Genomic DNA, 72,089 nt, shown 5'->3' on the forward strand with positions numbered 1-72,089 from the left:
TTCAATCAGAGAGAGAGGCCCAACTGCGGAAAATCGGTCTCCCTCCAGCAGGTGCCGTTTTTTCATTGTTTCGCCCACCAAGCAAGGAGTTTTTGTATGGATGTCAATTGGTAGAGCATGGCGCTTGCAACGCCAGGGTTGTGGGTTCGATTCCCACGGGGGGCCAGTATGAAAAAAAAATATATATATATATGCACTCTGGATAAGAGCGTCTGCTAAATGACTAAAATGTAAATATTATATAGTGTAAAGTAAGGCCCTGATATACTGTATATTATATAGTGTAAAGTAAGGCCCTGATATACTGTATATTATATAGTGTAAAGTAAGGCCCTGATATACTGTATATTATATAGTGTAAAGTTAGGTCTTTATACTGTATATGATATAGTGTAAAGTAAGGCCCTGATATACTGTATATTATATAGTGTAAAGTAAGGCCCTGATATACTGTATAGTATATAGTGTAAAGTTAGGCCCTGATATACCGTATATTATAAACCAGGTGGTTCAAGCTTTGAATGCTTCTTGGCTGAAAGCCGTGGTATATCAGAACGTATACCATGGGAATGACAAAAACATGTATTTTACTGGTCTAATTACGTTGGTAACCAGTTTATAACAGCAATAAGGCACCTCTGGGGTTTGTGGTATATGGCCAATATACCACGGCTAAGGGCTGTATCCTCTGGGGTTTGTGGTATATGGCCAATATACCACGGCTAAGGGCTGTATCCTCTGGGGTTTGTGGTGTATGGCCAATATACCACGGCTAAGGGCTGTATCCTCTGGGGTTTGTGGTATATGGCCAATATACCACGGCTAAGGGCTGTATCCAGGCTGTACTCTGTGTTGCGTCTTGCATAAGAACAGCCCTTAGCCGTGGTATATTGGCCATAAGTCCCCTGTAGCTCAGTTGGCAGAGCATGGCGCTTGCAACGCCAGGGTTGTGGGTTCGTTTCCCATGAGGGGCCAGTATGAAAATGTATGCACTAACTGTAAGTCACTCTGGATAAGAGCGTCTGCTAAATGACTAAAATGTAAATATACCACACCACCTCGAGCCTTAGTAGTTAATTATATAGGGTGCGTTCCTAAATTCCCTCTGGCTATCTACTCCGATTTCAGAGCACTTTTGTCCGAGTGTGCCGGAGTGCAGAATAACTGAGGAATTTAGGAATGCGCAACACCTGTTGAATATGACCTGTCAGTAAACTTCGGCAAAAAAACGTCATTAAATTCCTGCCAGCAGCACAGTTACAGTCACCAACGCTCTGGATAACATGAAAACAGCCTAACCAGCTCTGCTAGGGCAAATAAAATGGTCAAAGTGAGGTGTTCTCTCATTTGTGTCTGGAAGTAGCTAGCCAACGTTAGCCAGTTAGCTTGGGTGCTTGACTGCGGTTGTGAGATTGTTACGAACCCCGTGGCTTTAAAAGTCGAGGGGAGAGGGGAAAGGGACCTGTAACATAATTCATGCAAATTAGAATCGTGACACGGAAAACAGTGAGAACAAAAAATACACCGACAACCATAAGCTACCGTCAAACACAAGATGTTTATTTTGAACACATGGTAAAGGTTTGGGAAAAAGGGCTGAGCAGGACCCAAGGAATGAAACAATAATGTAAAAAAACCCTAAACTGATCTTGCCTGCCTCAAGAACCGCTAAGCTACTGCTAATCATACAAAAATACAGTGGGTGGTCCGCTCAGGTCTAACTAATGTTTTTAGACAATGTTCTTTCTAGGGGTAATGTATGCCCAAGGGCAACTTGCTAAATCCCCCTTTTCCCAGAAACACACAACAAAGTTACCATACAGAGTAACCAGCAAATGAGTGAGTACACAAAAAAACAGGACACCACAGTATCCATACTCACATACGGAAAATAGTCTCTTTCTCAACAAACACAACTGACCGGCTTTTAAAACAATGGGAGGTGTGAGTGGGAAACCAGAAACAGGTGGTGCAATACAGAGGAATGTCCACTGATTGGTCCACCTCAGCAATCAGCAGACAACCTGTCGGACAGGTGGGACACCCCAACGACCACCAATCAGGAACATACAGGACACCTGTGATTAGGGCAGAAGGAGAGGAAAAACACAAAAACACACACAGGATACCTGTATCCGTAACAGAGATCAACCCAACACCTCTGCCAGTGTCCAGTGTGCGCTCTGAACGCTCCGAGAGCGAAACGCTCTGAATTTACAAATGGACAATCTGACAACACTCTGAATTTTTTACGAATGCCCACGCGTACTCTGGCACTCCAGAGTACATTTCCAGAGTACATTTACGAACACACCCATAGTCTTACCTGGCCTGCTCCTGACTGTTCTAGTTCCTGAAACGTCATTGTATGGTTCTGCTCCACACGTGCACCTAGCCTGGGTGGGGTTTTTTGTTGTGTGTGTGTGTGTGTGTGTGTGTGTGTGTGTGTGTGTGTGTGTGTTATTGTGGTGTGCTGTGCTGTGCTGTGGTTACCCCCATTGTGATGTCCCTGTAGAATGTTGCGATGGATGGCCAATGGCCATTGTTGTCGGGAGGTTTCTTTCTGTAGAATGTTGTGTAAGATCCATCCATTATGATGTCATATTAGAGTAGAATGGCTGGGCTGAGTTCTCCGTGTCACAGTAGCCTTAGTGTCTATAGTCTATAGCTGCTCTGGAAATATCATCATGGGCGTGGTGGGGAATCATTCATTGATTATGATGTCATATTAGAGTAGAATGGCTGGGCTGGGCCGGGCTGGGCCGGGCTGAGTTCTCCGTGTCACAGTAGCCTTAGTGTCTATAGTCCATAGATGCTCTGGAAATATCATCATGGACGTGGTGGGGAATCATTCATTCATTCCAGAGTTTCCCTGGACTTCTGAGCTGTTGTGTGAATAAATGTGTTGAGTAGGCTAATGCTGCTATTATGGATCTAATAGATTTATCTGTGTTTCAACTTGGCAGTCATATATATATATATATATATATATATATATATATATTACTATAAATACATGGATAGTGCATTGATAAATAGACAATAAAACATTCAAGTTAAAATACAAGTGATAAACATGACAAAATGTACATTTACATTTGGGGATACTCTGAGTTTTGTTGATTAAATGGGTAAAGTAAGTTATGGGTGAATGTTTGTATTGTTCAGTCCTGGCCTTTGACATGTTTCATGTAAAATGATAACATACACAGTGTTTGAGAAGTAATATCCCTGTATTGACGGTAAATTCTGGTCATACTGTGGAAGACGTGGCAGTATTAACTAGTTGTTATAGCAACAACCGCAGAAATACTGTTCTGTATGACACTAATCAAAGTGTTGGAGGACAATCCAGTGAATCAGTGTTGAATATAGCTACTCTATCAATGTTTGTCTTATTTTATATTTTATTTTATTTAACCTTTATTTAACTAGGCAAGTCAGTTAAGAACAAATTCTTATTTACAATGACGGCCTACCAAAAGGCAAAAGGCCTCCTGTGGGGATGGTCATCTGAATCAGGGTTAGTTTGGCAGCTGGGGTGAAAGAGGAGCGATTACGATAGAGGAAACCAAGTCTAGATTGAACCTTAGCCTGCAGCTTTGATATGTGCTGAGAGAAGGACAGTGGACCGTCTAGCCGTACTCCCAAGGACTTGGATGAGGTGACTACCTCAAGCTCTAAACTCTCAGAGGTAGTAATCACACCGGTGGGGAGAGGGACATTCCTCTTACCAAACCACATGACCTTTGTTGTGGAGGTGTTCAGAAGAAGGTTAAGGGCAGAGAAAGCTTGTTGGACAATAAGAAATCTTTGTTGTAGAGCGTTTAACACAAAACCCGGTGAGGGGCCAGCTGAGTATAAGACTGTATCATCTGCATATAAATGGATGAGAGAGCTTCCTACTGCCTGAGCTGTGTTGTTGATGTAAATTGATTGTTGAATATAGCGACTCTATCAATGTTTGTCTTATTGATTGTTAATGATTGATAGTGTTTATACTGCTATAGTCTCATTCTTCTGGCCTGTTCCCTGCCAGCTGGAAAAAAGTTGCACCCGACAGTCAGACCCGACCCAAATGGACCCGATAATTATTTTAAAAATGGAGACCCGGACTCGAAAGGACCAGAGAAAAACCAGACCCGAACCCGAATGGACCCGAGGACAACTCGACCTAGACCCGACCCGTACCCTAATGGGTCTGGGTCCAGACCAGACCTGACCCGAGGACAACTCGACCTAGACCCGACCCGTACCCCAATGGGTCTGGGTCCAGACCAGACCTGACCCGAGGACAACTCGACCTAGACCCGACCCGTACCCTAATGGGTCTGGGTCCAGACCAGACCTGACGCGAGGACAACTCGACCTAGACCCGACCCGTACCCTAATGGGTCTGGGTCCAGACCAGACCTGACCCGAGGACAACTCGACCTAGACCCGACCCGTACCCCAATGGGTCTGGGTCCAGATGGGTCTGGGTCCAGATGGGTCTGGGTCCAGACCAGACCTGAGAAAAAAAGTATGTTTATCAGCCAAGTTGCTCTTCTGGTTAACATAAGGGTCCTTAAATGTTGGCTAGGACTTCTATAAGTCAATAAATTCACCTTACATTTACATTTTACATTTGAGTCATTTAGCAGATGCTCTTATCCAGAGAGACCTACAGTGACCTTATCAGCTTAAAATAAATATGTTATAGTCTATGCAGAGCCGTGGTTGGGTCCATTCAGGTCTACTCGGGTCTATCAACTGTGGTTAGATAGACCCGATGACAATCAAACAGAACCCGACCCGGACCTGAGGGACAAGTTAACATTTCAGACACAAACCTTATCGGGCCCAGGTCAGGTCTCGGGTATATTGGGTCCACCTGGACCCGTGAAGACCTCTACTTCCAGCCTAGACTACCCAGAACCACTTAGAGCCCTGTCGCCTTTCTATTGGCCTCTCTTCTCTTCTCTTCTCTTCTCTTCTCTTCTCTTCTCTTCTCTTCTCTTCTCTTCTCTTCTCTTCTCTTCTCTTCTCTTCTCTTCTCTTCTCTTCTCTTCTCTTCTCTTCTCTTCTCTTCTCTTCTCTTCTCTTCTCTTCTCTTCTCTTCTCTTCTCTTCTCTTCTCTCTATTCTTTCTTTCTTTCAACCTACACATCTGGCCATCACCATGGAGAGGCCATGATTTGCTTACAAAGAGTGTGTAGCCAATCACACGCCATAGGATCCCTATTCTCAAGCTTCAACCAATGTGCGCAGCTGTGTCATTTGCATACAAGGGGGTTTGACCAATCCCTTGGCACTACAGGAGACGGTTCTGCGGGTTCTGGCCTATGGGCGGGCGGGATGCAGAGATAAAGGTCTGCATATGAGAAGGTGTTTAGTATTGATCCAGTATCTGGTGGTAGGTTGTAAACTCGCGCTGTGGACCTGCAAGGTGGACTCTCTTATCTTCTCTGACGGGAATAGTATCTCTGTAACAACATGCCTAAAAGGAAGGTGAGTCGCTCTGTTTTAAAAAATATCTAAAGCGTACTCGTTGTGAATGTGATATCTGTTCTATCTGGGAGAGAGAGGATAGCGGTGCGTATCTCCTAGTTATATTTAGCGAAGCAGGTGAGCTGATGCGAAAGTTTCCAAACCCGAGACCCGCCTGTTCAGCTGGGACCGTTTGGTCTGGTGGGAGTCTAAAGGGGATGCCAGCGTTCCTCCATGTCATTCGGTGTGTTTTCTGTCGAAGCCCCTGCTCTCTCTCGCTCTCCATGGCCGGTGTGTTTTCTGTCGAAGCCCCTGCTCTCTCTCGCTCTCCATGGCCGGTGTGTTGGCTGCTGTCCCCCCCCCTCCCTGTCCACCCATACCGGACTGTCTGTCACCACACAGTGCACAGCTCCCGCTCCGGAACGTCACCAAGTCGACCGGTAGGGATGCGTGCTACACCCGCGCAGCTGGCGGTTTGAAGTGGCCACTTTATCCCCGTCGCGACTGTTTCGAGATTATTGTGCAATTAGTGCATTTTAATGTGTTAGTGTGTCAATTCTACTGAGGGATTTAAATCTGTCGATGGATGTTTCCCCCTCTAGAGGAACACTCTCTCTTTCTTTCTCTGTCTCTCTGTCTCTCTCTCTCTCTCTCTCCCTCCCTCTCTCTCTCTCTCTCTCGCAGTGTCTCTCTCTCTCTCTCTCTCTCTCTCTCTCTCTCTCGCTGTCTCTCTCTCTCTCTCTCTCTCTCTCTCTCTCTCTCTTCTCTCTCTCTCTCTCTCTCTCTCTCTCTCTCTCTCTCTCTCGCTGTCTCTCTCTCTCTGTCTCTCTCTGTCTCTCTCTCTCTCTCTGTGGCGACCTGTCATTCAGAGTTTTGAACCCTACCTGTTTAGCTAAAAAAATTATAAAAAGATCCGTTTGCAAACAATGTAAAGAAAAATGTTATCCTTGAGTTAATAAAGATGCATACAAGCATGGTCTCTTGAGTAAGGCAGCTCCAAAATGCAGGTGTTTCAGCCTAGCTCTGTGGTGGATGGGCAGCCAACGAAAGAGCATAAGCGTTGGTAATTTTCTCTAGTTATGCTGTGATTGGCTCAGTGTTCCGTCACTCACGGGGACACTACTCACCGCATAATCTACAGGGAGAGCTAGGCAGTTCAAGCCCCTTGGGTGCTGCCACAGAGTTACATTAGAAGTGCCCATCCAAGAAGGCTCAAGGTCATTGGCCACAGATAAAATTACGTCAAATCGTATTATATCTACCGTAGCTTTGATTGGACTGATCATACTTTCAAAATCTTGGCTAACAAGCTAGCTAGTTAGACAAGCAGTCATCATCATGAATCACGTTGACAATCTACTGGCAAATCCTTTTCAATCCTTGTCATATGAAGAGAAATTATAGATAAAACGTATCGGTGCTCATCGGCCATTGGACATAAACATTACACAACAAGTTGGATATCGCAAATTCAACAATGAATCAGTGACCTAGCAATCACTATTTTGCTTCCCCTGCCTGCTATTCGGTGGAGAGGGTGTGTGGTCCAAGTTTGGGTTTAAGGATTTAAAAAATCTGTCTGAAAGGGTCTCTTTTCAAAGGTTAAAAGGATAAACATTCACACGCAACACCATGGGCCAGAAAAGGTTGAATACATTGGCCATGCTGTCAATCCAGCATGACTTCTGCCAGGTTCAAAACAACTGGGAACTGGGAACTGGGAAATCTCAGAATTCAGTGTGTTGAAGACAACTAGGAACTCTGAAAAAAACTAGCTCCGACTGGGAAAATACGTTTTGAACGGTCATCCAACTCGTTCAACGGTCATCAACTGCTTTCCAGTTGTCTTGAAAGCACCATAAATCCAGAGAATGTGTTGTAGAAAATTATTCTTATACTTATTAAAACAAATAAAGGAGTTTTTGTAGAATCAAGATAGACTTTATTACACAAGCAATACAGCCGAGCTGGTCTGCAGAGCAACTGCCGTCCCAGACTTGGAGCTCTCTTTATATACAGCTTCATCTTTTCATATCATATCGGAGCCACTATGGTTCCTCTGTCTAGCTTATTTCCTGTCTGTCCCCATGTCTGCTTGGTCTCCTTTTCATATCATATCAGAACCCCCTCTTTATCCAAACAGCCACCCTCCCTTGACCTGGAGCCACTATGGTTTCTTCTTGTGGCTATGTGTAATCGGGTCGTAGCGCACAAACAAGCGATAACGTTAGTTCCGTTACTACTCATATCTCCACACAGCTGAGCCCTTGGTAGTAAAAGACAGGATGAACTGAAAAAACTGTGGACACTCTGAGGCTGTTTGTCCTGACCGTGTGACCAGGTTACTCGGAAGCAACGAGAAACAACAAGAAATGGAAACAATACAGGTCTATCTGTTCCTGAAGTTTATCTCCATCCCATGTCCTTGACTACACGCCCAGACCAGCTGCAGGGAGCTAGAGGGAACCATCCTTTATCAGAAGCACAGCATTTGCACTAAAGAAATGTCTCTACTATTGTTAAGCATATTATAATATATGTAATGGAAAAATACCTATAGGCGCCATTTCATCGTGGCTCTGTTTTAACCCTTTAATTGGTTCTTAATCCATAGGCATATAGGGCATATAGGTGTTTCATTCTACAACATACATCATTCATATTAATTGGGTTATGTTGTCTGCCCTTAAGTGAGACAGAGTAGTTAACTAAACATTTCCATTAAATGCCAGACTTTGATGACAAAGTTTGATGACAAAGTTTGCCAACAAGAAGGACCGCCCCAGAAATAGGTCTACAGTATCAATCAATCAATCAATCAATCAATCAATCATTTTGTTTATAAAGCCCTTTTTACATCAGCAGATGTCACAAAGTGCTATACAGAAACCCAGCCTAAAACCCCAAACAGCAAGCAATGCAGATGTAGAAGCACAGTGACTAGGAAAAACTTACTAGAAAGGCAGGAAGCTAGGAAGAAACCTAGAGAGGAACCAGGCTCTGAGGGGTGGCCAGTCCTCTTCTGGCTGTGCCGGGTGGAGATTATAACAGTACATGGCCATTAAGGCCAGATTTTTCTCCAAGATGTTAAAACGTTAATAGATGACCAGCAGGGTCAAATAATAATCACAGTGGTTGTAGAGGTTGCAACAGGTCAGTACATCAGGAGTAAATATCACTTGGCTTTTCATAGCCGGACATTTAGAGGTTGAAATAGCAGGTGCGGTAGAGAGAGAGAGTTGAAAACAGCAGGTCTGGGACAAGGTAGCACGTCCGGTGAACAGGTCAGGGTTCCATAGCCGCAGGCAGAACAGTTGAAACTGGAGCAGCAGCACGACCAGGTGGACTGGGGGCAGCCAGGAGTCATCAGGCCAGGTAGTCCTGAGGCATGGTCCTAGGGCTCAGGTCCTCCGGGAGTGGAGGGAGAGATACTGGAGGCTGAGACGGGGGGGGGGGGGGGGGGTTGGGAGACACTTTGGCCCCGTCCGACGATACCCCCAGACAGGGCCAACCAGGCAGGATATAACCCCACCCACTTTGCCAAAGCACAGCCCCCACACCACCAGAGGGATATCAACAGACCACCAACCTACTACCCTGAGACAAGGCTGAGTATAGTCCACAAATATCTCCTCCACTGCATAAGCCCGATGGGGTGACATGCTGCTGCATAAATGATGTAAAATGCCAGTGAAAAACAGTATGTATACTATAGCTAAGAAAGTAATACTAAGTGTATGTTGTGTAGTAAGCTGTTAGTAGCCCATGTACCTCACCCTAATAATTTGGTCCCTTTCCCCCTCATAACTTAGCCTACTGTTCTGACTTGGTGGTGCACATGTAGCCTTTAAAAAAGTAATTTAAAATCAAGAGCAATTCCATCTTTTAGAGAAACGTAATCATTGAATATTGTAAGAGCTTTCATTGTCTGCTTATATGCCCCCTTTATTTATCCTACGGTTCTGACTTGGTGTACAGGGAGAACACCGTAAGAACGGCCCATGTTCTGAATTCTGTCGCTGTACATTTCAAAAGTGCTGAACAAATAGTTATATTGACTACGTCCGTCTTAGCTCGCTCATTAATGTCTTAATCTAAATTACGGATTGCCTCTTATCCGCTCGTCGTCCCCTTATGCCGTAGTTTGTACATATCAATTGTTATATATATATATATATATATATATATATATATATATATATATATATATATCCATCTCATTAGCATATTAATTTATATAGGTCCATCTCATTAGCATATTAATTTATATAGGTCCATCTCATTAGCATCTTAATTTATATAGGTCCATCTCATTAGCATCTTATTTTATATAGGTCCATCTCATTAGCATCTTGTTTTATATAGGTCCATCTCATTAGCATCTTATTTTATATAGGTCCATCTCATTAGCATCTTATTTTATATAGGTCCATCTCATTAGCATCTTATTTTATATAGGTCCATCTCATTAGCATCTTATTCATCATTTTAGGTAATGTTGGAATGATGTATTTCTTTGTTTATCTTACTTTGTGTATTATAATCATCTCATGTGCTTTTCTCCATGAGGACGGGATACTATATAATGTTGTTGGGTCTGTAACCATGAGGACGGGATACTATATAATGTTGTTGGGTCTGTAACCATGAGGATGGGATACTATATAATGCTGTTGGGTCTGTAACCATGAGGAGGGGATACTATATAATGTTGTTGGGTCTGTAACCATGAGGACGGGATACTATATAATGTTGTTGGGTCTGTAACCATGAGGACGGGATACTATATAATGTTGTTGGGTCTGTAACCATGAGGAGGGGATACTATATAATGTTGTTGGGTCTGTAAACATGAGGATGGGATACTATATAATGTTGTTGGGTCTGTAACCATGAGGACGGGATACTATATAATGCTGTTGGGTCTGTAACCATGAAGAGGGGATACTATATAATGTTGTTGGGTCTGTAACCATGAGGAGGGGATACTATATAATGCTGTTGGGTCTGTAACCATGAGGAGGGGATACTATATAATGTTGTTGGGTCTGTAACCATGAGGAGGGGATACTATATAATGTTGTTGGGTCTGTAACCATGAGGACGGGATACTATATAATGTTGTTGGGTCTGTAACCATGAGGAGGGGATACTATATAATGCTGTTGGGTCTGTAACCATGAGGAGGGGATACTATATAATGTTGTTGGGTCTGTAACCATGAGGAGGGGATACTATATAATGTTATTGGGTCTGTAACCATGAGGAGGGGATACTATATAATGCTGTTGGGTCTGTAACCATGAGGAGGGGATACTATATAATGTTGTTGGGTCTGTAACCATGAGGAGGGGATACTATATAATGTTGTTGGGTCTGTAGCTATGAGGAGGGGATACTATATAATGTTGTTGGGTCTGTAACCATTGTCTGTACACTATATATACAAAAGTATCTGGACACCCCTTCAAATTAGTGGATTCGGCTATTTCAGCCACACCTGTTGCTGACAGGTGTATAAAATCGAGCACACAGCCATGCAATCTCCATAGACAAACATTGGCAGTAGAATGGCCCGTACTGAAGAGCTCAGTGACTTTCAACGTGGCACCGTCATAGGACGCCACCTTTCCAACGAGTCAGTTCGTCCAATTTCGGCCCTAGTAGAGCTGACCATGCTAGAGGTGCCCTGAACACCGGGTAGACACAGTGTTCACATTTTGTACCTTTTTAATTTGTCTGAAAAGACAAACTCCACCTACCGGGAGATCTGTGGTTAAATTGAGTGCGCCTACTGCGCTGGTCAATCGGATAGCTCAGATCACCGTGCCTACAGCTTCCAGCAAAGTTTGATACTAGCCTACATCAGAATTCATTTTTTTTTTTAAAGCATGACCAGAGAGAGACTGTCAAAGAATACAGCAAAGAGCTGCTGTTTTTATGAGTGAGTTCAGGTTTTTATTCAACACTGTTACAAAACATAAAACGCGCTTCTCCCTACTACCACTCGCGCTGCAGCTGCAATGAATGAATAGCCAAGTTTATCGATAGGCCTGCGTCAGTGGAGGCTGCCGAGGGGAGGACGGCTCATAATAATGGCTGTAAACGGAATCAATGGAATGGCATCATGGGGTATATTTGATACCATTCCACCTATTCCACTCCAGCCATTACCAGAAGCCTGTCCCTCCCAGTTAAGGTGCCACCAACCTCCTGTGCCCTGCGTTTTTATTATTATTAGCAGCTCGTCTGTCTGTTTTAATATCGAGGAATATTTCACTTTCTCTGGTCGTAGGAACAACATGAATTTGTGCATGAGGCAGATGCGGTGCGACTCGAGTTTGGCCGTCAGGTGGAAGATGTTTCCCATCTCTCTGTTCAGTCTCACCGGAGGAAAGGAAGGAGAGAGCAGGGACCGTGAGAGGCGGACCCTCTGCTGCTCTCTCCCCTCCCTCTGCTGAGACTAATGCCATGTTCAAAACAACTGGGAACTTGGAAATCTCTGCCTTCTGACTTCAGTGCGTTCAAGACAATTGGGAAGTCAGAATAAAAAATGAGATCTGACTTGGAAAAATTGTTTTGAACGGTCATATCTCTCGGAATTCCAAGTCTGAAACTCAGGCAGCTACGCCTTTCCGACCTGAAGATCACTGACGTCATGATTTCACCTAGTTTTTTTCCCCGAGTTCCCAGTTGTCTTGAAAGCACCATGATCATCAGATGCAGGTAGCCTACCATCAGTCCAGTAAAATAAAACAACTAATTATTTGCTAAATTTATGCTCAGCTGTGCCTCGGAAGTGCTACACCAACTGATGTATTTTGTTATCAAATTTCAAAACAGAGTTTTGAAATCCAATATGGTCTGAGAAGAACAGTATTGTCAGGCCAGGCATACAGCCAATACAGTGTTATAATGTATTAGAACCTCATTCCTACACAACTGTTTTTATTAGGTTCATGTTACATTTTATAAGTCACGTTTTTAAAGAACTCTGAGCGCTAGATCTCGGCTTGCTTTTTGACTGTGAAAGTGATCTTGATTCAGAAAAGGTTGGTGACCAGTGGCTGACAGGACACACGTTAGAGACTCGCTCAAAAGAAAAGCAACATCTCAGCCTTTCATTAGTCGTGGATACGAGGTGTGCGCTGTGTTTGAACTCTTCTCTCTCTGTTTCTTCTAGTCTGCCGAAGGGGCCAATGCCAAGGATTCCTCTAAAGTCACTAAGCAGGAGGTCGCTAAGCAGGAGGTCGCTAAGCAGGAGGTCGCTAAGCAGGAGGTAGGAGTTCCATGTGTGTGTGTGTGTGTGTGTGTGCAGTGAGTGTGTGTGTGTGTGTGTGTGCAGTGAGTGTGTGTGTGTGTGTGCAGTTAGTGTGTGTGTGTTTTACACAACCGCAAACACGCTTATTATGGACCGCAGTCCAGTCACCACGTACACTACCCCTAGTACACTACCCCTAGTACACTACCTCTAGTACACTACCTCTAGTACACTACCTCTAGTACACTACCTCTAGTACACTACCCCTAGTACACTACATAGTACACTACCTCTAGTACACTACCCCTAGTACACTACCCCTAGTACACTACCTCTAGTACACTACATAGTACACTACCTCTAGTACACTACCTCTAGTACACTACCCCTAGTACACTACATAGTACACTACCTCTAGTACACTACCCCCAGTACACTACCCCTAGTACACTACCCCTAGTACACTACCTCTAGTACACTACCCCTAGTACACTACCTCTAGTACACTACCCTAGTACACTACCTCTAGTACACTACCCCTAGTACACTACTCCTAGTACACTACCCCTAGTACACTACCCCTAGTACACTACCTCTAGTACACTACCCCTAGTACACTACCCCTAGTACACTACCCCTAGTACACTACATAGTACACTACCTCTAGTACACTACCCCTAGTACACTACATAGTACACTACCTCTAGTACACTACCCCCAGTACACTACCTCTAGTACACTACCCCAGTACACTACCTCTAGTACACTACCCCTAGTACACTACCCCTAGTACACTACCTCTAGTACACTACCCCTAGTACACTACATAGTACACTACCCCTAGTACACTACCTCTAGTACACTACCCATAGTACACTACCTCTAGTACACTACCCCTAGTACACTACATAGTACACTACCCCTAGTACACTACCTCTAGTACACTACCTCTAGTACACTACATAGTACACTACCTCTAGTACACTACCCCTAGTACACTACCCCTAGTACACTACATAGTACACTACCCCTAGTACACTACCTCTAGTACACTACCCCTAGTACACTACATAGTACACTACCCCAGTACACTACCCCTAGTACACTACATAGTACACTACCTCTAGTACACTACCCCTAGTACACTACATAGTACACTACCTCTAGTACACTACCCCTAGTACACTACCCCTATTACACTATAGTACACTACCCCTAGTACACTACCTCTAGTACACTACCTCTAGTACACTACCCCTAGTACACTACATAGTACACTACCCCTAGTACACTACCTCTAGTACACTACCCCTAGTACACTACATAGTACACTACCTCTAGTACACTACCCCTAGTACACTACATAGTACACTACCCCTAGTACACTACCTCTAGTACACTACCTCTAGTACACTACATAGTACACTACCTCTAGTACACTACCCCTAGTACACTACCCCTAGTACACTACATAGTACACTACCCCTAGTACACTACCTCTAGTACACTACCCCTAGTACACTACATAGTACACTACCCCAGTACACTACCCCTAGTACACTACCCCTAGTACACTACATAGTACACTACCCCTAGTACACTACCTCTAGTACACTACCCCTAGTACACTACATAGTACACTACCCCAGTACACTACCCCTAGTACACTACATAGTACACTACCTCTAGTACACTACCCCTAGTACACTACATAGTACACTACCTCTAGTACACTACCCCTAGTACACTACCCCTATTACACTATAGTACACTACCCCTAGTACACTACCTCTAGTACACTACCTCTAGTACACTACCCCTAGTACACTACATAGTACACTACCCCTAGTACACTACCTCTAGTACACTACATAGTACACTACCTCTAGTACACTACCCCTAGTACACTACATAGTACACTACCCCTAGTACACTACCTCTAGTACACTACCTCTAGTACACTACATAGTACACTACATAGTACACTACCTCTAGTACACTACCCCTAGTACACTACCCCTAGTACACTACATAGTACACTACCCCTAGTACACTACCTCTAGTACACTACCCCTAGTACACTACATAGTACACTACCCCAGTACACTACCCCTAGTACACTACCCCTAGTACACTACATAGTACACTACCCCTAGTACACTACCTCTAGTACACTACCCCTAGTACACTACATAGTACACTACCCCAGTACACTACCCCTAGTACACTACATAGTACACTACCTCTAGTACACTACCCCTAGTACACTACATAGTACACTACCTCTAGTACACTACCCCTAGTACACTACCCCTATTACACTATAGTACACTACCCCTAGTACACTACCTCTAGTACACTACCTCTAGTACACTACCCCTAGTACACTACATAGTACACTACCCCTAGTACACTACCTCTAGTACACTACCCCTAGTACACTACATAGTACACTACCTCTAGTACACTACCCCTAGTACACTACATAGTACACTACCTCTAGTACACTACCTCTAGTACACTACATAGTACACTACATAGTACACTACCTCTAGTACACTACCCCTAGTACACTACCCCTAGTACACTACATAGTACACTACCCCTAGTACACTACCTCTAGTACACTACCCCTAGTACACTACATAGTACACTACCCCAGTACACTACCCCTAGTACACTACATAGTACACTACCTCTAGTACACTACCCCTAGTACACTACATAGTACACTACCTCTAGTACACTACCCCTAGTACACTACCCCTATTACACTATAGTACACTACCCCTAGTACACTACCTCTAGTACACTACCTCTAGTACACTACCTCTAGTACACTACCTCTAGTACACTACCCCTAGTACACTACATAGTACACTACCTCTAGTACACTACCTCTAGTACACTACCTCTAGTACACTACCCCTAGTACACTACATAGTACACTACCCCTAGTACACTACATAGTACACTACCCCTAGTACACTACATAGTACACTACCCCTAGTACACTACCTCTAGTACACTACCTCTAGTACACTACCCCTAGTACACTACCCCTAGTACACTACCCCTAGTACACTACATAGTACACTACCCCTAGTACACTACATAGTACACTACCCCTAGTACACTACCTCTAGTACACTACCCCTAGTACACTACATAGTACACTACCTCTAGTACACTACCCCTAGTACACTACATAGTACACTACCCCTAGTACACTACCTCTAGTACACTACCCCTAGTACACTACATAGTACACTACCCCTAGTACACTACATAGTACACTACCCCTAGTACACTACATAGTACACTACCCCTAGTACACTACATAGTACACTACCTCTAGTACACTACCCCTAGTACACTACCCCTAGTACACTACCTCTAGTACACTACCTCTAGTACACTACATAGTACACTACCCCTAGTACACTACCCCTAGTACACTACCCCTAGTACACTACATAGTACACTACCCCAGTACACTACCCCTAGTACACTACCATAGTACACTACCCCTAGTACACTACCTCTAGTACACTACCCCTAGTACACTACCCCTAGTACACTACCCCTAGTACACTACATAGTACACTACCCCTAGTACACTACCCCTAGTACACTACATAGTACACTACCTCTAGTACACTACCCCTAGTACACTACCCCTAGTACACTACCTCTAGTACACTACCTCTAGTACACTACCCCTAGTACACTACCCCCAGTACACTACCTCTAGTACACTACCCTTAGTACACTACCTCTAGTACACTACCCCTAGTACACTATATAGTACACTACCTCTAGTACACTACCCCTAGTACACTACCCCTAGTACACTACCCCTAGTACACTACCCTTAGTACACTACCAGCCCCTCAACACACAACTGATATGCCCCCTGTCCCCTTTCCCTCTTCCCCTCTCTCCCCCCCTCTCTCCCCCTCTCTCTCTCTCTCTTTCTGTAGCCCACCAGACGGTCAGAGAGGTTGTCATCGGTAAGTTTAATCATCCCCTCCTCCTCTCCTCTCCTCTCCTCTCCTCTCCTCTCCTCTCCTCTCCTCTCCTCTCCTCTCCTTGCTCTCTCTCTCTCGTTGCTTCCCCACCAGAGGTAGTCTGTGGGGTCAGAGTTTCTCACTGCCACCAGATATGATATTAGGATCTGAAATCAAAGCAATGTCTGTTGTATTAATTGTTGTATTTAAACTTGACTAGCTACAGTGTTATAGCCAGTAGATATTCAGACAGTGTTCTAAATTAGTGTTTTATTTAGACAGTGTTCTAAATGAACGTTCTAAATGAGTGTTCTAAAGAGCATTCTAAATTTACATTCTAATTGAGCATTTTAAAGGAGCATTCTAAATGAGTGTTCTTAAGGAGCATTCTAAATGAGTGTTCTTAAGGAGCATTCTAAATGAGTGTTCTTAAGGAGCATTCTAAATGAGTGTTCTTAAGGAGCATTCTAAATGAGTGTTCTTAAGGAGCATTCTAAATGAGTGTTCTTAAGGAGCATTCTAAATGAGTGTTCTAAATGAGCGTTCTAAATGAATGTTCTAACAGAATATTCTAACAGAATATGGAAAAGCCCCATGCAATCATTTATTCACCAAGGTCTGGACAGCAAGCTGTCTTCATCCGGGTATCATGACAGCACTCTAAACAGTGTTCTAAAGGTGGTGGTGGTGAGAAAAGGTCCCTGCAGGTTCCGTCTGGTCCTGCGCTTGCTTTTTCTCATTTGTCCTCATTTCGTTTACCGGACCTGATATCTATATGTTCTGTTCATCAGCTGTCTGTCATGTGATTTCACTGTCCTCAGGCATGGCACACATGGACTGAATCTCAAATGGCACCCTATTCCCTTTGTAGTGCACTATTTTAGACCAGGCCCCATAAAGATTAGGGTGTAATTTGGGACACAAACACGTTCTTGCTAACACTTCAGTTTGTTGTAAACTTTAGCCCTTGTAAAAGAGTATTAAAAAAAATATTAATATGTTTATATGCCTATAAATTATTATTACAGTAATCATGTTATAATAATGTTATTACATTACCTTATTACAATATTACTGTTATAACTGATTATGTTATTACATTATTACATAGATTATTAACCAACAGGTTCTCACGGCTTACACCTATTTTAGTTATGTTAATAAAGAAAGGATCCAATGGTAGCCTTCCCTGTTTACACAATGATGATTTAAAAATATATGTTAAATATACTGTTCAGTTAAATATACTGTTAAGGTAAATATGTTAAATATACTGTTAAGGTAAATATGTTAAATATCCTGTTAAGTTAGCATTGATTAAGCTGTCTGTACGCAGACCTTCATCTGAGGTGTTGCCCTCTACTAGTGGGTATTGCATGGCCTCACCTATAGCCTACAATACACTTACTGTTCAGGTTATACATAGATTCCTATGCTAAGCTATTTCTATGGTATTTTCCCATTGTCTTTGCTAAGCTAACTCTATAGAAATGCCCCATTCACTCAGTTAAGCTAATTCCATTGAAATGTCCAATTCACTCAGCTAAGCTAATTCTATAGAAATGCCCCATTCTAAACTAAGCTAATTTTATGGTGTTTCCCACTCTCTATGCTAGGCTAAGCTAAGCTAAGCTAATTCTATAGCGTTTCCCCACTCTTTGAGCTAGGCTAATGCTAAAGCTAATGGCTCTCTCTCTGCAGAAACCAGCTCCTCCCAAACCTGATGCGGTCAAACCTATGAAGGCTATCGCCAAGGTAATGCCATCAAGCATACACGCACGCACACACTGTCCAGGTGTTAAAGCACGTATCCACAAATACATGTTGTGTTTGTTTTAAAGTCTCATAAAGTTTTTGTCCATTTGAATGTTCTCAGAGCCATTCTCAGTCCTATGTTTTTATTGGTTGACTCTGTCCTCTGTTGGGATTGGTAGTCTCTAATTGGCTTGATGTTTCTGTTCTGTGTTCTCATTGGCTTGCTGTTTCTGTTCTGTGTTGGGTTTGGTCGTCTCTGTTTCTATGACGTGTTCTGATTGGCTCTCTCTGCCTAGAAGCCGGTGGACAAGGTGTACGACAAGGCCATGAAGGGAAAGAAAGGCGGAGCTAAGGTGAAGAGGGAGGATGGCCCCTCCCATAAAGGACAGACCATGACGGAGGAGGTACGGTAGGCCACACCTCCATCAGAGGATGGAGAGAAGGAGAGGAGAGAAGGTTTAGGGGGATGGTGGTGGGATTATAATCATCTAACATGTCTTCCTTCAACGTTGTCCCTCTGTCTCTCAGATCTGTGTGTCTCGCTCCAGTGTCCGTATGACCTACCACAGAAGTCTTGCTCCCAGCTCCATGTCTGTCAGAGGACAGAGTGAGACGGTCCGAGTCAACGGTACGACAGACAGACAGCGTGCTGTGGATTTGAACCAGAGTTGTTAGGCTGTATCCCAACTGGCACTCTATTCCCTACAGAGTGCATTACTTTAGACCAGAGCCCTATGGGGTTTATAGTGGTGTACAGTGTAGTGCCATTAGGGACTCTGTGATATAACCACTGCCATAGTAGTATGATAGGTCCAGTGTAATGTGTTGTTCTACAGGGTCAGCCATAGTAGTATGATAGGTGCAGTGTAATGTGTTGTTTTACAGGGTCAGCCATAGTAGTATGATAGGTCCAGTGTAATGTGTTGTTTTACAGGGTCAGCCATAGTAGTATGATAGGTCCAGTGTGTTGTTTTATAGGGTCAGCCATAGTAGTATGATAGGTGCAGTGTGTTGTTTTACAGGGTCAGCCATAGTAGTATGATAGGTGCAGTGTGTTGTTTTATAGGGTCAGCCATAGTAGTATGATAGGTCCAGTGTGTTGTTTTATAGGGTCAGCCATAGTAGTATGATAGGTCCAGTGTAATGTGTTGTTTTACAGGGTCAGCCATAGTAGTATGATAGGTGCAGTGTAATGTGTTGTTTTACAGGGTCAGCCATAGTAGTATGATAGGTCCAGTGTAATGTGTTGTTTTACAGGGTCAGCCATAGTAGTACGATAGGTCCAGTGTAATGTGTTGTTTTACAGGGTCAGACATAGTAGTATGATAGGTCCAGTGTAATGTGTTGTTTTACAGGGTCAGCCATAGTAGTATGATAGGTCCAGTGTAATGTGTTGTTTTACAGGGTCAGCCATAGTAGTATGATAGGTCCAGTGTAATGTGTTGTTTTACAGGGTCAGCCATAGTAGTACGATAGGTCCAGTGTAATGTGTTGTTTTACAGGGTCAGCCATAGTAGTATGATAGGTGCAGTGTAATGTGTTGTTTTACAGGGTCAGCCATAGTAGTATGATAGGTGCAGTGAAATGTGTTGTTTTACAGGGTCAGCCATAGTAGTATGATAGGTCCAGTGTAATGTGTTGTTTTACAGGGTCAGCCATAGTAGTATGATAGGTCCAGTGTAATGTGTTGTTTTACAGGGTCAGCCATAGTAGTATGATAGGTCCAGTGTAATGTGTTGTTTTACAGGGTCAGCCATAGTAGTATGATAGGTGCAGTGTAATTTATGGTTAAGTGCCTTGGTCGTCACTAGTTATCACAGCCACAAAGTCAATATAGTCTATATCGTAAAAATTCATAAAAACAAAAATTACCTTTTTGGTCTTAATTTAAGGTTAGGGTTAGGCATACAGTTAGCAGTGTGGTTAAGGTTAGAGTTAGGTTTAAAATCAGATTTTAAGAAGATAAATTGTAGAAATAGGCGGGGTTTAGCCATAATAATGGTAACTAGTGACGACCATAGAACCATGGATTGGTACTTCCTGGTCCCTTTATGACATCATGGTGTGTTTATGCATAGAGATCCTATTAAATTACTAGAGGGTCTATGTCAGCCATATTGGTCAGGGAGAAATCCAAACCAGTCTAATTGGAATTAATGGCAGTAGAGGCAGAATCCTGATTTTACTTAATAAAAGTAAGGCGTGATATATCAGAAATTATAAACTGGGTGGTTCGAGCCCTGAATGCTGATTGGCTGACAACCGTATACCACGGTATGACAAAACATGTATTTTTACTGCTCTAATTACGTTGGTAACCAGTTTATAATAGCAACAAGGCACCTCGGGGGTTTGTGGTATATGGCCAATATACCACGGCTAAGGATTGTGTCCAGGCACTCCGCATTGTGTTGTGAAAAGAACAGCCCTTAGCCGTGGTATATTGGCCATATACCACTCCCCCTTATTGCTTAATTGTGTAATAGAATTGTCAACCTAAAATATTGTCATATAATTATAAATACAGGTTATACAGGTTTTCTATCCATTTTCTGTATAAATATTCTCTAAAATATTTAAGTGATAATGCCAGAGAAGCCGGTGTTTGGAGGATATATTGGCATGGTGTTGTTAGGCCCGAAACGAAGTAGAGCCAATATCTCCTCCAAACACCGGCTTCGAGGGCATTATCACTTTTATACAACGGGTTACCAACATATTCAAATAATGATTGACATATTTTCATTAAAAACGTTATTTTCAAATCAAATAAAATGTTATTAGTCACATACACATGTTTAGCAGATGTTATAGCGGGTGTAGTGAAATGCTTGTGCTTCTAGCTCCGACAGTGCAGTAATATCTAACAAGTAATATCTAACCATTTCACAACATATACCCAATACACACACAACTAGTATGGGATGGGATTTAAGAATATATACATATATGGACAAGCAATGACAGAGCGGCATGGACTAAGATACAGTAGAATATTATAGAATAGAATGCAGTATATACATTTGAGATGAGTAGTGCAAGATATGGAAACATTATTAAAGTGACTAGTGTTCAATTTCTTAAAGTGGCCAGTGATTTCAATAGGCAGCAGCAGCCTCTAATATGTTAGTGATGGCTATTTAACAGTCTGATGGCCTTGAGATAGAAGCTGTTTTTCATTCTCTCGGTCCCAGCTTTGATGCACCTGTACTGACCTCGCCTTCTGGATGATAGCGGGGTGAACAGGCAGTGGCTCGGGTGGTTGATGTCCTTGATGATATTTTTGGCCTTCCTGTGACATCGGGTGCTGTAGGTGTCCTGGAGGGCGGGTAGTTTGCCCCCGGTAATGCGTTGGGCAGACCGCACCACCCTCTGGTTGCGGGCGGTGCAGTTTCCGTACCAGGCGGTGATACAGCCCTACAGGATGCTCTCAATTTTGCATCTGTAAAAGTTTGTGAGGGTCTTAGGGGCCAAGACAAATTTCTTCAGCCTCCTGAGGTTGAAGAGGCTCTGTTGCACCTTCTTCACCACACTGTCTGCGTGGGTGGACCATTTCAGATTGTCAGTGATGTGTACGCCGAGGAACTTGAAGCTTTCCACCTTCTCCACTGCGGTCCCGTCGATGTGGATAGGGGCGTGCTCCCTCTGCTGTTTCCTGAAGTCCACGATCAGCTCCTTGCATTTGTTTAAGCTGTTTTCTAGTGACATTTATTTGGATACATCCATAACAATGAGCTAATGAGGCGCGATTTCGCCTGGCATAGAAAATGTGCTCTCTCGTCGGGACACTGTTGTTCAGAGGAGCTAGCCAACAACACAGCTAACACAATCACTTCAAACTGAAGCTGGAAAAACTGCAAACTAGCTACACTTTGTTTCGTTTTACCTTTTTTCAATTGACATTTCTTTGTATATATCCATAAAAATGATGCCAGCTGAGAAACGCTGCCTGCAGTGGATTGCGCAGTCAGATGGAACAGAGTAAACAGGCATTTTAACATCATAGATTTAGCCGGTGGTAACTTGTGGAATAGACACCGGCTGGAATGCGGTTTGAACCAATCAGCATTCAGGATTAGAACCACCCGTTGTATAAATGTAAATAGACCGTACCTGTAAATGTCTCAGTGAGTTCTGTTATATTTACATTTACATTTTAGTCATTTAGCAGACGCTCTTATCCAGAGCGACTTACAGTTAGTGCATACATTATTTTATTTTTTATCGAACCCACAACCCTGGCGTTGCAAACGCCATGCTCTACCAACTGAGCTACATCCCCTGCCGGCCATTCCCTCCCCTACCCTGGACGACGCTGGGCCAATTGTGCGCACCGCCCCATGTGCTGATATATGATACAATATCAGCACTTGATGCATTTACAACTTGTCTAAGTCCTGTCATCAACTGATTTCAGCTGTGGATTGACTGCATTTGAATGGGTTTGAATGGGTTTGAAGGGAGTGTTGGCATATTGGCAGTTAATTTAAAAAAATTGAGTAATTCCTCTAAAACTGTCTGGCTAGCTAGCTAACAAACAGTGCAGATACTATCTTCATCTTATCACAGCAATGGTTGACCAACTCCCTGACCAACATGGCTGACCTTTATCCCATCATAAGAAGGTTCATGTCTAATCTGGTATTCCAATTCCTCATTCTGTGTGTTTGTGTCTGTCTGCAGGAGACTGAGGCTGTGGGGGCGGGGTCTGACGAGGAGAAGGAATGAGGAAATTGGGGGGGGTGTCTTTCTCTTACTTCTCCCAAACCGGTACCATGGAAACGAAGAAAGGATCATTTTTACAAGGATTTTGTAAAATCTTGCTTTTTATGGGTCCTGTGATATTAGCGAAGATAAACCAACACCCCACGTCGACACCTCCACTCTCTCTCTCTCTTCCAATCCTTTCTTCCCTCTCTTCCATTTTGTTGTTTTACCCCTCTCTTTCCCGCTCTTTCCCTCTCTTTCCCCCCTTCCTTTTCTTGAAAGACAGAGTGGGAGGAGCCTCACGGGGTCACCATGATAATGCCTCTCACATCCTTTCTAAATGATGATGTCATATCCTCTCTACTGCGATGGCGCTTTTTGATGACATCACTGTAAATTTAAGTTGATCTCCCTAGAACATCAGAGACCCAGGGGTCAAACTTGGCTCCTATGACATCACAGGTCACCTTTGACCCTGACCTGAGGCGTTGCCATGGAGAATATTTGCGGCTTTTTAAGCAGATTTTGAAAAAGTGTTGAGAATCGTCACTGCTGTGTTTGAAACTCTGCTGTTTTAGTGTGTGTGTGTGTGTGTGTGTTTTAACCCCTGGTTGTCTGGCAGAGCAATAACAAGCTGTGTTTCCGTTCTAGAACTCTCTGGGTTCCACTCTGCCTGGGGGAAAACATTATTTTGAAATAAAAACAGAACGTTGACGTCTTGTGAGTACCGTGTGTTTTGTCTCTCTCTTGTGTTTTACTTCCTAGTGTATCTACTGACACTGGTGTTACTAGTGTTACACCTGTTTGTTCTACCCCAGCAGCTGATCCAGAGGGTAGTGCGTATGGCTCAGTACATCACTGGGGACAAGCTTCCTGCCATCCAGTCTAGGTCCAAAAGGCTCCTTAACAGCTTCTACCCCCAAGCCATAAGACTGCTGAACAATTAATCAAATGGCCACCCAGACTATTTACATTGACCCCCCCCCCCCTTGTTTTTATACTGCTGCTACTCACTGTTTATTATCTATGCATAGTCACTTTACCCCTACCTACATCTACAAATTACCTCGACTAACCTGTTCCCCCGCACATTGACTCGGTACCCCAGTATATAGCCTCATTATTGTTATTTTATTGTGTTACTTTTTTTAAACTTTAGTTTATTTAGTGTATTTTCTTAACTGCATTGTTGGTTAAGGGCTTGTCAGTCAGCATTTCACGGTACGGTCTACACCTGTTGTATTCGGCGCATGTGACAAATAAGATTGGATTTGATTTGATTCTACACATACAGTACAACATCACCTGATTCTACAGTACAACGTCATCACCTGATTCTACAGTACAACGTCATCACCTGATTCTACAGTACAACATCACCTGATTCTACAGTACAACATCACCTGATTCTACAGTACAACATCACCTGATTCTACAGTACAACATCACCTGATTCTACAGTACAACGTCACCTGATTCTACAGTACAACGTCATCACCTGATTCTACAGTACAACATCCTCACCTGATTCTACAGTACAACATCCTCACCTGATTCTAGTGTACAACATCCTCACCTGATTCTAGTGTACAACATCCTCACCTGATTCTAGAGTACAACATCATCACCTGATTCTACAGTACAACATCATCACCTTATTCTAGAGTACAACATCATCACCTCATTCTACAGTACAACATCATCAATTGTGTACTGCTTTGGTGCTGAAAGCTCAGGCATGTGTGTGTCAGTGGAGGCTCCTCAGAGGAGGAAGGGGAGGACCATCCTCCTCACTGAATTTCATACAAATAAAAATGGTAAAACATTAAAGTTATCCTTTTTAGATAAAACTAAAATATATATTCACATGTCACCAAAAAATTGATTAAAACACGCTGTTTTGCAATGAAGGTCTACAGTATCCTCAACAGCACTCTGTAGGGTAGCACCATGGTGTAGCCGGAGGACAGCTAGCTTCCGACCTCCTCTGGGTACATTGACTTCAATACAAAACCTAGGAGGCTCTTGATTCTCACCCCCTTCCATAGACTTATACAGTAATTATGCTAACTTCCGGAGGACGTGCTCCAACCTATCAGAGCTCTTGCAGCATGAACTGAAATGTTGTCCACCCAATCAAAGGATCAGAGAATGAATCTGGTACTGAAAGCATAAGCTACAGCTAGCTAGCACTGCAGTGCATAAAATGTGGTGAGTAGTTGACTCAAAGAATGAGAAAGACAATAGTTGATCAGTTTTATACAAATTAATGAAGGAGAAGCAAGAGAGAGATGTCGTAAAAAAAAATTTACTTTCAGTTTCACTTAGCTAGCGAATGACGCTAGCTAGTTTAGCCTACTCAAAACAACCGGCTCAAACAGAGGGATGCTATGTTAGCTAGCATCATAAACAGCACTGACCACCACTGGTGGGTGTGCCTGTTTCTATGAATGTGTGTGAGTGAGGTCGCGGGGGGCACGTTGCTGTGTTAAATACAACTGCTGTGTCAGGAAGTGAAAGGTCAGCATTTGCCAGAGAGGCGGGACAGCGGAGGCTAGAGAGGCCCTCATTGGCCAGCCCAGGTGTTACTCAGAGCCTGGGGCCAACGATAGGCTGTGGATGTGGAAGTATTTCCCAATAGAATCAGACCTTCTAAAGCACACAAAGCCCATCAGATCACTGGTGTGGGAGGTTAACTAAATATGGCTGACTAATAGTGTTACCATCGTTACGTATAGAGCACTGAGAAAGGTTCAGAACTCTGATAGAATTCAATCTGGTGTTCCAAGCATAGATCCAACATTCCATATGGTCCTGCACACAGTGGAGCGGGTCGAGAGCTTCAAGTTCCTCTGTGTCCAAATCACTAAGGACTTAAAATGGTCCAAACACACACAGTCAAGAGGAAGACACGACAGCGCCTCTCCCCCCTCAGGAAGTTGAAAAGGTTCGGCACGGGCCCTCAAATCTTCAAGAAGTTCTACAGCTGCACCGTTGAGAGCATATTGACTGGCTGCATCACCGCCTGGTATGACAACAGCACCGCCCTCGATCGCATGGCGCTACAAAGGGTAGTGCGTACGGCACTGTACATCACTGAGGCCGAGCTCCCTGCCATCCAGGACCTCTATACCAGAGCTCCCTGCCATCCAGGACCTCTATATCAGAGCTCCCTGCCATCCAGGACCTCTATACCAGAGCTCCCTGCCATCCAGGACCTCTATACCAGAGCTCCCTGCCATCCAGGACCTCTATATCAGGCGGTGTGCAAGGAAGGCCCGGGAAATCGTAAAAAACTACAGCCACCCAAGCCATAGGCTATAGACTGTTCTCTCTGCTTCCGCACGGCAAGCGGTACCGGTGCATCAAGTCTGACACCAACAGGCTCCTGAACAGCTTCTATCCCCAAGCCATCAGACTGCTGAATAGCTAATTAAATAGCTAACTAAATAGCTAACAAAATGGCTACATGCCCTATCTTAGTTGACCCTTATATTTTATTTTTGCACTGTCTCAATGCACACTCATAGGATTCTACACATTCACAAACACTGACACTCCAACACACACATAACATGCACAGACATTTATACTGATTCTACAATCAATCAAATGTATTTATAAAGCCCTTTTTACATCAACAGTTGTCACAAAGTGCTATACAGAAACCCAGTCTAAAACAACAGCAATGCAGATGTAGAAGCACAGTGGCTAGGAAAAACTCCCTAGAAAGGCAGAAACCTAGGAAGAAACCTAGAGAGGAACCAGGCTCTGAGGGGTGACCAGTCCCCTTCTGGCTGTGCCGGGTGGAGATTATAACAGTACATGGCCATTAAGGCAGAAACTGGATCAGCAGCACGACCAGGTGGACTGGGGACGGGGACGGGGACAGCCAGGAGTCATCAGGCCAGGTAGTCCTGAGGCGTGGTGCTAGGGCTGGGAGGAGAGAGAGAGAGAGATGCGAGAATTAGAGGGAGTATACTTAAGATCACACAGGACACCAGATAAGACAGGAGAAATACACCAGATATAACAGACTGACCCTAGCCTCCCGGCACATAGACTATTGCAGCATAGATACTGGAGGCTGAGACGGGGGGGGTCGGGGGACACTGCAGCCTTGTCTGTCGACACCCCCAGACAGGGCCAACCAGGCAGGATATAACCCCACCCACTTTGCCAAAGCACAGCCCCCACACCACCAGAGGGATATCAACAGACCACCAACCTACTACCCTGAGACAAGGCTGAGTATAGCCCACAAATATCTCCTCCACTGAGCCCGAGGATAGGAAGGATGGGAGAGCGAGTGAGTGAGTAGTATTAATAATAATAATAGTGAGCCAGTGACTGAGCCCCCGTAACAGGGTCAGAGGCAGAGAATCCCAGTGGAGAGAGGGGAGCCGGCCAGTAACTCAGACCCCGTAACAGGGTCAGAGACAGAGAATCCCAGTGGAGAGAGGGGAGCCGGCCAGGCAGAGACAGCAAGGGCGGTTCGTCACTCCAGTGCCTTGCCGTTCACCTTCGCACCCCTGGGCCAGACTACACTCAATCATAGGACCTACTGAAGAGATGAGTCTTCAGTAAAGACTTAAAGGTCGAGACCGAGTCCCTCTCATGGATAGGCAGAGTCTGAGTCCGCATCTCTCCCCGTGGATCGGCACATGCACACACACTCACATACAATCATCATACAATCATCATACAATCATCATACAATCATCATACAATCATCATACAAGCTGCTGCTACTCTGTTTATCTTATATCCTGTTGCCTAGACACCTGATCCCTATATATATCTACCTCCATCACTCCAGTATCCCTGCACATTGTTAATATGGTATTGAACTGACCCTGTATATAGTCACCTTACCCCTATACATATCTACCTCCATCACTCCAGTATCCCTGCACATTGTTAATATGGTATACACAGGTTATACACAGTTAGACTAGTTATCATGACGGTTATAAACAGTTAGACTGGTAATTATTAAGGTTATAAACCAATAGATTAGTTATTATGAAGGATATACACAGTCAGACTAGTTATTATGAAGGTTATAAACCATTAGATTAGTTATTATGAATGTTATTAGTTATTGATCCAGAGAGCACGGCCCAGAGGAGGGGGGCCGCGGTGGTCCAGGCTGTGCCCAGGCAGTTTATTGACTAGGACAGGGAGAGGTAGCTGGAGGGGCATCCACAGCCATGGAGGGAACACCCAAGCCCCCGGCAGAAGACAGCGATTTGAAAGTCTTAAATCCGGACGTGGGGGAAGAAGGCAGGTGCGCCGAGAACGATTCTTCTCCTACTTTCTGGTTCCGACACGCATCCATTTACACTCACCTGGAGTCGAACAATGAGCAGCCATTTTCTGAGGGGGGCAGTGGCGCCGGTGGGGATGGCTGCCGTTATATGGACTCTTAACCAACCAGGCTATTTTGTGTGTTTTTTCGTATTGTTTGTAACTTATTTTGTACATAATGTTGCTGCTACCGTCTCTTATGACCGAAAATAGCTTCTGGACATCAGAACAACGATTACTCACCACAAATATTTTTTTTCTTTAGTGAGTCGGATGAGAGGGATTTGCTCCAGACACCCGACAGGGACCTCATTCCCGTCATTCACAGTAGAAAGAAAAGGAGATATCGCGGAAGGAGATCGGGGTGCTTGGTAAGGAGCCGGCGACGAGTGGCTAATTTGCCTTTGCCATCGATACTATTGGCCAACGTACAATCGCTTGATAATAAAGTGGACGAACTACAGGCACGAATATCCTACTAAAGGGACATTAAAAACTGTAATATCTTATGTTTCACTGAGTCGTGGCTGAACGAAGACATGAATAACATACAGCTGGCGGGTTATACACTGCATCGGCAGGATAGAACAGCAGCCTCTGGTAAAACAAGGGGTGGCGGTCTGTGTATATTTGTAAACAAACGCTGGAGCATGATATCTAAGGAAGTCTCGAGGTTTTGCTCGCCTGAGGTAGAGTATCTCATGATAAGCTGTAGACCACACTATCTACCAAGAGAGTTTTCATCTATATTCTTCGTAGCTGTCTATTTACCACCACAAACCGATGCTGGCACTAAGACCGCACTCAATGAACTGTATATGGCCAGAAGCAAACAGGAAAACACTCATCCAGAGGTGGCGCTCCTGGCGGCCGGGGACTTTAATGCAGGGAAACTTAAATCTGTTTTCCCTAATTTCTACCAGCATGTTAAATGTTCAACCAGAAGGAAAAAAAACTCTAGACCACCTTTACTCCACAAACAGAGATGCATACAAAGCTCTCCCTCGCCCTCCATTTGGCAAATCTGACCATAACTCTATCCTCCTGATTCCTGCTTAGAAGCAAAAACTAAAGCAGGAAGCACCAGTGACTCGGTCAATAAAAAAGTGGTCAGATGACGCGGATGCTAAGCTACAGGACTGTTTTGCTAGCACAGACTGGAATATGTCCCGGATTCTTCAGATAGCATTGAGGAGTACACCACATCAGTCACTGGCTTCATCAATAAGTGCATCGATGACATCGTATCCACAGTGACTGTACGTACATACCCCAACCAGAAGCTATGGATTACAGGCAACATCCGCACTGAGCTAAAGGGTAGAGCTGCCGCTTTCAAGGAACGGGACACTAACCCGGAAGCTTATAAGAAATCCCGCTATGCTCTCCGACAAACAATCAAACAGGCAAAGAGTCAATACAGGACTAAGATTGAATCGTACTACACCGGCTCTGACGCTCGTCGGATGTGGCAGGGCTTGAAAACTAGCTGCCCAGTGACACAAGACTTCCAGACGAGCTAAACCACTTCTATGCTCGCTTCGAGGCAAGCAACACTGAAGCATGCATGAGAGCACCAGCTGTTCCGGACGACTGTGTGATCACGCTCTCCGTAGCCGATGTGAGTAAGACCTTTAAACAGGTCAACATTCACAAGGCCGCAGGGCCAGACGGATTACCAGGACGTGTACTCCGAGCATGTGCTGACCAACTGGCAAGTGTCTTCACTGAGGTTTTCCACCTCTCCCTGTCTTAGTCTGTAATACCAACATGTTTCAAGCAGACCACCATAGTCCCTGTGCCCAAGAACATTAAGGTAACCTGCCTAAATGACTACCGACCCATAGCACTCACGTCTGTAGCCATGAAGTGCTTTGAAAGGCTGGTCATGGCTCACATCAACACCATTATCCCAGACACCCTAGACCCACTCCAATTTGCATACCTCCCCCACAGATGATGCAATCTCTATTGCACTCCACACTGCCCTTTCACACCTGGACAAAAGGAACACCTATGTGAGAATGCTATTCATTGACTACAGCTCAGCGTTCAACACCATAGTTCCCTCAAAGCTCATCACTAAGCTAAAGACCCTGGGACTAAACACCTCCCTCTGCAACTGTATCCTGGACTTCCTGACGGGCCGCCCCCAGGTGGTAAGGGTAGGTAACACACTGATCCTCAACACGGGGGCCCCTCAGGGGTGCGTGCTCAGTCCCCTCCTGTACTCCCTGTTCACCCATGACTGCATGGCCACACACGACTCCAACACCATCATTAAGTTTGCCGATGACACAACAGTGGTAGGCCTGATCACCGACAACGATGAGACAGCCTATAGGGAGGAGGTCAGAGACCTGGCCGTGTGGTGCCAGGACAACAACCTCTCCCTCAACGTGATCAAGACAAAGGAGATGATTGTGGACTACAGGAATAAGAAGAGGACCGAGCACGCCCCCATTCTCATCGACAGGGCTGTAGTGGAACAGGTTGAGCGCTTCAAGTTCCTTGGTGTCCACATCACCAACAAACTAACATGGTCCAAGCACACCAAGACAGTCGTGAAGAGGGCACGACAAAACGTATTCCCCCTCAGGAGACTGAAAAGATTTGGCATAGGTCCTCAGATCCTCAAAAGGTTCTACAGCTGCACCATCGAGAGCATCCTGACTGGTTGCATCACTGCCTGGTATGGCAACTGCTCGGCCTCCGACCGCAAGGCATAACAGAAGGTAGTGCGTACAGCCCAGTACATCACTGGGGCCAAGCTTCCTGCCATCCAGGACCTCTATACCAGGCGGTGTCAGAGGAAGGCCCTAAAAACTGTCAAAGACTCCAGCCATCCTAGTCATAGACTGTTCTCTCTGCTATCACACGACAAGCGGTACCGGAGCGCCAAGTCTAGGTCCACGAGGCTTCTAAACAGCTTCTACCCCCAAGCCATAAGACTCCTGAACATCTAATCAAATGGCTACCCAGACTATTTGCATTGCCCCCCCCCCCCCTCTTTTATGCTGCTGCTACTCTCTGTTTATTATCTATGCATAGTCACTTTAATAACTCTACCTACATGTAGATATTACCTCAATTACCTCGACTAACCGGTGCCCCCGCACATTGACTCGGTACCGGTACCCCCTGTATATAGCCTCCCTACTGTTATTTCCCATTGACTCTGTACCGGTACCCCCTGTATATAGCCTCCCTACTGTTATTTCCCATTGACTCTGTACCGGTACCCCCTGTATATAGCCTCGCTATTGTTATTTTTACTGCTGCTCTTTAATTATTTGTTACCTTTATTTCGTATTATTTTATATTGTATTTTTTTGTGATTTTTTTTGGCATTCTTTCTTAAAACTGCATTGTTGGTTAAGGGCTTGTAAGCATTTCACTGTAAGGTCATAGTCCAGGAAGGTCCCATTATGTTAATCTTCAATGATTTGATAGGAAGCATTTAAAGATGCCGATATCCTTATTCAGTTCAAGGCTCTTCGTCAAGTTTGATATTTCTTCATGAAGAGTAATAATCCTTTCTTTAGCTGCATCAAGTTCAATACATTTTTCACAAATGAAGGTATCCATCGGACCTTTCCCCGTGACAACAACGAACATGTCGCAGATCGTTATTGTTATTATTTATCCAAACATTTCCCGGCTCTGCCGGGGACATAGACACCCCCTCCATGGCCGCGGACGCCCCCACACAACTGTGTTGTTGTTTGTCTCTTGTTGAATGTGAAGAGCAAGAGAGAAGCTCAGCGGGTCTGTTGTCAGAGGCAGGTCGCCGGCTTTTCCTTGCTACGCACCGGCCCGGCTGCGTGTTAGTGTTCAGTGTGGCCTCTCAGAGCGCTTCGCGGCAGACTGGACCCCATTTAACTCAATTTTGTTTGTAGCTACATCTTTGTTTGGCCAGCTTTGTGTCAAGTCACTCCGGTTCACACTGACCATGGCAGAAAGTAGCCCATCACTTGTTCCTACTGATCTGTCCTCAAGCCTATAATCCTCGGCAAGCAAACAATTGCCGCATTGGATCTCTGAGTGATCCGGTTTGTCCCAAAACAAAGCGTAGTAGATACAGCTTCTACAGCGCTGGAACCGTTCATTTACTTCTCCAGACAAAGAGGGCTCCATTGGAAAACTCATCTGGTACCAACTTCGTTAGCTTGATGTCTAGCAGCTTAGCGTCTCTGTCAAGCAGGCTTCAACCTGTCTGTTAAACGGGATTTCTTTTTTTCTTTAAATTATTGTTTTATGTAGGATGCAACATTTTTGGCCAGCTGCAATTGTACGTAGGTCTAATAAAAACATTCACTTCTACTAGGCCTTATAGTTTGTTTAGACAGTAAACATAGACAGTAAATCTCAGTATGACAAAAATAATGGTGTTCCAAAACAGGTCTAGTTGCCAGGACCACTAATACAAATTATATCTAGACACCGTTGCCCTAGAGCACACAAAAAACTATACATACCTCGGCCTAAACATCAGTGCCACAGGTAACTTCCACAAAGCTGTGAACGATCTGAGAGACAAGGCAAGAAGGGCCTTCTATGCCATCAAAAGGAACATAAAATTTGACATACCAATTAGGATCTGGCTAAAAATACTTGAATCAGTTATAGAACCCCTTGCCCTTTATGGTTGTGAGGTCTGGGGCCCACTCACCAACCAAGAATTCACAAAATGGGAAAAACACCAAATGGAGACTCTGCATGCAGAATTCTGCAAAAATATCCTCAGTGTACAACAAGGTTCCCCAACTGGCAGCCCGCGGGCCAAATCTGGCCTGCCAGCAATATTATTTGGCCCCCCAAATTAATTATGAATATTCTTTTCATAAAAATGAAAAGAATTAATCTCGGACCCAAGAAGCAAAAAGTCCCAAATGCAATGTCCCAAGAAGGAAGTTACCCTAAATAATGCAAAAGTTACATTTGAACATCATTCATGAGGAGAGAGAAGGCAGGAGACAGTCAGGAGGTGAACAGCGGCTGGTGCTGAAAATATAGCTGACTTGTTGTGCAAGTGGCGCACAGCAACAGATGGAGAAGACCTACACCTGACGAGTAAATCATTTCAACAATAACCTTAATTTTAATTTGACTTTACAAACAACAAGAGGGCTTAATTGGAGTCTATTTCCTCCGAGTCTAGGCCCATATAAAATACCTTAACTGGCTATGAGGCTTAACAGCATCTTTCACAAGAACAAACTAATAAATAAATAACAAACTAGTAGAAGTGGATGTTTCTTTATTAAACCTACGTTGCAGCTGGCCAAAAATGTTGCATCCTACATAAAACAATAATTTAAAGAACAAAAGGCGTTGTCTGTGTCTGAATGTCTGTAACGGGCGTCTCAGTATTGCCTGCTTCTGTAACTACAGTACAGGAAATACTGTCAGCTTGAGACCTAAATATCCCTGGATAAGCAGTCACAATAATGTTAGTATTTACTAAATACAGTCATATAGGACACTAAGTTACTTACTCAATGGAAAAAGTTGCATTTCCCCTCGATTGACTTATGTGAAAGCCGGTTCCTGTCGTGAGTCTATATTGGATTCATAGAGGAAAAGGAGGACTCGCAGGTGTAAGTCGATCCAATCATTGTTAGCGCATAAAATTCACGTTTCTTTATTGTGCTGTATTCCTCTGAGCATCCCACCCAAAACGCACTCAGGGACCCGGCACTCCTGAGCGCATCTGTGATTTGGCTCGATGTCTAGAATTCAATCAGCTCAGTTTGAATTGCGGCCTCATCCAGAGACGGTATCGTTTTCTTCGCAAGAGAGGAGAATTCTCACTGTCACTTTGAAAAGTTCCATGCTTAGATTCATAATGACGTCTGAGATTGAATTATTTCCAAACAGAGACATTTTCATTGCAAATAAGACACACACATTCTGTGATGTTGGACTGTGGAAGGGTGAGCGAGTGGAAGCTGGTCTTTCTGGACAACTCAACATGGTTCCTCTTTAATAACTATAATAGTAGCAGCCATCATCCCCCCCCCCACACACACAATGCACACACACACACACACACACACACACAATGCACCCACACACACACACACACACACACACACCCACCCACACAATGCCTGAATCCACATTTTTCAAACAAATACACATAAACTCATGAAGAGTCATGAGTGCAGACACATGTTCAATCAGTGAAGTCACCCGCTCTGAAACCTAGAAGTAGTAGTTTCCCTTGCTCTGAAAAGGCCACAGCTTTGTGGATGCATTGTGTGTGTGTGTGTGTGTGTGTGTGTGTGTGGGTGCATTGTGAGTGTGTGTGTGGGTGCATTGTGTGTGTGTGTGTGTGTGGGTGCATGTGTGTGTGTGTGTGTGTGTGTGTGTGTGTGGGTGCATTGTGTGTGTGTGTGTGTGTGTGTGTGTGTGTGTGTGTGTGTGTGTGTGTGTGTGTGTGTGTGTGTGTGTGGGCGAGTGGTAACAGACAATTGTAAATGGTTTAGATAGGACTTTACATTAATCAAAGGGCAGATTCACAGAATGTAAAAGCTAAACAAATGATTTTCTACCTTCAGTCATGCTTCTACTAAAACTCCAGATCTAACTGGGTGATCAATAAATCATGGGATTTATGTCAGTTGGTAGGTCTTAGCAGGTGAATGATTCCTTTTCTTATGATTATGCTAGCTAGCTATTGCTCCATACAGACGAATCGAGCTAGCTAGCTAATGTTAGCTAAAACGAGCTTGCAAAATAACTTTACATAATCGATTTCGGTAGATAGCATCAGACTACAAACGTTAGTGTTACACTTGTAGAAAACTCTTAATAGCTGGACAATAGCTTCAAAAAGCATATCACAAAGAAGAAGAAAAATCTTGCTACCTAGCCAGAAGAGTTTAAACTTGCCGCCATGACAGCTGGGCTTTCTTTGTTGGATATGATCCAATCAGCAATGTGGGAAGTCGGCTGGTGCCTCTCTGAGTCTTTGTATATAGCCAACTGAGATGAAGCCTGCATAGTTAGAGAGAGAAATAGTAATGGAGACCTGCACTATCTCCACCATGGTTCGATGGACAAATGAGGAATATGAATGGCGTTTTTGTAAGGTCTTTGGATAAATGCCAAAAACAATATCTGTGGTAAACTTACAGGCTTAGGAGATCTTATACGTTTTGTTCTATGAGATCATCTCCATCAGCTAACGTAACGTTTTGTGACTTTCGAAAAATTTACAGTACCAGTCAAAAGTTTGGACACACCTACTCATTCAAGGGTTTTTCTTTATATTTTTAAAACTATTTTCTACATTGTAGAATAATAGTGAAGATATCAAAACTATGAAATAACACACATGGAATCTAATCTAATATAAAATATATTTTGATTTGTTTAATACTTTTTTGGTTACTACATGATTCCATATGTGTTATTTCATAGTTTTGTTGTCTTCACTATTATTCGACAATGTAGAAAATAGTACAAATAAAGAAAAACCCTTGAATGAGTAGGTGTTCTAAAGCTTTTGACCAGTAGTGTATTTCCTCCTAATATTGTACAATCTGTGTGTCGCTTCATTGGCTATTGTTTGTTTGAATTCAAGACCAGATTGATCTCAGTTTGTCAGTGTCCGAGTCGCCACTCATTTTGGTCATTTGTGTTGTATTAAAAAAGATTCTGCTGATGTCTTCTGTCATGTAAATGATGTAGAATTGCATTAAAATCATTATTTTTTTTAAAGGCTGATTTTTTTCAGACCCTGTTTATGTGGAAATCCTAAAAACTATTCTGTAGCCACATGACAAACGCTATTATGGCTTTATTACAAAGGGGCTCAACAGTAAATTTACCATGCATCGAATTTGCATCTTGGTGCATGGATTTGTTTAAAATCCGACCCTGCCAATAGGGATGGCTGAATGAACCAGTTCACTTGTAAAGTGGTTATCCCACTGGCTATAGGGTGAACGCACCAATTTGTGAGTCGCTCTGGCTAAGAGCGTCTGCTAAATGACGTTAATGTGCCCTTGAGCAAGGCACTTAACCCTAATTGCTCCTGTAAGTCGCTCTGGATAAGAGCGTCTGCTAAATGACTAAAATGTAAATGTAAATGTAAATTTATTTCCGGATTTTAGGACTACAATCTGGCGATCCATTTCTACATAACATGGCAAAATTCTGTGAACAAATGAAAACACAAAAACAAAAATCCAGAAAATCACATTATGACTTTTAAGTTATTCATTTGCATTTTATTGCATGACAAAAGTATTTTGATACATCAGAAAAGCAGAACTTAATATTTGGTACAGAAACCTTTGTTTGCAATTACAGAGATCATACGTTTCCTGTAGGTCTTGATCAGGTTTGCACACACTGCAGCAGGGATTTTGGCCCACTCCTCCATACAGACCTTCTCCAGATTCTAATGCGGAAGTGTTATGTTGAAATGATTGGATACCTACATTATTAGACACGACGCAACGCTTTTATTTATAACTTTGGAAATATGTTTGCTTTCGTTTTTTTATCTACACATTGTGATGTTTGTTCACAAATCTTTATCCATATTTACAAATAATTTTGCATGTATTAAAATAATGTTTTACAAATATTATCTTTATCAAGCTGCATAGTGGACCCTATTCCAACAAAACTATTGAAAGAGATACTTCCTGTGCTTGGCCCTCCTATGTTGAACATAATAAATGGCTCCCTATCCTCTGGATGTGAACCACACTCACTAAAAGTGGCAGCATATAAGCCTCTCTTGATAAAGCCAAATCTTGACCCAGAAAATATAAAAAAACTAAAATCGGCCTATAATTGAATCTCCCATTGCTCTCAAAAAATTTAAAAAAGCTGTTGTGCAGCAACTCACTGCCTTCCTGAAGACAAATAATGTATACAAAATGCTTCGGTCTGGTTTTAGACCCCATCATAGCACTGAGACTGCCTCCAGTCTGGCTTTAGACCCCATCATAGCACTGAGACTGCCTCCAGTCTGGCTTTAGACCCCATCATAGCACTGCCTCCAGTCTGGCTTTAGACCCCATCATAGCACTGAGACTGCCTCCAGTCTGGTTTTAGACCCCATCATAGCACTGAGACTGCCTCCAGTCTGGCTTTAGACCCCATCATAGCACTGAGACTGCCTCCAGTCTGGCTTTAGACCCCATCATAGCACTGAGACTGCCTCCAGTCTGGCTTTAGACCCCATCATAGCACTGAGACTGCCTCCAGTCTGGCTTTAGACCCCATCATAGCACTGAGACTGCCTCCAGTCTGGCTTTAGACCCCATCATAGCACTGAGACTGCCTCCAGTCTGGCTTTAGACCCCATCATAGCACTGAGACTGCCTCCAGTCTGGCTTTAGACCCCATCATAGTACTGACACCGCACTCGTGAAGGTGGTAAATGACCTTTTAATGGCGTCAGACCAAGGTTCTGCATCTGTCCTCGTGCTCCTAGACCTTAGTGCTGCTTTTGACACCATCGATCACCACATTCCTTTGGAGAGATTAGAAGCCCTAATTGGTCGACACAGACAAGTTCTTGCCTGGTTTAGATCTTATCTGTCTGAAAGATGTCAGATCGTCTCTGTGGATGGTTCGTTCCTCAAGGTTCCGTTTTAGGACCACTATTGTTTTCACTATATATTCTACCTCTTGGTGATGTCATTCGGAAACACAATGTTAACTTTCACTGCTATCCGGACGACACACAGCTGTACATTTTGATGAAACACGGTGAAGCCCCAAAATGTCCGACCCTGGAAGCCTGTGTTTCAGACATAAGGAAGTGGATGGCGGCAAATGTTTAACTTTTAAACTCAGACAAAACAGAGATACTAGTTCTAGGTCCCAAGAAACAAAGAGATCTGCTGTCGGACCTGACAATTAATCTTGATGGTTGAACAGTCGTCTAAAAAAAAAAAATGAAAAAGGACCTCGACGTTACTCTGGACCCTGATCTCTCTTTTGACGAACATATCAATAATATTTCAAGGACAGCTTTTTTCCATCTTCGAAACATTGCAAAAATCAGAAACATTTTGTCCAAAACTGATGCAGAAAAGCTAATCCATGCTTTTGTCACTTCTAGATTAGACTACTTGTCAGTGTTGCTGTAGGTGGGTGTGGTGGTGGAATCAGGCGCAGGACGCAGAAAGTAAGTCCAAAAGACTTTAGTAGATGCACAAACACAAGCACGAATAAATGCCCTGAGGCGAGAACTCCGCACGCAGCCGAAAACAAACGGGCGCACTAAACAGGTGCGACAAAACACTCCAACACAATGGAGAACAGCTCAACCGAGCAAACAGTATACGTACTAGCCAAACGCACGACAGTGAAAACAATCACACACAACACCTGACAAACACAACGAGAACTTATAGGACACTAATGACACTAAACGATAACAGGTGTACAAATACCAGACCAGACCAAACGAACATAGAAACATACAACGGTGGCAGCTAGTATTCCGGAGACGACGAACGCCGAAGCCTGCCCGAGCAAGGAAGAGAGGCAGCCTCGGCCGAAACCGTGACAGTACCCCCCCCTTGACGCGCGGCTCCAGACGTGCGCCGACTCCGGCCTCGGGGACGACCAGGAGGACGCGGAGCAGGGTGCGTCGGGTGACCACGATGGAATTCCGTCAGGAGAGACGGGTCCAAAATGTCTCTCCTCGGCACCCAGCACCGTTCCTCCGGGCCGTACCCCTCCCACTCCACTAGATATTGGAGACCCCCCATCCGACGTCTCGAATCCAAGATGGACCGCACGGAGTACGCCGGTGCCCCCTCGATGTCCAATGGGGGCGGAGGAGTCTCCCTGATCTCATTTTCTTGGAGTGGGCCAGCTACCACCGGCCTGAGAAGAGACACATGGAACGAGGGGTTAATACTTTTATACTCAACAGGTAGTTGTAATCTGTAACACACCTCGTTCAATCTTCTCAGGACTTTAAATGGCCCTACAAACCGCCGACCCAGTTTCCGACAGGGCAGGCGGAGGGGCAGGTTTCTGGTAGAGAGCCAGACTCGATCACCAGGTGCGTACACCGGTCCCTCACTACGGTGGAGATCGGCGCTCGCCTTTTGACGACGGAGGGCCCGCTGCAGGTGAACGTGTGCAGCGTTCCATGTCTCCTCCGAGCGCCGCACCCACTCATCCACCGCAGGAGCCTCGATCTGGCTCTGCTGCCAAGGTGCCAGAACCGGCTGGTAACCTAACACACATTGGAAAGGGGTTAGGTTAGTGGAGGAATGGTGTAGGGAATTCTGGGCCATTTCGGCCCAGGGAACGTACCTTGCCCACTCCTCCGGCCGGTCCTGGCAGTATGTTCTAAGAAACCTACCCACATCCTGGTTCACACGTTCCACCTGCCCATTACTCTCCGGGTGGTAACCCGAGGTGAGGCTCACCGAGACCCCCAACCGCTCCATAAAAGCTCTCCAGACTCTGGAGGTAAATTGGGGACCTCGATCAGACACAATATCCTCGGGTACCCCGTAGTGCCGGAACACATGGGTGAATAGCGCTTCGGCGGTCTGCAGGGCAGTAGGAAGGCCCGGCATAGGGAGCAAACGACAGGCCTTAGAGAACCGGTCCACAACGACCAGTATAGTGGTATTCCCCTGTGAAGGAGGAAGGTCAGTGATGAAATCCACCGAGAGGTGAGACCATGGTCGTTGTGGAACGGGCAGGGGTAGTAACTTACCCCTAGGCAGATGTCTAGGCGCCTTACACTGGGCGCACACCGAGCAGGAGGAAACATAAACCCTCACATCCCTCGCCAACGTGGGCCACCAGTACTTAGCACGGCCGGACAGTGCACTGTCCGGCCGATACCAGGGTGTCCAGAGGAGGGTGACGTGTGAGCCCAATAGATCAATCGATCCCGAACCTCGAGCGGAACGTACTTCCGACCCTCCGGGCATTGAGGTGGACTAGGGTCGGTGCGTAACGCCCGCTCGAGTTCAGCATCGACCTCCCACACTACCGGTGCCACCAGACAAGACTCCGGCAGTATGGGAGTGGGCTCCACGGACCTCTCCTCCGTGTCATACCGCCGAGACAGTGCGTCTGCCTTACCGTTCTGTGACCCAGGGATGTACGTGATCTTAAATATGGGTCAAAAACATATTCCACCGCGCCTGGCGAGGGTTCAGTCTCCTCGCTGCCCGGATGTACTCCAGGTTACGGTGGTCCGTCAAAATGAGGAAAGGGTGTTGAGCCCCCTCAAGCCAGTGCCTCCACACCTTTAGGGCCTGTACCACGGCTAACAGCTCCCTGTCCCCTACGTCATAATTTCGCTCCGCCGGACTGAGCTTCTTGGAATAAAAAGCACAGGGGCGGAGTTTAGGTGGCGCGCCGGACCGTTGCGAAAGCACGGCTCCTATACCGGCCTCTGACGCGTCCACCTCTACCTGAAATGGTAAAGAGGGATCCGGATGCGCCAGCACCGGGGCCGAGGTAAACAGGTCCTTCAGCCTCCCAAACGCCCTGTCCGCCTCGGCTGACCACAGCAGACGCACCGGACCCCCCTTCAAAAGAGACGTTATGGGAGCTGCCACCTGTCCAAAACCCCGGATAAACCTCCGGTAGTAATTCGCAAACCCCAAAAACTGCTGCACCTCCTTCACAGTGGTTGGCGTTTGCCAATTACGCACGGCTGACACCCGGTCTACCTCCATCTTCACCCCTGACGCAGACAACTGATAACCCAAAAAGGAGACCGACTCCTGGAAAAACAGACACTTCTCTGCCTTGACATACAGGTCGTGCTCCAACAGCCTCCGCAACACTCGGCGCACCAGGGCCACATGCTCGACTCGGGTAGACGAGTACACGAGAATGTCATCTATGTACACGACCACACCCTGCCCCTGCATGTCCCTGAAGATCTCATCCACGAATGATTGGAAAAATGAAGGAGCGTTCATCAACCCGTATGGCATGACAAGATACTCGTAATGGCCCGAGGTGGTACTAAAGGCTGTCTTCCATTCATCGCCCCCCCTAATGCGCACCAAGTTGTACGCGCTCCTGAGATCTAATTTAGTGAAGAAACGCGCCCCGTGCAATGACTCCGTCATGGTCGCAATCAGCGGGAGTGGTTAACTGTACTTCACCGTGATCTGATTGAGACCACGGTAATCAATGCACGGGCGTAACCCACCATCCTTTTTCTTCACAAAAAAGAAACTCGAGGACGCAGGGGAAGTGGAGGGCCGTATGTATCCTTGTCTCAGAGATTCGTCTATGTAAGTCTCCATAGCTCTCTTCTCCTCCTGAGACAGAGGATACACATGGCTCCGTGGGAGCGCAGCTCCTGCCTGGAGGTCTATCGCACAATCTCCCTGCCTATGGGGAGGCAACTGCGTCGCCCTCGACTTACTGAACACAATAGCCAAATCCCCATACTCAGGGGGAACGTGCAATGCGGGCACTTGGTTTGGACTCTCCACCGAGGTAGCCCCTACGGAAACGCCTAAACATTGACCCACACACTGAGCAGACCACTCCATCAGAGCCCTCTCCTGCCACGAAATAGACGGGTTATGGGTACTCAACCAGGGCATGCCCAGCACCACCGGATACGCAGGCGAGTCGATCAGAAATAGCTGGATCATCTCCTGATGACCCCCCTGCGCACACATCCTAAGTGGCGCCGTGACCTCCCTGATCAAGCCCGCACCCAACGGACGGCTATCTAGGGCATGAACGGGGAAGGGGACGTCAACAGGGAGAAGGGGAATCCCTAAGGCTAAACAAAATCTCTTATCAACAAAATTCCCAGCCGCGCCTGAATCTACCAGCGCCTTATGCTGGGAATGAGGTGCGACCTGTGGAAAACGCACAGGTATACAGAAGTGCGCAACAGAGAGCTCTGGGTGAGTGGGGTGCCTACTCACCTGGAAGGGCTCCCCAGTGCAGGGCCTGTCGTCTTCTCCCCTAGGAGGCCATCCCCAGCACCTAGCCGCGGTGTGTCCTCCCCGACCACAGTTGGTGCAGGAGATGGACCCCCTCGTACTCCGACCCCTCCTCTCTCTAGCGCCAGCGCCCCCGAGCTCCATGGGGCACGGCTCGGAGGCGCTGGAGGGTGAAATGGACGGACCCCCCTCGGGACGTCCGCGGGTAGCTAGCAGGGTATCCAGCCTGATGGACATGTCGACTAACTGGTCGAACGAGAGGCTGGTGTCCCGACAGGCCAGCTCCCTACGGACGTCCTCACGTAGACTACAGCGGTAGTGATCAATGAGGGCCCGCTCATTCCACCCTGCATCCGCCGCTAGAGTCCGGAATTCCAACGCGAACTCCTGGGCACTCCTCTTCCCCTGCCGGAGGCAGAACAGACGCTCCCCCGCCGCTTTCCCCTCCGGGGGATGGTCAAACACCGCCCTGAAGCGGCGGGAGAACTCGGCGTACGTGATGGTGGTAGCGTCTATTCTCCTCCACTCGGCGTTGGCCCACTCTAACGCTTTGCCGGAAAGGCAGGAGATAAGGGCGGACACGCTCTCGTGTCCCGAGGGCGCCGGGTGCACGGTGGCCAGGTAAAGCTCCACCTGGAGAAGGAAGCCCTGACACCCGGCAGCGGTCCCATCGTAGGCCCTCGGGAGCGAGAGTCGAACTCCTCTGGGTTCCGGAGCGGGAATGGGCTGACTTGCCGATGGTGAGGGCAGGGAAGATGGCGTTGGGGGTGTCCCTCGGGTCTCCCAGCGTTGGAGGGTGGTGATCACCTCCTGCAGGGCGGATCCCATCCGCAGGATCTGGTCATTCTGCTCGCGGACCCTGTCCTCCAACGTCTCCTGTGCTGCTGTGGCTCCTGCTGATTCCATTCGAGCAGGTGTGTGATTCTGTCAGTGTTGCTGTAGGTGGGTGTGGTGGTGGAATCAGGCGCAGGACGCAGAAAGTAAGTCCAAAAGACTTTAGTAGATGCACAAACACAAGCACGAATAAATGCCCTGAGGCGAGAACTCCGCACGCAGGCGAAAACAAACGGGCGCACTAAACAGGTGCGACAAAACACTCCAACACAATGGAGAACAGCTCAACCGAGCAAACAGTATACGTACTAGCCAAACGCACGACAGTGAAAACAATCACACACAACACCTGACAAACACAACGAGAACTTATAGGACACTAATGACACTAAACGATAACAGGTGTACAAATACCAGACCAGACCAAACGAACATAGAAACATACAACGGTGGCAGCTAGTATTCCGGAGACGACGAACGCCGAAGCCTGCCCGAGCAAGGAAGAGAGGCAGCCTCGGCCGAAACCGTGACACTACTGCAATGCTCTACTCTCCTACTACCTGGATAAAGCACTAAATAAACTTCAGTTCAACATATTTTTAGGACCCCACCATTAAAAACAAAGCAAACCCCAGCATGGCGTGGCCAAGAGTGTCAGCTATGGGTCCCACTGACCCAGCAACTGCAGGACCTGGGGGGCAAGACAGGCAGCCCTTACCCCACAAAAAACACAAGAGAAGACAAACTGATTTTTGTACTTCATTTTGGCCCATTCTACCCCTCACCTTCCCATGCATGCAAATTGTCGCCAGTTTGTTGCTGTAATACAGTTTGTGTTCTCAGTCAACTTGCTTGGTAAAAGGGCCAATAAAGAAATATAAACTCCTGAAAGATGTTGTAAATGACAACATAGCTAAAAACGAACTTATCAATTCCTAGGTTAGACAAAATACAGCTAGGAATGTGTTCAGCTCGACATCAGCAAATTCTTTACACTCAAATGGACTACAAGTGCAAATTACATTCCACTTGGAGATTTGGATGCTGTGGGCTACTTCAGTCAAGGTTTGTTCTTGAATACAAACATCTGTAATGGGTTCAGGGTTGTTTATACGAGTGACAGGCGTAGTGGACCAAGGATGATGAGGGAATGTATTTTGGTTATCAGTGGAGTGAAGAGAAGTGGACCCACCAGAAAAGTCTCTAAGGCAGGATACCCAGAAGAAACCACAAAGGTCTGAAACAAAGAATGGGACATTTCTAATTCTACATCATAGCAGTTATATGGCCCATAGTCTTTCTCCTGCATTCACAGACAGGTAGGCGCTACTACATTGTAGCTCAGCCCCCTCAACACCTCCCCTACAGTAACGTAGCTGAAATATGATTGGTCTCAACTGAACATTTTGGTGTCAACAACCCCGTTTTTGTTGTTGCTTCAGGGTCTTCGTAGTTTCAATGTGGTTGCAGAAGCATATTTTGGACAGACTTTTAAAAATGGCCATCAAGTGACTGGGGAGAATGTAGACCCACCGGCTGATCGGGTGAGGATGCAACAAGGGGTCTGGGGGGGACTGGAGGTCCAATGGGGCCCGGCTGGCCCTCTGGGGGGGGACTGGAGGTCCAATGGGGCCTGGCTGGCCCTCTGGGGGGGGACTGGAGGTCCAATGGGGCCCGGCTGGCCCTTGCCACCTCTGGGGGGGGGGACTGGAGCAATGTGCTAAAGGACTATTGTTAAGTTACAAGAAAGATCAGAAAGATGAATATCAAAAGGTGAATATTGAATACCGTAAGTTGCAGGATATTACTGCCATTATTCTACATCAGAGAGAGACATTAACCCCTTTACCAATATAGTAACTTCTATTACTGTAAAGTGCTTCCCTTACTTCTTTTTCACACAATAAAACCTTGTTACAGTTGTTAAGAGTCATTTCTGGGCCGGCCTACAATATCTATTCAGCTATCTCAAGTAATAATCTTATTGGAAAATTGAACAATAACAAGATAGAATGAGACAAAGATATAGTGAAGTGCCCTGCCTGTAGCCAGCACGTCTTCCAGCTGTTTGTTTCCAACAGATGATGGTGGCTTGATGGTTAACTGAACTATAAAGACCTTCTCCCTTACCTCACCTTGCACCAGACATCTAATGACGATGGTCCCTTCCTCAAAACAGCAGTAAGGAAACCCTCCTTTTCCACCACATTCATCTAACAGGGAAGACAGAGAGCTTGGCATGGATAACATACATACTGTATATATCAAAACATCAAATGTTACGTACTACATTACAGATAACACTAAACAACATTACATTTTGTCTAATCTACTGATGTGACTAAATGTATCTGTAATCTATTGATGTGATTAGGGCTGCTGCATATCTACACCCTAGACCGGTGACCGTATTACCGCCACACCGGCGGTCACGAGTCATGAAGGCAGTCAAATTCCACATGACCGTTTAGTCAAGGTACAGTGGCTTGCGAAAGTATTCACCCCCCTTGGCATTTTTCCTATTTTGTTGCCTTACAACCTGGAATTAAAATGGATTTTTGGGGGGTTGTTTCATTTGATTTACACAACATGCCTACCACTTTGAAGATCCAAAATATGTTTTATTGTGAAACAAACAAGAAATAAGACAAAAAAACTGAAAACTTCAGCGTGCATAACTATTCACCCCCCCAAAGTCAATACTTTGTAGAGCCACCTTTTGCAGCAATTACAGCTGCAAGTCTCTTGGGGTATGTCTCTATAAGCTTGGCACATCTAGCCACTGGGATTTCTGCCCATTCTTCAAGGCAAAACTGCTCCAGCTCCTTCAAGTTGGATCGGTTCCGCTGGTGTACAGCAATCTTTAAGTCATACCACAGATTCTCAATTGGATTGAGGTCTGGGCTTTGACTAGGCCATTCAAAGACATTTAAATGTTTCCCCTTAAACCACTCAAGTGTTGCTTTAGCAGTATGCTTAGGGTCATTGAAGGCGTGGTAGCTCTGCCACTACACTACGTGTAGGTCACTGGGAGGTCAGCGGGAGGTCACTGGGAGGTCAGCTTGGCTTCTTATATGGTTTCGAGTAAAGCTTAAACCATGTATTTAGATTGTAGGTAGGTATTGTAGGTAGTTTATCTAGGTAGTTATTGTAGGTTATTGTAGGTTATTATTGTAGTTAGGTATTGTAGGTAGTTTATCTAGGTAGTTATTGTAGGTAGGTATTGTAGGTAATTATTGTAGGTAAGTATTGTATTCGGCTGAGCCCGGTGAAGCACGAGGCTAGCTAACCCACTACCTGGACCAATAAAGCTAGCTAGCTAGTGGATAGCTACTGGTAACTATTAGCAACTGTGGATGGTTGTTTCCAATGTTATTTCACGCTTAAGAGTACCTGTAATTATACCAGCTAGCTTCCTACCATTCAGCTGTTTTTCTAACCTCATTATCTGAAGCATTAACGTTAGGTAGTTAGTAGCTACTGTATACAATAGCTGGGACGACCTAGCTTTAATATTTGGAGACGCTTTCTCTCCGTTGGGACAGACGCGAACTGGCTGAATCGATTCAGTAGCTAGCTTTACACTTAACTAGCTAACAGTAGCTACTAAGGGTAAGTTATAACCTACATTTATTTTTGTTTTGTTTTTACATACTGGTAACCAGAGTCGTTCAAGGGAATTCGGGACATGGGTGACTAGTTAACGTTAGCTTGGCTCTCTCTGTGTGTTCGTGCCGTGGGAGGAGGGGGTGGTTCGTTGGCAGAGAGCAATGGCTAGCTAGTATGCTAACTATTCTAGCTAACTAACTGGCTGAATAAGTTGACGACGTACTCACTCAAACTGTCAAAACTAACCCAAAACTTTACACAACGTTAGACACGGACACAAATAATCTGTTTGGCGTGTTAACACACTGGTTTGTTGTAACCGAGTATTGGTGCTAAACCGTGTTATTGGAGGCTGGCATGCTAGTTGGCTTTGGCGTCATAGGATTCGGTGCCCTGGACCGTTTTCACTGAAGAATACTGTACCAAGTTAGCTAGCTGAATAAAGTAAGTTAGAGTCTATTCCTAGAAAACATTGAACCGCTGTAGTTTACAACAATTATAATTTCTAAAGTGGAAGTTGGGAGAGTTGTATTTGAGTGTTTCAGTGAAACGTAAGTGAGGGAGGCCCCGCTCTCTTGCTTTCCCAGATGTTTAGTTCATTTCATTCCGATCCCCTTTGCATTATTGTAGCCTTTTCTGTAGCCTGTCAACTATGTGTCTGTCTATCCCTGTTCTCTCCTCTCTGCACAGGCCATACAAACGCTTCACACCGCGTGGCTGCTGCCTCTCTAACCTGGTGGTCCCTGCACGCACGACCCACGTGGAGTTCCAGGTCTCCGGCAGCCTCTGGAACTGCCATTCTGCGGCCAACAAGGCAGAGTTCATCTCAGCCTATGCTACCCTCCAGTCCCTCGACTTCTTGGCGCTGACGGAAACATGGATTACCACAGAAAACACTGCTACTCCTACTGCTCTTTCCTCGTCTGACCATGTGTTCTCGCATACCCCGAGAGCATCTGGTTGGTGGGGCGGTGGCACAGGAATCCTCATCTCTCCCAAGTGGACATTCTCTCTTTTCCCCCTGACCCATCTGTCTATCTCCTCATTTGAATTCCATGCTGTCACAGTCACTAGCCCATTCAAGCTTAACATCCTTATCATTTATTGCCCTCCAGGTTCCCTTGGAGAGTTCATCAATGAGCTTGACGCCTTGATAAGTTCCTTTCCTGAGGATGGCTCACCCCTCACAGTTCTGGGTGACTTTAACCTCCCTACGCCTGTCTTTGACTCATTTCTCTCTGCCTCCTTCTTTCCACTCCTCTCCTCTTTTGACCTCACCCTCTCACCGTCCCCCCCTACTCACAAGGCAGGCAATTCGCTTGACCTCATCTTTATTAGATGCTGTTCTTCTACTAATCTCACTGCAACTCCCCTCCAAGTCTCCAACCACTACTTTGTATCCTTTTCTCTCTCGCTCTCCTCCAACACTACTCACTCTGCCCCTACTCAGATGGTAATGTCCCGTCGCAACCTTCGCTCTCTCTCTCCTGCTACTCTCTCCTCTTCCATTCTATCATCTCTTCCCTCTGCTAAATCCTTCTCCCTCTGATCTCCTGATTCTGCCTCCTCAACCCTCCTCTGCTCCCTTTCTGCATCTTTTGACTCTCTATGTCCCCTATCCTCCCGGCCGGCTCGGTCCTCCCCTCCTGCTCCGTGGCTTGACGACTCATTGCGAGCTCACAGAACAGGGCTCCGGGTAGCCGAGCAGAAATTGAGGAAAACTAGACTCCCTGCGGACCGGTCATCTTTTCACTCCCTCCTCTCTACATTCTCTTCCTCTGTTTCCGCTGCCAAAGCCACTTTCTACCACTCTAAATTTCAAGCCTCTGCCTCTAACCCTAGGAAGCTCTTTGCCACCTTCTCCTCCCTGCTGAATCCTCCTCCTCCTCCCCCTCCCTCCTCCCTCTCTGTGGATGACTTTGTCAACCATTTTGAAAAGAAGGATGACGACATCCGATCCTCATTTATTAAGTCAAATGACACCGCTGGTCCTGCTCACACTGCCCTACCCTATGCTTTAACTTCTTTCTCCCCTCTCTCTCCAGATGAAATCTTGCGACGTGACAGCCGGCCACCAAACAACCTGCCCGCTTGACCCTATCCCCTCCTCTCTTCTCCAGACCATTTCCCGAGACCTTCTCCCTTACCTCACCCCGCTCATCAACTCATCCTTGACCGCTGGCCATGTCCCTTCCGTCTTCAAGAGAGTGAAAGTTGCACCCCTCCTCAAAAAACCTACACTCGATCCCTCCGATGTCAACAACTACAGACCAGTATCCCTTCTTTCTTTTCTCTCCAAAACTCTTGAGCGTGCCGTCTCTAGCCAACTCTCCTGCTATCTCTCTCAGAATGACCTTCTTGATCCAAACCAGTCAGGTTTCAAGACTGGTCATTCAACTGAGACTGCTCTTCTCTGTGTTACGGAGGCTCTCCGCACTGCTAAAGCTAACGCTCTCTCCTCTGCCCTTATCCTTCTAGACCTATCAGCTGCCTTTGATACTGTGAACCATCAGATCCTCCTCTCCACCCTCTCCGAGTTGGGAATCTCTGGCCCTGTTCACTCTTGGATTGCGTCCTACCTGACAGGTCGCACCTACCAGGTGGCGTGGCGAGAATCTGTCTCCGCACCACGTGCTCTCACCACTGGTGTCCCCCAGGGTTCAGTTCTAGGCCCTCTCCTATTCTCTCTATACACCAAGTCACTTGGCTCTGTCATATCCTCACATGGTCTCTCCTATCATTGCTACGCAGACGACACACAATTAATTCTGATAACCAGGTGGCAAATCGCATCTCTGCATGTCTGGCAGACATATCAGTGTGGATGTCGGATCACCACCTCAAGCTGAACCTCGGCAAGACGGAGCTGCTCTTCCTCCCGGGGAAGGACTGCCCGCTCCATGATCTCGCCATCACGGTTGACAACTCCATTGTGTCCTCCTCCCAGAGTGCAAAGAACCTTGGAGTGACCCTGGACAACACCCTGTCGTTCTCCGCAAACATCAAAGCGGTGACCCGATCCTGCAGGTTCATGCTCTACAACATTCGCAGAGTACGACCCTACCTTACACAGAAAGCGGCACAGGTCCTAATCCAGGCACTTGTCATCTCCAGTCTGGATTACTGCAACTCGCTGTTGGCTGGGCTCCCTGCCTGTGCCATTAAACCCCTACAACTTATCCAGAACGCTGCAGCCCGTCTGGTGTTCAACCTTCCCAAGTTCTCTCATGTCACCCCGCTCCTCCGCACACTCCACTAGCTTCCAGTTGAGGCTCGCATCTACTACAAGACCATGGTGCTTGCCTACGGAGCTGTGAGGGGAACGGCACCTCCTTACCTTCAGGCTCTGATCAGACCCTACACCCAAACGAGGGCACTACGTTCATCCACCTATGGCCTGCTAGCTCCCCTACCTCTACGGAAGCACAGTTCCTGCTCAGCCAAGTCAAAGCTATTCGCTTCTCTGGCACCCCAATGGTGGAACAAGCTCCCCCACGACGCCAGGACAGCGGAGTCTCTGACCACCTTCCGGAGACACTTGAAACCCCACCTCTTTAAGGAATACCTGAAATAGTATAAAGTAATCCTTCTACCCCCCCCCCCCCACCCCTCCCCGGCTATCATAAGTTGAATGCACCAATTTTTAAGTCGCTCTGGATAAGAGCATCTGCTAAATGATGTAAATGTACGGTGAGGGAAAAAAGTATTTGATCCCCTGCTGATTTTGTAAGTTTGCCCACTGACAAAGACATGATCAGTCTATAATTTTAATGGTAGGTTTATTTGCACAGTGAGAGACAGAATAACAACAAAAAAATCCAGAAAAACGCATGTCAAAAATGTTATAAATTGATTTGCATTTTAATGAGGGAAATAAGTATTTGACCCCCTCTCAAATCAGCAAGATTTCTGGCTCCCAGGTGTCTTTTATACAGGTAACGAGCTGAGATTAGGAGCACACTCTTAAAGAGAGTGCTCCTAATCTCAGCTTGTTACCTGTATAAAAGACACCTGTCCACAGAAGCAATCAATCAATCAGATTCCAAACTCTCCACCATGGCCAAGACCAAAGAGCTCTCCAAGGATGTCAGGGACAAGATTGTAGACCTACACAAGGCTGGAATGGGCTACAGGACCATCGCCAAGCAGCTTGGTGAGAAGGTGACAACAGTTGGTGCGATTATTCGCAAATGGAAGAAACATAAAAGAACTGTCAATCTCCCTCGGCCTGGGGCTCCATGCAAGATCTCACCTCGTGGAGTTACAATGATCATGAGAATGGTGAGGAATCAGCCCAGAACTACACGGGAGGATCTTGTCAATGATCTCAAGGCAGCTGGGACCATAGTCACCAAGAAAACAATTGGTAACACACTACGTCATGAAGGACTGAAATCCTGCAGCGCCCGCAAGGTCCCCCTGCTCAAGAAAGCACATATACATCCCCGTCTGAAGTTTGCCAATGAACATCTGAATGATTCAGAGGAGAACTGGGTGAAAGTGTTGTGGTCAGATGAGACCAAAATGGAGCTCTTTGGCATCAACTCAACTCGCCATGTTTGGAGGAGGAGGAATGCTGCCGATGACCCCAAGAACACCATCCCCACGGTCAAAAAACATGGAGGTGGAAACCTTATGCTTTGGGGGTGTTTTTCTGCTAAGGGGACAGGACAACTTCACCGCATCAAAGGGACAATGGACGGGGCCATGTACCGTCAAATCTTGGGTGAGAACCTCCTTCCCTCAGCCAGGGCTTTGAAAATGGGTCGTGGATGGGTATTCCAGCATGACAATGACCCAAAACACACGGCCAAGGCAACAAAGGAGTGGCTCAAGAAGAAGCACATTAAGGTCCTGGAGTGGCCTAGCCAGTCTCCAGACCTTAATCCCATAGAAAATCTGTGGAGGGAGCTGAAGGTTCGAGTTGCCAAACGTCAGCCTCGAAACCTTAATGACTTGGAGAAGATCTGCAAAGAGGAGTGGAACAAAATCCCTCCTGAGATGTGTGCAAACCTGGTGGCCAACTACAAGAAACGTCTGACCTCTGTGATTGCCAAGAAGGGTTTTGCCAACAAGTACTAAGTCATGTTTTGCAGAGGGGTCAAATACTTATTTCCCTCATTAAAATGCAAATCAATTTATAACATTTTTGACATGCGTTTTTCAGGATTTTTGTTTTGTTATTCTGTCTCTCACTGTTCAAATAAACCTACTATTAAAATTATAGACCGATAATTTCTTTGTCAGTGGGCAAACGTACAAAATCAGCAGGGGATCAAATACTTTTTTCCCCTCACTGTATATATATATATATATATATATAGGGGTAAGGTGACTATATACAGGGTCAGTTCAATACCATAATAACAATGTGCAGGGATACTGGAGTGATGGAGGTAGATATGTATAGGGGTCAGGTGACTATATACAGGGTCAGTTCCATACCATATTAACAATGTGCAGGGATACTGGAGTGATGGAGGTAGATATGTATAGGGGTCAGGTGACTATATACAGGGTCAGTTCAATACCATATTAACAATGTGCAGGGATACTGGAGTGATGGAGGTAGATATGTATAGGGGTCAGGTGACTATGTACAGGGCCAGTTCAATACCATATTAACAATGTGCAGGGATACTGGAGTGATGGAGGTAGATATGTATAGGGGTCAGGTGACTACATACCGGCGTGATATAGCCTCAGCATGATGATGATTGTATGAGTGAGAGTCTGTTGAGTAGTTTTAGGACACCTCCTAATAAAATTTGCATTTTATTGCATGACATAAGTATTTGATCACCTACCAACCAGTAAGAATTCCGGCTCTCACAGACCTGTTAGTTTTTCTTTAAGAAGCCCTCCTGTTCTCCACTCATTACCTGTATTAACTGCACCTGTTTGAACTCGTTACCTGTATAAAAGACACCTGTCCACACACTCAATCAAACAGACTCCAACCTCTCCACAATGGCCAAGACTAGAGAGCTGTGTAAGGACATCAGGGATAAAATTGTAGACCTGCACAAGGCTTGGATGGGCTACAGGACAATAGGCAAGCAGCTTGGTGAGAAGGCAACAACTGTTGGCGCAATTATTAGAAAATGGAAGAAGTTCAAGATGACGGTCTATCACCCTCGGTCTGGGGCTCCATGCGAGATCTCACCTCGTGGGGCATCAATGATCATGAGGAAGGTGAGGGATCAGCCCAGAACTACACGGCAGGACCTGGTCAATGACCTGAAGAGAGCTGGGACCACAGTCTCAAAGAAAACCATTAGTAACACACTACGCCGTCATGGATTAAAATCCTGCAGCGCACGCAAGGTCCCCCTGCTCAAGCCAGCGCATGTCCAGGCCCGTCTGAAGTTTGCCAATGACCATCTGGATGATCCAGAGGAGGAATGGGAGAAGGTCATGTGGTCTGATGAGACAAAAATAGAGCTTTTTGGTCTAAACTCCACTCGCCGTGTTTGGAGGAAGAAGAAGGATGAGTACAACCCCAAGAACACCATCCCAACCGTGAAGCATGGAGGTGGAAACATCATTCTTTGGGGATGCTTTTCTGCAAAGGGGACAGGACGACTGCACCGTATTGAGGGGAGGATGGATGGGGCCATGTATCGCAAGATCTTGGCCAACAACCTCCTTCCCTCAGTAAGAGCATTGAAGATGGGTCGTGGCTGGGTCTTCCAGCATGACAACGACCCGAAACACACAGCCAGGGCAACTAAGGAGTGGCTCCGTAAGAAGCATCTCAAGGTCCTGGAGTGGCCTAGCCAGTCTCCAGACCTGAATCCAATAGAAAATCTTTGGAGGGAGCTGAAAGTCCGTATTGCCCAGCGACAGCCCCGAAACCTGAAGGATCTGGAGAAGGTCTGTATGGAGGAGTGTGCCAAAATCCCTGTTGCAGTGTGTGCAAACCTGGTCAAGACCTACAGGAAACGTAAGATCTCTGTAATTGCAAACAAAGGTTTCTGTCCCAAATATTAAGTTCTGCTTTTCTGATGTATCAAATACTTATGTCATGCAATAAAATGCAAATTAATTACTTAAAAATCATACAATGTGATTTACGGGATTTTTGTTTTAGATTCCGTCTCTCACAGTTGAAGTGTACCTATGGTAAAAATTACAGACCTCTACATGTTTAAAATGCAAATCAATTTATAACATTTTTGACATGCGTTTTTCTGGATTTTTGTGTTGTTATTCTGTCTCTCACTGTTCAAATAAACCTACCATTAAAATTATAGACTGATCATGTCTTTGTCAGTGGGCAAACGTACAAAATCAGCAGGGGATCAAATACTTTTTTCCCTCACTGTAAATGTCTGGTCCTTAGATTTTATTTAGCTGTTGATTGATGCATTTGATTTTATGACTTTATGTATTGCACTTCATTTTAATGTAAGATGTCCTTGAGTGTCCTGAAAGGCATCCACCAAATTAAAATGAATTATTATTAGTGTATCGGGAAAAAAAACACACAAATAAAGGATGTCGTTGGCCAGTTAATATAATTGTTTAATTAATATTCTTACTTTAAAACCCCCTTTTAAAAAATTATCCAGTAGGAAACTGTCTTATTTGAAATATATCATATTTTTCTGACAAAAAAATGATTACTTCGGAAAGACGCATTATGGATGGAGAGGTGAAAGTAGTAGAACAACATTTCACATCAGAATGTAGGACTACATTTTATATGTCGGAATAAACATTAATCTGAGAATACATACCTTTCCTCCTTCAGCACCTCCGTGCTAAACAAGATATAGGCTGACACACTGTAGCGCAGGGGGTTGCTGTTACCAATCCAGCTCTGTCATTTCAAAGGATAGCATTGGCATTAGATGTAACTCAACTAAAAACATTCAAGCATAACACTGTATAACTTCAATGTTGATAAAATGCAGTTTACCGTAACCGTAATTAAACATGATTTTACACTTCTGCCTGATTCGCAGTGTTTTAGGTGGTGAATTGTTTATTATTTTCCCCCACAATATTCTAATAATACAGGAGGTTAGGAAAGCAAACGCTTGTCCTGGGGTCGTCCAGTGGTCTGGTCCTGGGGTCGTCCAGTGGTCTGGTCCTGGGGTCGTCCAGTGGTCTGGTCCTGGGGTCGTCCAGTGGTCTGGTCCTGGGGTCGTCCAGTGGTCTGGTGCTGTGGTCGTCCAGCGGTCTGGTGCTGTGGTCGTCCAGCGGTCTGGTCCTGGGGTCGTCCAGTGGTCTGGTGCTGTGGTCGTCCAGTGGTCTGGTGCTGTGGTCGTCCAGTGGTCTGGTCCTGGGGTCGTCCAGTGGTCTGGTCCTGGGGTCGTCCAGTGGTCTGGTGCTGTGGTCGTCCAGTGGTCTGGTCCTGGGGTCGTCCAGTGGTCTGGTGCTGTGGTCGTCCAGTGGTCTGGTCCTGTGGTCGTCCAGTGGTCTTGTCCTGGGGTCGTCCAGTGGTCTGGTCCTGGGGTCGTCCAGTGGTCTGGTCCTGGGGTCGTCCAGTGGTCTGGTCCTGGGGTCGTCCAGTGGTCTGGTCCTGGGGTCGTCCAGTGGTCTGGTGCTGTGGTGGAATGTCTCCCCATTATGCTTGCACCAATCCAGTGCTTTTAAAAGCATGAGGTGAAATGAAAGTGTGAACACTTCTGGATGCAGGGTATCAGAACGCAGCCTATTTCTTTCCCCCACTCTCCTCTAGATCAATGTCCCCCCCCCAATCCCTCTTGCCACTGACCCCTCAAAATCCACCAACCCTGTAGTCACATGTCCCTAATTCCACCTCCCTCCCCTTCATTTAATACCTTACCTACAGACACAGGAAGTACAGACACAGGAAGTACAGACACAGGAAGTACTGTATTTCCAGCAGCCTCCGTCACCAGGGCTGACGGCCTCCTTTTCATACCCCGTTCATGATAAGACACAATGGTGCCCCTGATGTTAGCCATTATGAGGTGTTTTCCTACAACAACAACAACGATATATGAAATATGACATTATAACATGGGTGTATGTAAGTGTTCCCTAGTCTTTGAACAAGAGCCTTCAGGCCTTTTGCTCTAACTGACAGGGGATTAGCCTTTGCCAGCAAGACCAAAAGCCCTTGGGTCAGGGTAGTAGGAGCCAGTCTTTTCATTATACTGCCCTCACATAGAGAGCCTACTGCAGGTTACAATGTGAAGCGAATGAAAAGCACTTAAAGCAGCAATCAGCAGTAGAAACAATAAAGCATCTTCCATGTCCCTGTTTCGGTAAAAAAGGGACGGGGCTGGATAAATGTTACCACTCTCAAATGCATAGACAGAGCTATGGATGCAAGGACTGACCATCCATGATATAGCTTGAGGCTATACATTTACTTTCTTTACAAACACTGGAGTAAAACAAGCTGATATTTGGGGTCCTGGTGGGGTACGACAGTTGAACTAAGCTCATATGGCATTTATAGGTTATATTCTTAAAGAATCAATGGGGTACATATCATTCATTTACAAGTCCAAAGATAGATGTAGAAACTGCTGATTTCCCCTTTAAAAGCCTAATGACAAGTAGCTAGCTAACCTGACTAAATATTTCACCTGTTGAAGTGTTGTACTTATTATTTTGAGATAAACATTGAAGGGAATTGTTGAACATACCTTGAGTGACAGGAGTAGTCATCATTGTGTGGGAACAGACTAGACTGGGAACAGAGAAATTACATGTAGCTACAACATGATAAGGATAACTAGCTAATTTAGCTAGCTAACTAACATTTTGGCGATAGCTAATTTTGCTAGCTAGCTCAGAGACTATGAAAATCAGGGTTTAAACAGCTCACTGAGTTATAATTCAAGCATGCTTTTATACGAATCATGCTAAATCTAAATACAATAGACTATAATTGCCAATGACATATTTAAGTTGTAGAATAACTTTTCTTACCTGTAAAGAGCACAAGGTACACTGCCGATCAAAAGCTGAAAAGGCGATTTCCCAGGAAAGCCAGGAATTTGACAATAAAAATTCCTGAAATGTCTTGGGTTTGGCTTCTATGTGAACATGCGCACTCAGTCTCAGATAAAATCACCATTGAAAGGGTCGCGGATCACGAAGTAAACTGTGTGGTTCTGAATCACCATTCAAAGGCAAGGCGTACCACATTCACCATATGAATGGTGTGATTGGTAAAATGATTTCCACCTTTTAATGGGGTGAGTGTAGTCTAATCGGGTGCACCAGCATATGGTACATTTAACTCATGAGGTTGTGTTTCATTCATTAGTCTACATCCCCTCTCTAACATGCTCTTCCTCAACCCTTCCCCCATTTTACTGCTAGGAGCCAGGCAAGCAGTTGAGAGAGAGAAATGGAGGACGAACCGAACGGCTCCGGGGAGTGGGCGTATTGTTTCACACATGTTGTTAGTTGCACCATTACGACACGACCATAAACCTACAGCTCTGACGACCAAAATAACTAAAAACACGTCAAGTGTTACTGCAGCAGCTCATCAAAATACACTGTCTGGAAGATAAGAGATTCTTGCAGACTAGGGGTGCGTTCGTAAATTCACTCTGGAGTGCCAGAGCGATAACAGATTGTCCGTTCGTAAAATTCAGAGCGTTTCGGCTCTCGGAGCGTTCAGAGCGCACACTGGACGACGATTAGGGTTGACCCAGCGTTCAGACCTCACAACGGCCATCAAGCACCCAAGATAACGGGCTAAAGTTGGCTAGCTACTTCCAGACAAAAACGAGAACACCTCACTCTGACCATTTCCCTCGCAGAGCAGTTCTCATGTTATCTAGAGCTTTGGCGTTCGTAAATTCCTCAGTTTATTCAACGCTCTGGCACTCAAACAAGAGTGTTCTGAAATCGGAGTAGATAGCCAGAGTGAATTTATACGAACACAACCCAGATCTGACGAATTTATATATGATCATAACCTTCATAAACAGCTGCGAGTAACGGTCAGTTTGTAGCAGTTTGTAAACCAAAACACTGTAAATAACACTATCGAATCGCTGGTCATCTCGCTACAATGTAACAACATTTCATCCAGGCTTTCCTCTCCTGCTACAATGTAACAACATTTCATCCAGGCTTTCCTCTCCTGCTACAATGTAACAACATTTCATCCAGGCTTTCCTCTCCTGCTACAATGTAACAACATTTCATCCAGGCTTTCCTCTCCTGCTACAATGTAACAACATTTCATCCAGGCTTTCCTCTCCTGCTACAATGTTGCCCCTTCTGCAGCCTCCCTCCAACGTACCGTGCGTGCGTAAAATAGCCTATTTGGTATTCCTGCGTAGAGGGCATGCGCTTTACAGAGAGGGGAGTGTGGACGGACGGGAGAATAAAACTACTTTAACGGCGACTTTACACACCTTAGTATAACTATCATATCAGTTATTCAAGTGTTATCGATGTATCGTGCTATTCAGGGCTGAGCCCGTAGCAGGTCCTATTTGACGGCAGCGCGGAGGGGTTTGCTGTGTGACCGGGGCTGGCTGCTTGGCGGTGCTGTGGTTCTGAATGGAGGAAGCGTCTTCCTGCTGGGGTAAACAGTGACAGCTATAGGGCACACTTCCTGCGCTGCCCCCTAAAAACAACCCCAACATGGAACCAGACAGTAAACTAGTCGCACAGCTGAATTCTGGTGAGTAAAGCGAGCTGAATATGTGACATTTAAATGTTTTAATTCCTATCTGCGTCGCTCCTGCGCCCTCTGTAACTCCCCGCTCCGTCTTCTCGTGGCCCTACAGAACTCTACTTCCTAATCGCCCGCTTTCTACAGGCTGGACCGTGCCAGAACGCAGCGGAGGTGGGTCAGAGGGGATTTTAGGATGATTTACTATAGTCCCAGGTTTGTCTCGGTGTGTGATTTTGTTTAATTCTATTTCCAGACGTTGATCCGTGAGGTGGATGAGAAGGAGGTGAGTGGCGTTCCTGTTCGCGTCGCATCTCGCTGCTCTCTGCACTTTCACATGTTGATTTTAAGCACATTTCTCATTGAATGTTTTAAAACACAAATAGACGCGTTTATGGTGTTAGTGATCGGAGTGAACTGTGTGTCTGTGCTGCAGCTACTGCCCACACGACGGGACTGGACGGGGAAGGAGCACCCTGGGAGATACGAGGATTTGGTAAGGCTGTTCTATAACTGAGAAAAAAGTTTTTTAGAGAGAGCTAAATAAAAATTGAATTTCGCGCAATTTTTTAGGTAGGAGAAAAAAGTCTAAAGGATTGTACCGAAAACCCGAACCAAACCTGGGCCAGAAGGGACCAGGGGTCGGGTCCTGCTTTATATTGGACCCTGGGTTGTGAGTTTGGTGACGGGCATGTCCAAAACATTTGAATAGTAGTGAGAATGTGTGTGAAATGTTGGTACGTCATGGATGTTGTGGTGTTGGAGCGGGCGGGCGGGCGGGCGGGGGGGTGTGGGAGGGACTGCTGCGCCACAGCTAACGCGAGATAGAGGCGCCCAGCTCCTGCTGGAGAAAACACACGCAGCCGGACGAGGTAAAACACTGCTTTTAGGAGAATATCAACAGTCCTATCAGAACGAGCTGGGAAATAAATGCAGCCTTCTAAAGAGAGTTGTGTCAGGGGGAGAGGAGAGTGTGTTAGGCCCATCTCAGGACTGAAGGGGATGGGGACAGATCAGAGGTAATATTGACCTGATATCTTAATTATTATGGCTTTATTAATTAACGGGTTCATTAACAGGTTATTAGCCTACATGGTGATTGTTTTACATATTGAGCATGATGGCATGGAGAACACCATGCAATGCCAATATAACATTTATTTTAGACTAAAAGTTTTGAGATCAAGTTTTTATATTTTTGGGGGCTAATTATCAAAATAATGACCTATGCCCTATATAATATTTCCACAACATGAATCAAATGTAGCAGACTCGTCTAAAACTACATCTATACATTTATAGAACAACAATATTTACAGTCTTTCTGATCCCTCCCTCCCTCCCTCCCTCCTCCACTCCTTCCCTCCCTCCCTCCTCCACTCCTTCCCTCCTCCGCTCCACCTCCTCCTCCCTCCGTTCCTTCCCTCCCTCCCTCCGCTCCTTCCCTCCCTCCCTCCCTCCGTTCCTTCCCTCCCTCCCTCCCTCCCTCCCTCCGCTCCTTCCCTCCCTCCGCTCCTTCCCTCCCTCCCTCTGCCGTTTCTCCCTCCGCCAGTGAGCAGGGTTGTGACGCGGCCGACCAGGCCTAATGTCTCTGTCTGGGTAATGATTCCTCCGCGGCTTCGTCTTAAGAAGCGACATGTTCCTAATCATTAGACACAATAGAGGAATAGGGATTTTATTGCCGCACAGGCAGACAGACCAGACCGTCTTTAGCCGATACATTCATGTCGAGGTATAGACATCTAGCCACTAGGTTGACCACACTAAAGATGACAGTTATTTACATGGAAGGTTTTTATTAAAATGATCAGACATTTAGCCACACTCATTTCTAAAGATGACATTTATGATGATACTACTACTAATAATAATAATAATAATAATTAACATGATAATTACTGCTAATTATGATCAAATAATAGTAATTATAATAATGTATGCATTCACTAACTGTAAGTCGCTCTGGATAAGAGCATCTGCTAAATGACTAAAATGTTAAATGTTAAAATAATAATATTAGTAATAATGTAGTAAATAGTGGAAATAGTAGGGCTAACTCAAATTATTGTATTAATAATAACAATTATTATGCTAATTATGCTAATATTATCATGGTATCGTTTTCACCCTTGTATCTGTATCTATGTGTGTCTGTGTGTGTGTCTGTCTTTGTATCTGTGTGTGTCTGTATTTAATAATAATAATAATAATATGCCATTTAGCAGACGCTTTTATCCAAAGCGACTTACAGTCATGTGCGCATACATTTTGTCTGTATCTGTGTGTGTCTGTATTTGTGTGTGTCTGTATTTGTCTGTATCTGTGGCTGTCTGTGTTCTTATCAAATGGATCACGTCTGCAGACCAATGAGATGATGTTAAAGGAAATTAAAGGGTCATTAATGTGTTTGGGCGTGCAGAGGGAAGCGGCTGAATGTACAGATAACTGAGGAGAGAGTGTGTAATTGGGAAGCAGAGCGGCTTGATGTGTGAGTTGTCTGAAAGTAGGTTTAAGAAGATGTCTATGCTGTTCATGTGGACAACTAAACATGTAGACACTTTATGTAATTGTACTGAATACGTATTGAATACGGCTGATTGTAATTGTATAAGGACAGAAGGACTGTTGTCGTACTGGCCGGGGACTGTTCTATTGGGTGGTCAGTAGCAGCGTTTAAGCTTAACCTGAATTCTTGGTGTGTGTGTGTGTGTGTGTGTGTGTCTGTGTGTCTGTGTGTGTGTGTGTGTGTCTGTGTGTGTGTGTGTCTGTGTGTGTCTGTGTGTGTGTGTGTGTGTGTGTGTGTCTGTGTGTGTCTGTGTGTGTCTGTGTGTGTGTGTGCAGGTGAAGCTGTATGGTCACATCAGTCCGGACCACTTGCTGCAGGTGTGCCAGAGGGTGTGTCCTCTTCTGGAGAAGGAGGTTCCTGCCAGCGTCCCCGGGATCCACAGTCTGCTGGGGACGGGGCGCCAGAACCTGCTACGCACCAATAAGAGTCAGTACTGTAATCACATGACATGTTAGCCTGCTACACACCAATAAGAGTCAGTACTGTAATCACATGACATGTTAGCCTGCTACGCACCAATAAGAGTCAGTACTGTAATCACATGACATGTTAGCCTGCTACGCACCAATAAGAGTCAGTACTGTAATCACATGACATGTTAGCCTGCTACACACCAATAAGAGTCAGTACTGTAATCACATGACATGTTAGCCTGCTACACACCAATAAGAGTCAGTATTGTAATCACATGACATGTTAGCCTGCTACACACCAATAAGAGTCAGTATTGTAATCACATGACATGTTAGCCTGCTACGCACCAATAAGAGTCAGTACTGTAATCACATGACATGTTAGCCTGCTACGCACCAATAAGAGTCAGTACTGTAATCACATGACATGTTAGCCTGCTACGCACCAATAAGAGTCAGTACTGTAATCACATGACATGTTAGCCTGCTACACACCAATAAGAGTCAGTACTGTAATCACATGACATGTTAGCCTGCTACACACCAATAAGAGTCAGTACTGTAATCACATGACATGTTAGCCTGCTACGCACCAATAAGAGTCAGTACTGTAATCACATGACATGTTAGCCTGCTACACACCAATAAGAGTCAGTACTGTAATCACATGACATGTTAGCCTGCTACACACCAATAAGAGTCAGTACTGTCTGCATTGTAACCAAGTTAAAGTTTTTACCGATACCCACATGACCGTCAAAGACATGAAATACATGGATATTACAATACATACATAATAAAGCATTCAAGGTAAAAGTACAAGTATTAATAATTAGTATTTACAATATTACTACACAGAGCAACTGTATTTGGGTTGTGTGTGTTCCTGCAGGTTGTAAACATGTGGTGTGGAAGGGTTCGGCCCTGGCAGCGCTGCACTGTGGTAGGCCCCCAGAGCCGCCAGTCATCTACGGGAGCCCGCCCAGCATTGGTAGGCTGCCTCTGATTGGTTAAATATTGTTTGTTGTGTTTGATTATATGTTCATCCAGTCTGACCAGGACTTTAATGAACATCTAGAACACATCTAGAACACATCTAGAACACATCTAGAACACATCTAGAACATTTAGAACACATCTAGAACATCTAGAACATCTAGAACACATCTAGAACATCTAGAACACATCTAGAACACATCTAGAACACATCTAGAACATCTAGAACACAACACAATGATATTAATGGAAGGAAACGGGTCATGTTGTTAGTAAGGTATGATGCTGTAACTGACAACTTTGTGTGTGTGTGTGTCTCTGTGTGTGTGTCTCTGTGTGTGTGTGTGTGTCTGTCTGTGTGCGTACACTGTGTGTGTGTGTGTGCCTATGTTGTGTATGTGTGAATGCAATGTGTGTGTAGTGGAGACGGGTCATGGCCGTCGTCTGATTGGTTTGTACCGGCTGGGTCAGCTCCTCCCCACAGCGGTCTACACACACATGAAAATGCACAAGAGGATTCTGGGACATCTGTCCTCTGTCTATTGCGTCACCTTCGACCGAACTGGACGACGCATCTTCACCGTAAGAACACCCAGCGTGTGTGCGTTTGTGTGTGTGTGTGTGTGTGTGTAGGGGGTTTCCACATCTGGAGGGGATTTCAGTAGAAGGTTTATATTTGGTGAGGTCACATGATGAGGTCTGACCTCTTGACCCCAGTTATTTTGGGAAGAAGGTGTGTTTTATTAAACATTTTAAATTGTATTAGTTTATCAGACGCTCTTATCCAGAGCGACTGCATACATTTTCATATTATAATTTTTTCATACTGGTCCCCCGTGGGAATCGAACCCACAACCCTGACGTTGCAACCGCCATGCTCTACCAACTGAGCTACAAGGTGAGGTCACATGAGGTCTGACCTCTTGACCCCAGGTTGACCCTGTTTTTTCATTTTACATTTACATTTTTAGTCATTTAGCAGACGCTCTTATCCAGAGCGACTTACAGTTAGTGAATACATGTATATATTTTTTTTATACTGGCCCCCTGTGGGAATCGAACCCACAACCCTGGCGTTGCAAACGCCATGCTCTATCAACTGAGCTACATCCCTGCCGGCCATTCCCTCCCCTACCCTGGACGACGCTGGGCCAATTGTGCGCCGCCCATGAGTCTCCCGGTCGCGGCCGGCTGCGACAGAGCCTGGATTCGAACCAGGATCTCTAGTGGCACAGTTAGCACTGCGATGCAGTGCCTTAGACCACTGCGCCACTCTGTTCTGAGTATGATTGCCATGGTAACCGTGTTTTTGGTCTAACACTCAGATAGTGTGTGTATACAGTGCATTCGGAAAGTATTCAGACCCCTTGACTTTTTCCACATTTTGTTACGTTACAGCCTTATTCTAAAATTGATTAAAATGTTTTTTTTCCCATCATCAATCTACACACAATACCCCATAATGACAAAGCAAAAACAGGTTTTTAGACATCTTTGCTAATTTATTTAAAATAAAAAATAAATTACATAAGTATTCAGACCCTTTACTCAGTACTTTGTTGAAGCACCTTTGGCAGCGATTGCAGGCTTGAGTCTTCTTGGGTATGACGCTACAAGCTTGGCACACCTGTATTTGGGGAGTTTCTCACATTCTTCTCTGCAGATCCTCTCAAGCTCTGTCAGGTTGGATGGGGAGCGTCGTTGCACAGCTATTTTCAGGTCTCTCCAGAGATGTTCGATCGGGTTAAAGTCTGGACTCTGGCTGGGCCACTCATGGACATTCAGAGACTTGTCCCGAAGCCACTCCTGCGTTGTCTTGGCTGTGTGCTTAGGGTCGTTGTCCTGTTGGAAGAACCTTCGCCCCAGTCTGAGGTCCTGAACGCTCTGGAGCAGGTTTTCATCAAGGATCTCTCTGTACTTTGCTCCATTCAACTTTGCCTCGATCCTGACTAGTCTCCCAGTCCCTGCAGCTGAAAAACATCCCCACAGCATGATGCTGCCACCTCCATGCTTCACCGTAGGGATGGTGCCTGTTTTCCTCCAGACGTGACGCTTGGCATTCAGGCCAAAGAGTTCAATCTTAGTTTCATCAGACCAGAGAATCTTGTTTCTCATGGTCTGACAGTCTTTAGGTGCCTTTTGGCAAACTCGTAGCGGGCTGTCATGTGCCTTTTACTGAAGAGTGGCTTCCGTCTGGCCAATCTACCATAAAGGCCTGATTGGTGGAGTGCTGCAGAGATGGGTGTCCTTCTGGAAGGTTCTCCCATCTCCACAGAGGAACTCTGGAGCTCTGTCAGAGTGACCATCGGGTTCTTGGTCACCTCCCTGACCAAGGCCCTTCTCTCCCGATTGCTTAATTTGGCCGGGCAGCCAGCTCTAGGAAGAGTCTTGGTGGTTCCAAACTTCTTCCATTTAAGAAAGATGGAGGCTAGGTACAAGTACATCCCCTGGACATGATTAGGGCTGTTGTGGTGACCGTATTACCGCCACACCGGCGGTCATGAGTCATGAAGGCAGTCAAATTCCACATGACCATTTAGTCAAGGTAATTAGGCTACTCCAAGCTCTGATGCTGCTGCTAGTCATCAGTAGCCTACCAAACTTGCTAACTGCCTGGTACTCAGCACTCTATTGTCCCTCTAATCACTCTGACATCAATGCAAATGTGATGGAAAATCTAATGATACACTTCATGAGAGCCCATGAGCTCATGTTGTGCAACATTTCTATAGGCTATGGAGTAGCGGGAGAAAACAGAGTGATGGCCTCTATTAAAAAGAGGAGGATCCCATCAGCTTTCTGTAGGCTAGGTCTACTATATTTATTTCTCAACTTTCCTAATATTAAGCACATTGCATATCTTTGCAGTATATTCTACCTGGCTGGCATGAAAATGAACCACGGGAAAAGCGTCGCTATTGAAGTGCATAGATGACATGAATTTTTTCCCGCTGCCCGTTTCGAGACAGGTGCATGATAATGGTCCGTTCTAAATCAAAACGAATATCTCATATATATTATTTAGTAAATGTAAAGACAAGATTAAATCAAGTATAGTCTGATGGGTGACAATATTAGCCTATCACTTGTGAATTATATATTATCACTTGTGAATGATGCACAGCTTAAGGCAAGAAACAAAGCCTTTTTTTGTGTGACTTTTTCTAATCATAGTCCCACACCTCATGTAGCCTAGCCCATAGGCCTATATGTTTTGATAAGGTTTGGATCACAACTAAAGGGGCTAAATAACTTCTTAAAATTAAGCACATTAATCTGCTTTACAAGGGGTGTAGAGCCTAACTGGCATACAGTTGAAGTCGGAAGTTTACATACACCTTAGCCAAATATATTTAAACAGAGTTTTTCACAATTCCTGACATTTAATCCTAGTAAAAATTCCCTGTTTTAGGTCAGTTAGGATCACCACTTTATTTTAAGAACGTGAAATGTCAGAATAATAGTAGAGATAATGATTTATTTTAGCTTTTATTTCTTTCATCACATTCCCAGTGGGTCAGAAGTTTACATACACTCAATTAGTATTTGGTAGCATTGCCTTTAAATGGTTTAACTTGGGTCAAACATTTCGGGTAGCCTTCCACAAACTTCCCACAATAAGTTGGGTGAATTTTGGCCCACTCCTCCTGACAGAGCTGGTGTAACTGAGTCAGGTTTGTAGGCCTCCTTGCTCGCACACGCTTTTTCAGTTCTGCCCACACATTTTCTACAGGATTGAGGTCAGGGCTTTGTGATGGCCACTCCAATACCTTGACTTTGTTGCCATTTTGCCACAACTTTGAAAGTATGCTTGGGGTCATTGTCCATTTGGAAGACCCATTTGTGACCAAGCTTTAACTTCCTGACTGATGTCTTGAGATGTTGCTTCAATATATCCACATCAATTTCCTTCCTCATGATGCCATCTATTTTGTGAAGTGCACCAGTCCCTCCTGCAGCAAAGTACAGCCCTATCATAGTGATAGGGCTGTATAATAGTGATAGGGCTGTATAATAGTATAATAGTGATAGGGCTGTATAATAGTGATAGGGCTGTATAATAGTATAATAGTGTTAGGGCTGTATAATAGTGATAGGGCTGTATAATAGTGTTAGGGCTGTATAATAGTGATAGGGCTGTATAATAGTATAATAGTGATAGGGCTGTATAATAGTGATAGGGCTGTATAATAGTATAATAGTGTTAGGGCTGTATAATAGTATAATAGTGATAGGGCTGTATAATAGTATAATAGTGATAGGGCTGTATAATAGTATAATAGTGTTAGGGCTGTATAATAGTATAATAGTGATAGGGCTGTATAATAGCATAATAGTGTTAGGGCTGTATAATAGTGATAGGGCTGTATAATAGTATAATAGTGATAGGGCTGTATAATAGTGATAGGGCTGTATAATAGTATAATAGTGATAGGGCTGTATAATAGTATAATAGTGATAGGGCTGTATAATAGTGATAGGGCTGTATAATAGTATAATAGTGATAGGGCTGTATAATAGTATAATAGTGATAGGGCTGTATAATAGTATAATAGTGTTAGGGCTGTATAATAGTATAATAGTGATAGTGCTGTATAATAGTGATAGGGCTGTATAATAGTATAATAGTGATAGGGCTGTATAATAGTATAATAGTGTTAGGGCTGTATAATAGTATAATAGTGATAGGGCTGTATAATAGTATAATAGTGTTAGGGCTGTATAATAGTATAATAGTGTTAGGGCTGTATAATAGTATAATAGTGATAGGGCTGTATAATAGTGATAGGGCTGTATAATAGTATAATAGTGTTAGGGCTGTATAATAGTATAATAGTGTTAGGGCTGTATAATAGTATAATAGTGATAGGGCTGTATAATAGTGATAGGGCTGTATAATAGTATAATAGTGATAGGGCTGTATAATAGTATAATAGTGTTAGGGCTGTATAATAGTATAATAGTGTTAGGGCTGTATAATAGTATAATAGTGATAGGGCTGTATAATAGTATAATAGTGATAGGGCTGTATAATAGTGATAGGGCTGTATAATAGTATAATAGTGATAGGGCTGTATAATAGTATAATAGTGTTAGGGCTGTATAATAGTGTTAGGGCTGTATAATAGTATAATAGTGATAGGGCTGTATAATAGTATAATAGTGTTAGGGCTGTATAATAGTGATAGGGCTGTATAATAGTGATAGGGCTGTATAATAGTGTTAGGGCTGTATAATAGTATAATAGTGATAGGGCTGTATAATAGTATAATAGTGATAGGGCTGTATAATAGTGATAGGGCTGTATAATAGTGATAGGGCTGTATAATAGTGATAGGGCTGTATAATAGTATAATAGTGATAGGGCTGTATAATAGTGTAATAGTGATAGGGCTGTATAATAGTATAATAGTGATAGGGCTGTATAATAGTGATAGGGCTGTATAATAGTGTCAGGGCTGTATAATAGTATAATAGTGTTAGGGCTGTATAATAGTGTTAGGGCTGTATAATAGTGATAGGGCTGTATAATAGTATAATAGTGATAGGGCTGTATAATAGTGATAGGGCTGTATAGTAGTGTTAGTGCTGTATAATAGTATAATAGTGTTAGGGCTGTATAATAGTGATAGGGCTGTATAATAGTATAATAGTGATAGGGCTGTATAATAGTGATAGGGCTGTATAATAGTGATAGGGCTGTATAATAGTGATAGGGCTGTATAGTAGTGTTAGTGCTGTATAATAGTGATAGGGCTGTATAATAGTGATAGGGCTGTATAATAGTATAATAGTGATAGGGCTGTATAATAGTATAATAGTGATAGGGCTGTATAATAGTGATAGGGCTGTATAATAGTGATAGGGCTGTATAATAGTGATAGGGCTGTATAATAGTGATAGGGCTGTATAATAGTATAATAGTGTTAGGGCTGTATAATAGTATAATAGTGTTAGGGCTGTATAATAGTGATAGGGCTGTATAATAGTGTTAGGGCTGTATAATAGTGATAGGGCTGTATAATAGTATAATAGTGATAGGGCTGTATAATAGTGATAGGGCTGTATAATAGTATAATAGTGTTAGGGCTGTATAATAGTATAATAGTGATAGGGCTGTATAATAGTATAATAGTGATAGGGCTGTATAATAGTATAATAGTGTTAGGGCTGTATAATAGTATAATAGTGATAGGGCTGTATAATAGTATAATAGTGTTAGGGCTGTATAATAGTGATAGGGCTGTATAATAGTATAATAGTGATAGGGCTGTATAATAGTGATAGGGCTGTATAATAGTATAATAGTGATAGGGCTGTATAATAGTATAATAGTGATAGGGCTGTATAATAGTGATAGGGCTGTATAATAGTATAATAGTGATAGGGCTGTATAATAGTATAATAGTGATAGGGCTGTATAATAGTATAATAGTGTTAGGGCTGTATAATAGTGATAGGGCTGTATAATAGTATAATAGTGTTAGGGCTGTATAATAGTATAATAGTGATAGGGCTGTATAATAGTATAATAGTGTTAGGGCTGTATAATAGTATAATAGTGTTAGGGCTGTATAATAGTATAATAGTGTTAGGGCTGTATAATAGTATAATAGTGATAGGGCTGTATAATAGTGATAGGGCTGTATAATAGTATAATAGTGTTAGGGCTGTATAATAGTATAATAGTGTTAGGGCTGTATAATAGTATAATAGTGATAGGGCTGTATAATAGTGATAGGGCTGTATAATAGTATAATAGTGATAGGGCTGTATAATAGTATAATAGTGTTAGGGCTGTATAATAGTATAATAGTGTTAGGGCTGTATAATAGTATAATAGTGATAGGGCTGTATAATAGTATAATAGTGATAGGGCTGTATAATAGTGATAGGGCTGTATAATAGTATAATAGTGTTAGGGCTGTATAATAGTGTTAGGGCTGTATAATAGTATAATAGTGATAGGGCTGTATAATAGTATAATAGTGTTAGGGCTGTATAATAGTGATAGGGCTGTATAATAGTGATAGGGCTGTATAATAGTGTTAGGGCTGTATAATAGTATAATAGTGATAGGGCTGTATAATAGTATAATAGTGATAGGGCTGTATAATAGTGATAGGGCTGTATAATAGTGATAGGGCTGTATAATAGTGATAGGGCTGTATAATAGTGTCAGGGCTGTATAATAGTATAATAGTGTTAGGGCTGTATAATAGTGTTAGGGCTGTATAATAGTGATAGGGCTGTATAATAGTATAATAGTGATAGGGCTGTATAATAGTGATAGGGCTGTATAGTAGTGTTAGTGCTGTATAATAGTATAATAGTGTTAGGGCTGTATAATAGTGATAGGGCTGTATAATAGTATAATAGTGATAGGGCTGTATAATAGTGATAGGGCTGTATAATAGTGATAGGGCTGTATAATAGTGATAGGGCTGTATAATAGTGATAGGGCTGTATAATAGTATAATAGTGATAGGGCTGTATAATAGTTATAGTTCTGTATAATAGTATAATAGTGATAGGGCTGTATAATAGTGTTAGGGCTGTATAATAGTGTTAGGGCTGTATAATAGTATAATAGTGTTAGGGCTGTATAATAGTGTTAGGGCTGTATAATAGTGATAGGGCTGTATAATAGTATAATAGTGATAGGGCTGTATAATAGTGATAGGGCTGTATAGTAGTGTTAGTGCTGTATAATAGTATAATAGTGTTAGGGCTGTATAATAGTGATAGGGCTGTATAATAGTGATAGGGCTGTATAATAGTATAATAGTGATAGGGCTGTATAATAGTATAATAGTGATAGGGCTGTATAATAGTATAATAGTGTTAGGGCTGTATAATAGTGATAGGGCTGTATAATAGTATAATAGTGTTAGGGCTGTATAATAGTATAATAGTGTTAGGGCTGTATAATAGTATAATAGTGATAGGGCTGTATAATAGTATAATAGTGATAGGGCTGTATAATAGTATAATAGTGATAGGGCTGTATAATAGTGATAGGGCTGTATAATAGTGATAGGGCTGTATAATAGTGTTAGGGCTGTATAATAGTGATAGGGCTGTATAATAGTGATAGGGCTGTATAATAGTGATAGGGCTGTATAATAGTATAATAGTGATAGGGCTGTATAATAGTATAATAGTGATAGGGCTGTATAATAGTGATAGGGCTGTATAATAGTATAATAGTGATAGGGCTGTATAATAGTATAATAGTGATAGGGCTGTATAATAGTATAATAGTGATAGGGCTGTATAATAGTGATAGGGCTGTATAGTAGTGTTAGTGTTGTATAATAGTATAATAGTGATAGGGCTGTATAATAGTGATAGGGCTGTATAATAGTGTTAGGGCTGTATAATAGTATAATAGTGATAGGGCTGTATAATAGTATAATAGTGATAGGGCTGTATAATAGTATAATAGTGATAGGGCTGTATAATAGTGATAGGGCTGTATAATAGTATAATAGTGATAGGGCTGTATAATAGTATAATAGTGATAGGGCTGTATAATAGTATAATAGTGATAGGGCTGTATAATAGTATAATAGTGATAGGGCTGTATAATAGTGTTAGGGCTGTATAATAGTGATAGGGCTGTATAATAGTGATAGGGCTGTATAATAGTATAATAGTGATAGGGCTGTATAATAGTATAATAGTGATAGGGCTGTATAATAGTATAATAGTGTTAGGGCTGTATAATAGTGATAGGGCTGTATAATAGTATAATAGTGTTAGGGCTGTATAATAGTATAATAGTGTTAGGGCTGTATAATAGTATAATAGTGATAGGGCTGTATAATAGTATAATAGTGATAGGGCTGTATAATAGTATAATAGTGATAGGGCTGTATAATAGTGATAGGGCTGTATAATAGTGATAGGGCTGTATAATAGTGTTAGGGCTGTATAATAGTGATAGGGCTGTATAATAGTGATAGGGCTGTATAATAGTGATAGGGCTGTATAATAGTATAATAGTGATAGGGCTGTATAATAGTATAATAGTGATAGGGCTGTATAATAGTGATAGGGCTGTATAATAGTATAATAGTGATAGGGCTGTATAATAGTATAATAGTGATAGGGCTGTATAATAGTATAATAGTGATAGGGCTGTATAATAGTGATAGGGCTGTATAGTAGTGTTAGTGCTGTATAATAGTATAATAGTGATAGGGCTGTATAATAGTGATAGGGCTGTATAATAGTGTTAGGGCTGTATAATAGTATAATAGTGATAGGGCTGTATAATAGTATAATAGTGATAGGGCTGTATAATAGTATAATAGTGATAGGGCTGTATAATAGTGATAGGGCTGTATAATAGTATAATAGTGATAGGGCTGTATAATAGTATAATAGTGATAGGGCTGTATAATAGTGATAGGGCTGTATAATAGTATAATAGTGATAGGGCTGTATAATAGTATAATAGTGATAGGGCTGTATAATAGTGATAGGGCTGTATAATAGTATAATAGTGATAGGGCTGTATAATAGTATAATAGTGATAGGGCTGTATAATAGTATAATAGTGATAGGGCTGTATAATAGTGTTAGGGCTGTATAATA

At 44.2% G+C, this 72,089-nt stretch overlaps 2 protein-coding genes across 2 annotated transcripts in view; both read left to right on the forward strand.

The window, feature by feature from the left end:
• Positions 1-5,364: 5,364 nt before the first annotated feature.
• On the forward strand, positions 5,365-23,918 carry hmgn3 (high mobility group nucleosomal binding domain 3). Its single transcript, XM_084196910.1, has 7 exons — positions 5,365-5,489; positions 12,652-12,747; positions 16,713-16,742; positions 18,441-18,494; positions 18,791-18,898; positions 19,023-19,122; positions 23,178-23,918. The coding sequence occupies exons 1-7, from the start codon at positions 5,475-5,477 to the stop codon at positions 23,183-23,185; spliced, it is 411 nt and encodes a 136-aa protein (XP_084053036.1). The 5' UTR covers positions 5,365-5,474; the 3' UTR covers positions 23,186-23,918.
• Positions 23,919-58,241: 34,323 nt separating this feature from the next.
• Positions 58,242-72,089, forward strand: part of LOC311122567 (PH-interacting protein-like) — a 138,202-nt gene continuing 124,354 nt past the window's right edge. The window contains exons 1-7 of the mRNA XM_084196911.1: positions 58,242-58,520; positions 58,627-58,685; positions 58,768-58,797; positions 58,948-59,007; positions 61,353-61,503; positions 62,383-62,481; positions 62,908-63,068. Of these exons, the coding sequence (XP_084053037.1) occupies positions 58,481-58,520; positions 58,627-58,685; positions 58,768-58,797; positions 58,948-59,007; positions 61,353-61,503; positions 62,383-62,481; positions 62,908-63,068 (600 nt within the window). The 5' untranslated portion in view covers positions 58,242-58,480. The remainder of the gene's footprint in view (positions 58,521-58,626; positions 58,686-58,767; positions 58,798-58,947; positions 59,008-61,352; positions 61,504-62,382; positions 62,482-62,907; positions 63,069-72,089) is intronic.

The sequence above is a fragment of the Coregonus lavaretus genome (genome assembly GCF_964263955.1).
Source record: "Coregonus lavaretus genome assembly, contig: HAP1_SCAFFOLD_490, whole genome shotgun sequence".
NCBI lineage: Eukaryota > Metazoa > Chordata > Actinopteri > Salmoniformes > Salmonidae > Coregonus > Coregonus lavaretus.

Bases quoted from the DNA above. Each gene is read 5' to 3' on its own strand.
- hmgn3 (XM_084196910.1), top strand. The intron at 12,748-16,712 runs GTAGGAGTTCCA...CTCTTTCTGTAG, and splicing joins AGGAGGTCGCTAAGCAGGAG to CCCACCAGACGGTCAGAGAG. The intron at 16,743-18,440 runs GTAAGTTTAATC...CTCTCTCTGCAG, and splicing joins GGTCAGAGAGGTTGTCATCG to AAACCAGCTCCTCCCAAACC.